The 70,223-nt window shown below is 54.6% G+C and overlaps 1 protein-coding gene across 1 annotated transcript; it reads right to left on the bottom strand.

Annotated features, from left to right (window-relative positions):
- Nucleotides 1-19,368: 19,368 nt before the first annotated feature.
- On the bottom strand, nt 19,369-50,168 carry DISP3 (dispatched RND transporter family member 3). Its single transcript, XM_037500269.2, has 20 exons — nt 49,070-50,168; nt 47,263-47,482; nt 38,922-39,058; nt 37,948-38,082; nt 37,352-37,512; nt 35,913-36,052; nt 34,322-34,470; nt 33,957-34,118; nt 33,032-33,193; nt 31,014-31,127; nt 30,100-30,236; nt 28,763-28,947; nt 26,371-26,501; nt 26,122-26,294; nt 25,330-25,456; nt 24,604-24,749; nt 22,566-22,725; nt 21,948-22,061; nt 21,368-21,534; nt 19,369-20,585 (listed from the first exon to the last, which is right to left on the bottom strand). Exons 1-20 carry the CDS (start codon nt 50,166-50,168, stop codon nt 20,223-20,225), a joined length of 4,182 nt encoding a protein of 1,393 aa, XP_037356166.1. The 3' UTR covers nt 19,369-20,222.
- Between the last annotated feature and the right edge of the window lie 20,055 nt (nt 50,169-70,223).

The following is a 70,223-nucleotide window of genomic DNA, read 5'->3' as shown; positions in this document are numbered from 1 at the left end:
ACCCTCCCGCGCTTCTGACTGTACCCAGTGCTTGTATAAACAAATAAATAAATCTTTAAAAAAAAAAAAAAAAAACTGTAGGTCCTTCTAAGTGCTGGTGAAAGAAATCTCAGCAAGAGAAGATGTAAAAGAAATGTTTCCACTTTCCCTGCAGCTATAGTAAAGCAGAGTCAAGTCTGCATCAAAAATCCCCCCTTGGGCCTCCCCGGTGGCGCAGCGGTTGGGCGCTGGTTGCGAGGCTGCCCGCAGCCTCTGAGGCGCCGGTTCGATCCCCGGCTGCTCCCCGGCCACCGGAGGAGGGTCCCACATGGCGCGCAGACCTCTCCTGCCGCCCGCTGCTCCCCTCAGCAGTGTACTTCGGTCCTGCTGCCTGCTCTGCTCCCCGCTCTGGCTCTGGTGAATTCTCTCACCCTCCCGCGCTTCTGACTGTACCCAGTGCTTGTATAAATAAATAAATAAATAAATAAATAAATAAATAAATCAATAAATAAATCTTTAAAAAAAAATCCCCTCTTACAAATGTTATTTCTAACAAAAGTGTCTTACAAGGCACCCTGGCTTTAGAGACAGTTGTGATACTCTGCAGTGAGCACTTTTCACCCTTAAAGAAAAGCCCCATCATTCTGATCGACTGATTGTCTAACAATAATTGGCTCCCCTGATAATAATACTTAAATGGACTTTATGTTTTCTGAGGGGTGTTAATTCTTGTGATTGTTTGTAAGGCCAGACCGGGGTGTTGGGGACTGACTCCTCTCCCCATGGAGGTGAACTAAACCTGGGACTATGGAATTCTTGTTTAAACAAGGAGTTTGAGCGTCTTTGTCTCATTTCAATGAACAGAAGCAAAGTGTGGCTCCTTCACCTGGGTCGTCTTGTGTAATCCTCATAACAGCCCACCAGATGGGCACGCCTGTTGTCTACCGCACACAGGCGAGCGAGACAGACGCATGCGCCCAGGGACACATGGCTGGCAGGTGGCGGAGCCGGGAGTTCAAGCCAGGTAGCTGACTGGAAGCTTCTTCTTAGCCTCGATGCTGTGCCACTTGGGAAGGCAGGCTACTTCTTCCAGTGGTTTGAGGCTCCTGGGAGTACTGGGTGAAGAAATGGGGCCTTTGAGAATCTATGCATCAGGAAACCCTCAAGGCAGGTCAGCTGGGGCGCCTGGAGGAAAGAGCAAGCACAGAAGAGAGGAGCAGAACATAGCACGCCCCTGAGTCAGGACCCAGGAGGCTGCCAGGGAGCAGGGGGGTGAGGTGAGCCAGGGAGGAGCTGGAAGGGCTGCAAGAAGGCTGGCCTGGGTCTGGTGGGTGAATGCCCAGGACTTCAAGGTCAACATCACTGACTTGGTACATCTCAGGGAGCACCATATACAAAGGAGACGAGGCGAGTGGTAAATCCTAGACCTGGGCATCGTGGAGACCCTGCCTGGGGGCACCCCGCTTAGAGGAGCAGCCGGCTCACTGGATAGAAGGAGCATATAGCAGAGCCAACAGCGCTTTAACTCTCCACCGAGCTGACTGGGCAGAGTGAGGCTCCGTGCCTGGAATGGACCGACCTGTACACTCCCTGGATGGCACCAGCGCTCCTCCCAGCAGTGAAGCTGGCATGTGAAAAAATGATGGGCGCATGGACAATTCTTGATACGATACGGTGCTTCTTTCACATGCTTTTTTCATCCTCCTTCATCTAATTCCTGTGGTAAACTACTTCCCCCGATGTAACACGCGTGCACACACACACACACACAGGTTCCAGCTAGCTTTTGCTGCATGACCCATTACTCTCAAACCTAGCAGCTCAGAACAGCCATTTGATTGTGCTCACAGAGTCCATGGATCACTTGGGAAGGGCTCTGCAGGGACACCCTGCCACCGCTTCCGTGATGCATGGGGGGGCCTCACGAAGCAGGACTCAGTCCAGAGGCAAGAATCATGTGGCAGCGAAGTCACCCACCTGTCTGCTGGTGGGTGTTTATTGTCCCTTGAACCTCAATGAGGGCTGTCCATCAGAACCCCTGCCCTGTCCTGCCCCCAGGTCCTGTCCAGGGTTTTCAACTTTCCAACACAGCTGAAAGAATTCTTAACAGCAGAGCTGGGGGAGATGACTGGACACAAACATGGAGGAAAGGCCAGGACTTTGAGCCCCGGACTTCATCATGTGGGGGAAAAACTTGCTCCAGAAGGAGCAGAACACTTTCCAGGGGATAAATAGTGGGAGGCAGATCTGGGGGTCCTCATCTCCCACAAAGTGCTCACCCCCCTTCTCTCCTCATACTCTGATTTATCCCCCCCAAAACCCTGGAGTCTTGGAGATTAACCTATAGACTGGTTAATTCCCACAATACTGAGCAAGTCACTGAAGTCCCTCCTGGCCTCAGTACGCTCATCTGAAGTGTGGAGGACTTAAGGTCACTGTGAGGATTGAGTGCGATGGTACATGGCAAACTCTTGATGCCTGGAAATGGCTACGTGAGCTCTTTGGGAGGGCAAGATTCCTCTGTTATTAGCACAAAGATGGAGGTTTCAGCATCTCCAAAAGAACCTCAGCTCGCCCAGCCTTCTCTCTCATGCAGCCTGTGGAACTATGAGATGACAAGAGGTTCTCTTGCAGATTTATACGCAGGGTGAGTGGTAATTTCCATAACAAACACAGGTGCACATCGGCGGGAAGCAGACTCCTCTGAGGCCAGGAGCTGCAAAGGGAACACCTACTAAATCAGGACTGGTGAATAAGCCCACAGTGTCCGCCTTCTCTTCTCCATGCTAATAGGCTGACAGATTTCAATTATGAGCCCAGTGAAATTGTTAGGGGGAAAGGATGTCCTAAAGCTAATTCCATGCAGGATTTGTGGACTCCACCCCCACCCCAGGCCAAAGACATCAGGACATTGGGAAAGACAAATCCCGTCACCACCAAAGGGAAGGTTGCTGGGACCTGAGGGTGGGGTTAAGCAGCCAAGTTTGGTATGAAACCAGACACATAGGCTTTTTGGGGGGGTGGGTTCCCTTTTTGGCTCTCTGCCAGCTCGCAGCACGTGGCCAGCTCTCGGAGTGCCTGGGTTTCCAGGTCAGCAGATCAGGTAGGACACATTAAAGACTTTATTTCCCTATTTTCTCCCTGAGTTGTACATTTCCTTAATTCCCTTTCCCTTGTAAATAAACCATTTATTAACCTTTTGCATGTGCCTGCAGTGGAGTTCTAATAAGTCCCTTTTAAGCGCGCGGGTGAGGACCCACAGCCAGGCAACCCGTTCAATATCGGGGCTGCTCCGTAACAGAAGGAACTGATGGGATTTACCAGTGGCCTTGAAACTGGCAAAGGTGGGGGGGGGCTCTGAGGGGCTACGTGGAGCACAGGCATCTTACTAGTCCCAGCACAGCTCCTGATAATAACCAGAGAAGTTGTAGAAGAGCCAAGATGCACAGCAGGGGCTTGATGGGATTGGGAAGGAGACAATTAGCACGTGAGGTAAGTAAGACCTTGCAGAGCGTGTTGCTATCAGCTACCTCTCAAAGTTGGGATTTGCGTGAGTTATGGAATCTAAGACCCCTATACCTCGGCTTATAAATTTATGAATAGTCCTTGTGATCTTAGGTCTCAGTTTTTCCACCCTGAAAAATGGGCATAATAAGTTTTCCATACTTTTCAGGGGTTGGTGAAGGGCCAGAGGTGACACAGAAGGAATGTAGGAAATGCAAGTCTGAGGGCCTCTTACACACTGAGCCAGAGGATAGTGGAATTCAAAGGAATCCCCTCATTTTACAGCTAAGAAAGAGGCCCATGGAGAGGACTGGATTCACCTGATATCCTTGAGTGAGTGAGTGAATGAGATACCAAGTACCAGGGGCCCTGATACTATGGCAAGTGGTCTTTGTTTCTCCCCCATTCTGGTGGTCACATGGGTGCAAATTCCTAAGACATCTCTGACTAGTGAGCCTAATTGGGTATTTGCTATGCATTTGTGTTCTGGGAAGTCATATCGCTGTTGTATTAATACATTTAGTACAGTGTGAGCCCATACTCCCCACTGTCTGTGATGTTTATTTCTAAGATGGTGAGCCATGAGGAATGCACTCCATGCCCTTCCCCTAAACCAAAGTGGTAGTCCATGAATTAAAGAGTTTGCAAAGATTGGGCATAAGAGAGGCAAAATATTCTATTTCTGAATTCACCATTTATTCTTCCAACAGTAAATAAATCATACTGTGCGGCTCTGTGCATGGTCTCTCATAATATTTCACAAATGTATGGTGTTGGTTACAAAGAGAAGGAGGAAGCAAGCTAGATGACTCAGAAAAGTGCATCTTTAATTTTGGACATAAAATTGCTGTCATGGGAGGCGAGGAGGTGTTATCACCACCATCTCGCAGTGGCCCTTTGCATCAGTTTAATTTGGTCTCCCAGCTTCCGCTTCCATCTCTCTGGTTTATTCTCCACATAACAGCTAAAAATGCAGGTTGTTTGAAACATAAATCAGACCGTAACACTCCCATGCTTAAGATCCAAACTCTTTATATGTCTTATAGGCCGATGTGATCAGGCCCCTTTCTACTTCTTTGATTTTATTTCCTCCACGTCTTCCCCTAAGGCCCTGGACTCCATCCACCCCGGTCTCCTTTCCATCCTTTGAACTTATTGTGCTTGATTCTACCTTTGCACCTTCACTGAGCATCTCGACACTTGTTCTCCAGTAGCTGCACCCTCTTCCTGAAATGCATCTCGACTAGATCTTCACAAATCTGGCTCCTCATCATTCAAGTCTCTATACAAACATCTCTCCAGAGAGGCCTTCCCTAACCATAGTAACTGAGTAGATTTCCTCCAGTCACAATATAGCCTGCTACTCTGCTTGGCTTCTTCATATGACTCACAATGAACTGAAATTATCCAAACTATTGATATGTTGATATGCTTATATTTCTTCCCCTCCCATCAAAATGCATTCCCACATGAGCAAGGAATATATTTGACCCTGCACAATATAACTACTATATTTCCAGTAATTAACACAAGGCCTGGCACACGATGAGTTTTAAATAAATATTTGCTGAATGAGTGAATTACTTGGTGCACATATTTAAAAAATAAAGGTTTTTAAATCATCTTTTTTACTCTCAAATGAGAAGATATTCTTGCATCTAGGTTCAAAAAGGGAAAGAATGTGGGTCTCTGGGGTCCTGTTTTCTACCCATGTAGCTAGCGACAATTTTAAATGTGAAAAACCCCACTTACCTGGGCATTCCCTTAAGTATATGTCCCTTGGGAAACACCTGGATTGGAGGTGGAGAGGAGGTAAATGTTGGGCGTTTTCCAAACCAATCTTCTCATCACACATACATTTTTAATGCTGTCAGAATTTAATTTGTTATACAAAGCTGGAAGCAGTAGCGTTGTGTGTAAATAGCAAACCGTGGGAAGATTGCTTCCCGCAAACAAGGCTTGCCAACCCAGTCTATTTCCACACCTATTTAATGCCTGAGTCGCTGTCCCCGGTGCTGAAATAATAGAACCAGCCTAGCCCTGGGCTTTGTCGCCTCTGTCCGAGGTGCTGAAACAGTCCCTGGCAGCGTGTGGTCACCGTGCCCTGACACCGTTGGGTTGCACCGCAATGATAGCAGCTAGCAATCACAAGCCTGGACTGTAACTCGATTCTCATTTGGCATTTCTTGAATCTTCTCCAGGGGTGCTGCTGCAGCTTTCCTACTCTGCTCTAGGAAAAGTGGCAGGGCTGTGGCATGATGAGCCCTTTAGGCATCTCTGCAGGTCGTGTCCAGTGCTGTGAACCACATCGTTAATGACATGAGAAATGGCAGAGGTGACACATCCCAGTTTACAGTCTGAACTCACCTTGACACCTGCCAGTCCAGCCTTGGACCAGATGGTTTGTAATGGTGCCACTGCCAGAATATTCTGTGACTCAGTATCTTCATTTGTACAATGGACTGATCTGTTCCCATTTCTTTCAAGATAACAAGTAAAGCTCAAGCTCTGTGAATCTGATGGTCTTTGAGGAGCAAATAGCGGATGATGACTTAAATCTTGGATTAATGGAGTTATCATCTAACACCACTTGTTGAGAAAATAAAGGTGCGATTTATAAAAAGTACACAAATGTAAGTGTGAAGTTTAAAAGTGTAACGTCCACATAAAAATATATAACATTCCCAGCACCCTCTTCTTGTGCCACCTCCTACCAAGGTTAGCCACTTTTTTGTGATCACCATAGGTTGGTTTTTATTGTTCTTGAACTTCATATAAATGGGATCATTTAGTATGCATTCTAGTGTCTAACCTCTTTCATTCAACATCACATCTTGCAATTCATTCATGTGGTTGTGTATCAGTAGTTTGTTCTTTTTTATTGTTGTATAATACTCTTTCGTGTAAATAAACCACAGTGTATTGATTCACTATATTGTTGATGGACACTTGGGTTGTCTCCACTTGGGAATACTATGAATAAAGCTGACATCCACATGCACACCTTTAGATGATACACACTTGTTTTTATTGAGTGTATACCCAGGGTGGAAATGCTAATGATTGTGAATACACATGTGTTCAAAGTGGGTGCATCAATTTAGGATTTTTTTTAAAAAAGTCCTCCATCCTGTGCCTTTTCCATATTCTCTTGATCAACAGAGAAGACATTCTGCAGAAAGACTAAATAATGCAGCTTTAGATTTTATTGATTAGTATTGATTAGATGAGTATTCTAATCTCTTCCTAGAAACCAGAGATATTCTTCTCTAAGACCTTTTCTTTCCTTGGTTATCACCATGACTAATTCCTGTAATGGAATCTGAATGAGATAAGGTGGAGTTTAGAATAAATAACCTTTCCTTCTTTCTCCACACCCTAGATTACAACATATATGAGAAAAGAATCCAGCCAAAGGAGATCTAGGGGCAGGCGTTAACTCCCAGTGCCGTGGAATAATACTGGGTGCCTCCCCACACTCAAAGGCCAATTAAAAAATCTGCAAGGAGCTTTCTGCTTCAAGAACAGGAGGGGCACAGGTAGCAGAGGAAAATGCAAGATCCTTCTCCTTTGCTCTTCTCCTTTCTTGCCTTTCCCCCAAGTTCATGAGATTTGGGAGCATTATATCTACTGCTAACTCATATTGTTCAGAAAATTTTAGGGTTCAAATTTGTGTTATATTATAGACAATTAAACAATCTCAAGGGCACACATGGAGTACATTAAAGATTGTTCCAAACATTGATCCATTCATTAGGAGACCCAGGGCCCACAGTCTGCCTCACTGTCCCGGCTGTTCTTTCTGACATTGGGGTCATGAAGATTTCCCACTACACACGTACTCTTCTGTAAAATCAATCTCTCTCCTCTTTCCTTTTTAAACATTAGTTCTGTTATTCTCCTCACTCCTTTCCTCTGTATCTCTCTCTCTCTCTCTCTCTTTCTCTCTCTCTCGCTCTCGGTCTCTGCTTCTCCCACTTCCACTTGACTAATACACTCTTTAGAGAAAACATATTTGGATGCAGGATGCCAAAACAACTGGTAAAGAATAAAGTGATCCTCTGATGTTCTCTTGAGATGAGCCAAATTTATAGCCCCTTTAGAGACAGCAATAGAGATGGGTAATGTGCTTCATAAAATAAGAGCAATCAGGGCTATGCCAACAAGAACCAAAGTGCTTCGACATTGCCTTTCTGAGTTGGGATTGGGGGAGCACTTGCTGGGCTGTTAAAAGACTCAAATATTAGGATAAGGGGGGAGAAAAGAAGGCACCTGTGGTATATCTTGGCTTTGATTCCCTTTACCTGAAGAGTTGGGGGTCAGCTAGGCATGGTGCAACAAACAAGGGTGCAGTGTTGATCCAGGGCCCCTAGGAATCTTGGAGGGCCATGTAGGTCCTGACATGCCTTAGGAGTCCCTGCAGGACTAGACTGAGTGCTCTGCCTGCCTCAAGGTTATTCAGCTTCCCCATCAGCCATCAAGTCTACCTGCAGGTCATACAGGAAGTGATCTCCAAATCTGCCGCAGCTGCAGGATTCTCCCCCGGCCCACCCCACCCATCTGGCCTGAAGATGGTCACTGTCAGCACTTTCTGTCTCTATGTAGATCAATAGGGCCCTTGGATATGACCTCAAGTTCAATTATGGCTTCAATTATGGAATAAAGAGGCTGTTACTGCACACCTATCTCTTATTAAAAACACTGCTCTGGGGGCTGGCTGAGACTGGACCTGGGGGAAATCATTAGCCCACTAATTTGAAATCAATTTAAAGTGCATTTGCTTAATGGTATGAGCATTGTGAATTATCTTTAAATTGTTAATTTAGTTGAATGTCACACCAAATTTTCATTTTATAAATTGCATTTTGGGTTGGCAAATTTGAGCGTGTGTGTCCTTCCTCTCCCCTCCGATCTTTTTCTAAAACCAAGCTTGATAATCTCATCTTCTGGTCTGAGCTTGCAAGTCTCCGGAAGAGGATGCTGCAAAGAGCGTGCGTACCTGTGATCCACCCGCGTGTTAGTTTGGAGAAGGGCATGGAGCAGAGCAGGGGCCTGGAAGAGCTGACCTGCCTCTGGGTCAGGCAGAGCTGCAGGAGGTGACCGTGCCCTCTTCTCTGTGGGTCACTGCCTCTGTCTGGACCGGGAGATGGGAGCATGTGCTCCAAGAAGGGTGAGCTCAGCCTTTGAGTAGCCTCATGTTCTCCATAGCAACTGACATGGGAACAAAGCTGCTGGCTTAAGTAGCAGCTTTTTCACTGTGGGCTGGGCACTTTCAGCTATGAAGTGGCATTGGGTGGGCCTTTCAGGAAGACAGAGACTCTCTATACCCAGACAGTTGGGGTTCATTAAACTCCATTCCTAAACTTCTGTTCCAGGCCAGGCACTATGCTAAACACTGAGGCTCAGTTGTGAATAAAAACCTGTCCTCCAAAATATCTAGTTGATAGAATATCATTTGATTATGGAATTCTTACTTTATGTCCTGCTGCAAACTAAGTGCTTTATCGACATGGTCTCATTCTATCCCCACTGAGTTAGGTACTATCACTGGTCCCGTTGGGCAGGTGAAGGAACTGAGTGTGGTTTGCAAAAATAGTCACAATTATTGCCCTGCGTCCCCATCCCTTTGCAACATGACTCCCAGGTCCTCCCATCAAGAGGTAGGATGCATTTCCCACGATTTGAAACTGCACTATCCCGTGGCTGTCTTTGACTGTAGACGGTGGCCCCGTCCCAACCCCAGCCCTCAGGGTGCAGAGACACTTCCAGGGCCTCCATCGCAAAACACAACTGGGGGCTTCAATCACAGACACTATCATCTCACAGTTCTGGAGGCCACAAGTCCAAGCTGGCTCCTGGCCCTCTAAAGCTTGCAGGGGAAGAGCCTTCCTGGCCTGTTCCTAACTTCTGATAATTTGCCAACAATCACCAGCCTCCCCTGGCCTGAGGATGCATCGCTACTGTCCTCCATCGTCACGCCTATTCTCTGTCCCCACATCTTCCCTCTACGCTTCTCTGTGTCCGACCTCTGCTTACAGAACACCACCCAGTTCACCTAGGGCCCACCTTAGCAGCCTCATTTTAATTTAATCACCACTTCCAAGGCCCTGTTGCTGAGCCTAGGGCTTCAACATGAATTGGGGAGAGGGCAATCAACTGTGGTCTTGTGCACATCTGTCCTTCCCCAGGAACCCTGGCCCTGGGCTGGCCTGCTGGGTGGTGGGTGACCCATGGCTCTGGGGCCCCTTCCCCCCAGGCTGATAGCCCCCAAACTAAGCCCCTCAGCTAAATTGCTAACCTACAGCCGGCTGCACACACACACGGGAGCCTACTAGGATCAGAAAAACCACCTGGATGAGCTCAGCTTAATTTAATTAGCTCATAGAACCATGAGCTAAACAAATGGTTGTTTTAAGCCAGTACATTTTGAAGTGGTTTGTTAGGCAGCAATAAATACGAGAGGGCTGGAGAGACCATGTGACTCGCAAGGTTCTAGGTGAACTCAGCTATGGTTGCATTTCCACACGGCGGCAATTAGATGTGTCTGAAGGTATCGTCAGAAGTCTCCCTGGGCCCTGCCTGGCGGCGCAAGGGGTTAAGCACAGCACCATGAAGCTGACTTCAGCCTCTGCAGCACGAGTTCGATCCCTGGCCAGGGAGGTGACCCACATGGCGCAGCAGCCCTCTCCTGTCTCCCCGCTGCTCCCCTCAGCAGTGTGTTTCAGTAGATCTGTCTGTTCCGCTCCCTGCTCTGTCTCTGGTGAATCCTTTCACCCCACACCTCTGGCCTGTACCCCAGTTCTTGTATGCATAAATAAATATTAAAAAAAAAAGACTCTCCCTGGGACAAGGGCCCAGAGCCCCTGGACAGGGACCCTGGAATTCGATGATCCAAGGATCAAGGTGGGGGGAAACTCACCTCAGCTTCAGCATTTGTTGTGGGCCTGGGAGCAGTCGCTGTACCGGTGGAACTCTAGTTTTCTCTTCTGTAAAGTGGGCTGTTGCAAGTCTGCTTTGCAAGGTAGTGAGGACTTGCGAGGGTCTGACTGTGACAGTCTCTTGTGAGTTGGGCCGTCCACATCTTAGGAGCCGCTCCTTTTATTACACTGTCTCTAATGCTCACCGGCCCCCTGATCCATCTGCAGCACCAGGCTTCCCAGGTCAGTCCCCTCGTGGGGGCAGCGGCATGTAGGGGAAGCCGACCTTGGAGTCAGCCGGCCTGGGCTCTACCGGGTGGAGACGAGTGAAACATGCTCTCCTTTGAAACTGGGACTGCACCTCCTTCCAGGGTGCGTGGTGCCTGCTGGGTTTCTGCCGGTTCTCATCAAGGCAGCTCAGCCCCGTCAGAAGTTCTCCCCACACAAGCCAGGTGTGGTACAACCATCCCAGACCAGGCAGTTCATGATTAATTCGGGCAAACAGAGAATCTTAGAGCCTTTGATAGACTTGACAGGCCTTATTAATACTGAAGCAGGCAACTGGATACACAGGCCAACCAGCAGGCAGGGAGGCAGGGAGGCAGCAGCAACAGCCCCCCCATGATCTCTGCTCTCCCTCTCTTCAATTTCACTGTCTCCCTCTCCTCCACTTGGGCCTCAATGCTCAAGGCTTCTCGGCCCGGCTGCTGTAGTCATAGGCATGTGTGCCAGGTGCTCCGGCGCCTAAGCGCTTCCTTGCAATAACACGATTCCACGTGTGGCTAATGAAAGCTGGGCGGTAAACAAGGCCGCAGGTGATGGCTGTAGAGGCCAGAGGCGGGAGGTGGAAAAGCCGGAGCCACTCCGTGTTGCGTCCTCCAGGCAAGTGCAGGTGGCACCTCCATCAGGTGGGCGCGCGCAGAACTTTCCACTGATTTCTTGCTGAGTGTGCCCCTAACCTCGGGTCCCCTTGAGAAGAGATGGGGGAGGAGGCTGAAGATGAGGCGGAGATGGGGTGTTGCTGGGGAGTAAACGGTACCTGCTTCCTCCTGCGTCTGCAGTGAAGCAAGGTCAGGGCAGCACCACCAGCTCTGGCGAGTTCCTTCCCATTTTACAGGCAGGCAGGTGAGACTTGACAAGGCAGGAGAGGTTTTCAGTTACTTACAGGAAACACGTTACATGCCAGGAACTGGGGACACCCAGGCGTTATATCATGGGGTGTGCCCTCGCGGGGAGGCCAGTGGGCGGTCATTAAAAATACAGGGGTGAGGGCCTCCCCGGTGGCACAGCGGTTGAGCGCTGGGTTGCGAAGCTGCCCGCGGCCTCTGCAGCGCCAGTTCGATCCCCGGCTGCTCCCCGGCCACCGGAGGAGGGTCCCCCATGGCGCGCAGACCTCTCCTGCCGCCCGCTGCTCCCCTCAGCAGTGTGCTTCGGTCCTTCTGCCTGCTCTGCTCCCCCCTCTGGCTCTGGTGAATTCTCTCACCCTCCCGCACTTCTGACTGTACCCAGTGCATGTACAAACAAACAAACAAAACAAACAAACAAATAAATAAATAAAAATACATGCCTCTTTAAAAAAAAAAATACAGGGGTGAGCAGTACAAGGTGCTGTGGGGTCATGTCCCAGGAAAACTGCCCAGATGCGGGCCCCAGCAGAGGCTGCCTGGAGGAAGGGAGTCCTGAAGAATAAGGAGCAGCCGACGGGGCAATGGAGAGGAGGCATGTTCCAGGGGAGACCAGCCTTGAGAAGGCCGGAAGTGAGCCCCAGCACACACGGATCAGGAACTGAGAGACGCTGAGTGTGACTGGAAAGGAATCTGCAAAAAAGCAGAGGTGGTGGCGGGAGATAAAAACGGGGACATTGTCAGTGAAACCCTAAGGGGCCTTAAAGCCTGGAGATACCAACTTTCTTCTGGAAGCAGTGCACAAGGCTCTCACCAGCTGTTGCTGCGATGATCCCACATCAGAAGCCTCTGCAAACTCAGCGGCTTAAAACCACCATTTCTTCATCAGCTGGACCAAGGTAGTAGAGACTAGGACCGGGTGGTCCAGGCTCCAGGCTCCAGTTCGGGTCAAGTCTGTTCCATGCATCTCTCGACACCCTGGAAGCAGCGGGGTTCCTGAGACATGTTCTTCCTCCAGAGAGGCAGGAGCTAAGAGGGCAAATCCCCGGGGACGGGCATATTTCAAACTTTGATTCGAGTCGTTCTAGCTGACGTCCCAAAGAACAATGCAAGTCACGTGGCCAGACCAACATTGAGACAAGAAAACATTCCTGGAGAGAAACTAGTAAGGAGGGAAAAGTTCCTGTTGATGAACTGCTTTGCAACTCCCAGCACTGTGCTATCCGGAGTGAGGAGAAACTTTTAGAACAACGTTTTAGCAGGTGTCGTATGGCCAAGAGCTTGGCCTATATGATCTCCCTAGAGCAACCAGGCAGAATGGATATTGTTCTATTTAGTGGACGGCAAACGACCTGCCCAAATTCACATGGTTAATGGAGGGGGAATGAAGATGAAGCCCTGAACTCCATGAGTCAGCTCCAGGACAGCCGCTCGGTCCCACTCCAGCCTCTTCCTATCAGCCTGCACCGCCCCTTCCAGGCAGTCCCCCGGCACATCAATCTATGCCACTCCCCTGGTCATGCCAAAGGTGCTGATGGGGACTCTGGCTCCAGAGCAGGTGACGACCCCCCATCTCTGCTTAGGGAGGGCAACAGGAAGGCTACACTGGCCCCTCAGATCCCGCGGTGCCTGGGCTCAGAGCAAATTCAGCTGAGTCTTTGGAGGGAGTTGGCCTGCCCTGTCCTCTCCATCTGCATCTCATCCTGCCAACTCGCACCACTGTGGTGGCAAGCCTGCAGGCAGGACAGGCTGGCAGGCAGGCCGGAAAAGGGAGTGCTGGAGCCCTCCACAGATGTCACAGGCCTTCCACGCTGAAGCAGGAACCAGGTGCAAAGGCACAGAAGCAGGCAGGCCAGCCAGGGGGCGGGGAAGCAGGCAGCAACGGAGCCCCCCAACCCCTGCGAACTTCCAGGCTCTCGCGCTCACTCACTTCTCTCTGGCACTCTCTTGGCCTCACAGTCTTGTCTCACCTCTTATAGGTACACGTGCCCCCCTGCTTGCTGGCTTCTTGGCCCCGGTGTCCGCAATCACAGGTATGTGTGCCCCGAGCTCACGCTCCCAAGAGCTTTTTGCACCATCACGTTATCATGTGTGGGCAGGAAAACAAGCCCGCAGGAGGGAGCCAGAGGCCAGTGGCGGGAAGGAAAAATGCCTGAGGCGCCCCATTTTCCCCACAGCACCCCCTCTCCTTCCTCTCTGCTCTCCCTGCCTCACCCCACCCTCCTTCCAGCCACCCTCTTCCATCCTCCCTCTTCCCTGCAGCCAGAGTGGGCTTTCCAAGGAGCAAGGGAAGCAACAGCTCTCCTCTGCTAGAAAAAACCCATCCAGATAACACATTCCTGCAGTCAACAAACCCAAGATTTATAAGCAAGGCCTCCTGTCGCCTGCCGTCTGCCCGGGACCCCAGCTGGCCACGAGCTTCGTTTCTCTTGTGTTTCCTTCCGTTTCTTTGTACAAATAAAAATGAGTATATGGTCTCGCGTCCATTTTTTTCCAACCCGTAAGCTAGCATGTCTTACACACAGTTCATCAATCCCTCCGCCTCCATGTAATATAGCTCGGGAATTTTTTGCAGATCAGCATTTAGAAAGCTTCCAAACTCTTTCCCACAGTCCACAGAGCATCCTACTGTCTGGTCCCTGGGCTGACAGATGCTTCGCGGCTCCAGCCCATCGTGATACCAGACAAGGCTTCAGTGAGTAATGTCTACACTTGACCGGTGTGTCTGCAGGATATGTTCTCACAAGTAGGTCGGCTGAATCAAAGGGATGCTGTGATTGTGATTCTCAGTTATTTCCAAATCACCATCCACAATGGTTGAACCAGTTTGCACTCCCACTAGCAAAGCATTGGGGAGAGTGTTCGCCCACAGCCTCATCAAGGGAATGCTATCGAATTGTTGGGTTTTTACCAAATAGACAGGCATAAAATGGTTCCCTGCTTTTAAAATGTCTCATTGTATCCCTACGCCTCGCAGATAAAGTCCAGCTTCCTCGGGCCTCTGTGGGGGTAGGCACGCCCATCCTTTCTCGAGGGCTCACTGGGGAAGTGGATGTGGACACAGCTCACTAGACTATGGGACTCGGTGTTCCAGCGAAGATCCGTGAGAGCGAAGAGGAAGCCTTCATGGAGGAGGTGACATCTGAGCTGAGACTTGAGGAACTGATCCAAGTTTGACACGTTAATTGGAGGGAAGTGAGTTGGACCTGTGTGCATAGACCAGAGGGCGCTGGAACACTCTGGGGGAGGTGAGAGCCCAGGGGGACTGGAGGATTCAGAAGAGCCATCTGAATGGGGGGCGGGTTTGTGAACCAGGGTCACAGGGCACCTTGAATGCCATGTGAAAGAGCTGAGGATTAAATTAACTGAAACACAGGGAAGCTATTTGAGGGTGTGTGAAGTTGGGGGAGGGATTATTAGGACTTTTGATTTAAAGTGAGAGTAAACTTTAATCCAAGTGGTTCAAAGAAACAGGAAATTCACTGACTTATTTTAGAAAAAAAAAATCTAGGGATATTTAGCTTCAGGCATGGCTGGATCCAGGGGCTTGAGTGATGTCATCAGAAATCTTTCTACCTTGACTCCGCTTTCCTCTTGGTTGGTCTCATTCCCAGGCAGGCTGCAGGCTGGAGAGGAAAGTGCATATTTCCCAATAATTCCATCAGTCCTCAGAGACCTTCAAGGGCCTGATTTGGGTCAGGTCCGCACCAGTCCTGCATCAACAGCTTGAGCGGGAAGATGGAATGCACTGATTGTCCAGATCTGGGTCACATGCCTACCACGCTGTGAAGCTGGGGTATCCGCTGTGAAGCTGGGGTATCCCAGCTTCACCTGCATCCAAGGACTAGGGTGGGGGAAGATCCTCAAAGAAAACCAAGGTGCAGGGACCAAAACAGGGAGGAACAGGCTGTGAGGGGGGCAGGTTAAAGGGGGAGGGGATCAGAGAGACAACCGTACAGCTCAGGGAACTGAGCAGAGGAAACTGGCGGAGGCTCCCCTTGAGGTCCTGGCCTGAGGTGTGGTGCGGGGACCTGAGCGCCTCCTAGTGGCCGGGAGGTGCACTCCATCCTCTTCAGCATCCTGGTCTCAAGGGGTCAGGGGCAGGAAGGGAGACGGCTGTCCCTTTGCTGGCACGAGACCCCCAGCGCAGCAGGGTGTAGATTCCAGGACCTCGGCTGCTGCTCTCCTAAGTCCGTTTGGATTGGCTGACATTTCACAGGCTTCCACTGAGCCTTGGATGCCAAGGGCAATGGTATTTAGCTTGCTGGAGCTGCGTGCAAGCTACACCCAACTCCTGGAGGCCCCGGGAGGGAAAGACTCAGTTCTTCCTGGGCAACTTTCCCCGCAGTGCTAGTGAGGCTGAGCTGAGAACCCAGCTCAGGGCTGCCCCCCTGCTTTGCTGGTGTCTGGATTCACTTGGCAGGTGTAGTGACGGAGTCCTGTGTGCAGCAATGCCAGGCTCCTCAGGTGGCCATTGGTCCTGTCAACCCATTTCCTGCCCACTGTCCCAGGAAGGCCCCAGCCCTGTCCCCAGAGGACACAACAAACCCCTTCTTTTATGCCCTCACATCCATCTGCTGCAGGCTTCCTTTGGCTCAAGATGGATCGACTCCCCAAGGGCAAGAAGACTAGTCCCCATCCTGTAAGTCCCAGTGCAGAAGCCCCTTCCCGGGGGTCCCCTCTGCCAGCCCCATGTAATTCCATGCTCTACTCCTCCCCACAGCCCTCTGGCTCGCAGGTCTATGTTTGAGGGGCTCTTCTATCAAATTTGCTTCCCCCCTGCAACTGTACAGTCTGCGAGGCCAGAGCCCAGGTCTCTGTTTGAGTCCCCTTGTGTCACAGGAGACTGGAACGGTGTCTGCATGTGACAGGCGCTCAGCCGAGGGGCTGAACTGACACATGAACAGATGGCAGGCCCAGGGGGGCGTTCTCTGGCCTATTGGATATGCCCAATGAGAATGAGACTTACGGGAGACAGATGCCAGTGATGGTGGGCACGGGGCAGCTTGACTTCAGGAGACTCGTCCTGGCAGCTCAGCAATGGATGGAAGCAGAGCTCTGGACATCATTTTGTCCCCTGGCCCCATTTCTGGAGGACTAAAAGTTCAGTGACTTAGTTGCTTAAGATCGCCCGGCAGGGCTGGGGCTGGCCTAGACGATGCTCCTTCCTCCCAAAGCGCACGCAGGTGGCTGCAGCGAGGACGGGACGCGGGCAGCCCCTGCGCCAGGCAGGCTAATCCGCTGTGTGCGGAGAGGCTGCAGGGAAGGCGGAGCAGCCGCTCCAGTGCAACGGGACTGAACACACCCCTGTGAGGACTCCCGGGATGCATGGCTAGGGCCTGGGATAGGTAAGCACCCCCAAAGCTGGCTCATGGGTGTCTCCTGGCCTCCAAGGGGAGCGAGAGAGAAGCAGAGCCCATGGAAACTTGGCAGCTCTGGGGTTCCTCCTGCCCTCTGCCCCTCCCTGACCCACTGAATGGCTGCACGTCCTCGCAGACCCCCGGGGTGGCTGCTGTGCCCCAGCTAACGAAGGGCACCTCATTAATGCTCAGCAGCAGCTCATTAAGACCGTGAGCTGTGCACCGTGGCAGGCGAAGGTCAAGGTTCTTTGCATGGCAGTTAGTGCCACGGGGACCCCGTGGCGCCAATATTCACAAACAAGATGAAGGGGGTTTCTAATAGGTGAGTTGGCAGCAACGTGTGGTCACTTCCCTCCCTGGCCTCACCCCCACCCCCACCCCTGGGAGGGACGGCACCTGACGCCACACAGGCCCGAGGAACCAGGACCCGCTAGTTTTGATGAGGAGAGACCTGAATGGGGGACGCCACCCACACAGGGTGAGCACGCAGGGAGCCCGCGTGGGGCAGGACCAAGGGCCAGGAGAGGCTGCTAGTTGGGGTGCTGTGTGCTCCGTCTGCCCTGATCTGGGCCCCAGAGTGTTCGGCTGTAAGATGGGGACTCAGAGAGTCAACAGGGGAGCCCTAGTCACTTGGGGGAGAGGTGCCAGTGCCTCCATCCCTGACGTACCGTCCAACATCTCCCCCCCCCAAACACTGGAGAGAAAGGCCAAAGGGAAGAAAGAGGAACTGTTTCTTAAAAGCAAGAAAATGAGCTAAATGAGGGTTTCTTTACAAGAGGGCATTATTTGGACCACATGCAAATGATATGCAAATGACCCACTTTCACATTAAAATGAGCTTGTTGGGAAGGTCGCAGGACAAGAACTTAGTGATGACGGTCCTGCTCCTAGCACCTTCTGGGGTGTCCTGTCAACTTGTCAGCCCTCTCCCCCATCTCCCCTTCTCCTGGCTGGCCTCCCATAAGCTTGCTCCCCACCCCAGTGATCCCTGAAGGGGTGCAACCCTGACGTCTCGCCCTCCCCACACGAGGGCAGAGGCTCTGGTTGCACTGCCTGAATCCCCATCAGCTCCTTCACAGGCATGTGCACCACTGCTCCTCAGAGCACCCTTGGGGGGCATTAGGGGGGTACGGGGGTGTGGGGGTGGGCCCAGGGGCTCAGGCGTCACCAGGGCCAACGGGAAGCACACACTGCAGTGCTGTACAAATCTGATTTCCTTCCAGCTTTCCTAAGAACAGGCTTCTTTACTTGACCACCAGCCTGAGACTCCCCTGTGGGCCTCATCAGCCTCCCTGAGCTCTCCGAGGCTAACACCCTTGTGGCTGAGGACGCACCCTGGGCACAGGTAGATGTCATGTCCACTGGCTGTGGCCAAGGCAAAGCAACCTCTCAGAGCCTCGTCTCCCTGCGTGTGAAACAGGCTTGATGTGCCCACTCCAGGTGACCAGTGAGCCAGCGTGTTCTGTGCTCTCATGGGGTGGACTGACCACCTCCCTCAAAGGTCCGCTGAAGTCCTAACCCTGACCCCTGCCAAGGTGGACATACTTGGAAATCGCATCTCTGCAGATGGCCAGGTTGGGTTCGCCCAGTGGGACCTCACCCACAGGGCTGGTGTCCCTGCCAGGCCCTGTGCGGAAGGCCTGTGACAGAGACAGACAGGCACCCAAGGACGCCAAGGGTGGCTGTTCACCAGCAGCCCGGCGCCCTGGACTAGATCTCCCTCGAGCTTCCAGAAGTGAGCACCCGCCCATATCTTGGTTTTGCCCTTCTAGCCTCCAGAACTGCAAGAGAATAAATCTGTGCTGTTGGAGCCCCCCCGCTGGTGCCACTTTGCTGTGTGAGGGGGCATCTGGCACAGCAGGTGCCATGAACTGCTTGCCTGGCATCTGCCTTCACCACACACTGTGAGGTGCAAAGGTCTGATGTTCCCTCAACAGAGAGTACCTAGTGGTGCCAGGCACACACTAGGCAGGGGCATGGTGTTACTGCACACCTGCCTTGCACCCACACCCCTTGCACCCCCGCTCCCCATTAGGGAGCTGGCTTGGAGAGAGCTTACAGGGATTCCTTTGCAGCTCGGTCTGTGTGTCCGGTGCCCTAAGGCCCAGGGACAATGTTGGCCCAACGGCGGTCCGTGCCCAATACAAAGTCCAGACTTCATACAGGCACAAAGGGGCCAACTTCATTGGCCTTTCTCATGTCTCCTCAGAGTCAAGGCCAGGCACAAAGGGACTCAAAAGCATCCCAACTGAGCAGCGAGTGGAGCAGCCAGAGGCGCGTCTGTCCAGCCGCTCCCCCAGCTGCTCCACAAGCCCCCACCCTCACCTGGCCAGCTGGGTATCCGCGACTTTGTGACCTGGAGGCCCAGCACTTTGCACCCACCACCACCTCCCTCCAGGCCCACCCCAGGACCAGGTTCTGGCTGGGCAGCACGCAAACACTCAGTTCTTCTAGTGTTAAGAACGTGGCAGAGCCAGCGGTGCTTAAAATGCTTGTGTTAATGGCGGCGGTCTGCAGTTTCATTTCACCTTCATAGGAACCACCTGCTGCGAGCAGGCAGCGGCGTGGCCAGCTCCCCCAGGAACTGCGCCCCTCCCCCAAAGCCCTCCTCAGAGCAGGGTGGGGGAGATCAGGATCTGCGAGGAAGTCTGTGCGGGCCTCCACGTCCCCAGGGAGGGTCTTAGAGGCTGGGGCTTGGGGTAGTACATGCAGAACCCCAGCCCAAGCCCTTCCTCCCTGGTGGCCAGGACCCGCAGGCCGGCGAGGGCGGGGGGGCAGGAGGGGGACATAGGACCACCGAGCACTGGTGGTCACAAAGCCGCAGGGAAGGGGAGGAGGGGGCAGGAGGTGCAAAGCCCCTGCCCTTGAGCCCAAGCACTCCTCCTGCAGGCTCCCTAGGCAGGGCAGGGATCTGGAGGCAGCTCCTGCGGGGCTACTGACCCGGCTGCAGCTCAGTCACTTTGCCTTTTGGTGCCTCTGTTTTCACATCTGTCAAGAGGGGGCCCCGGGACACCCACATCAGAGAGCTGTCGTGAGCACTGAAGCAATGGGAAGGAGACTGAAAAACAACCTGACACCAGTGGTGACTGGGATTGCGAGGGAGGTCTCCTCCGCTGAGGGGGAGCCCAGGGCAGATGCCGGTCGCCCGGTGGGGCAGGTGCAGCTCTGCCAGGCGCGCCGGCGGTGGAAGCCACACAGGTGTTGCCCACACTGCGCCCAGGCCTGGGGACACAGCAAGCTGAAGCCAGTGGGGAACAAAGGGCCTCCGGGGGCAAAGAACAGCCTCTCCTGCCCACCTGTGGGCCAGCATGTGCACAGTCAGGCCCCAGGTGCCAGGGCTATAGGGAGTTCCCGGTGGGCAGCGGGATCTTATACCCGCTGCGCAGGAGCACGAGGCAGGCGCCCAGCCCCAGGGCCCCCGCCAGGAGCACCGCGCCCAGGGCCTTGAGGAAGGAAGTCCTGGTCCGGGTGAAGGAGCCGGGCGCCATGATGCCCAGCAGGGCCGTGCTGACGGTGAGCGTGTAGAGGATGGAGACGCCCGTGTTGAGCGCGACGATCTTGCCGAACTTGGCAAACGGGGCGATGATGCAGAAGAAGAGCGGCACCGTGGCGATGACCGTGGTGAGCGCGCTGGACACGATGGCCACCCCCACGTGCCGCACGGCCTCCAGCGTCCGCCACTGGCGCTGCGAGTGGGCGTCCTGCGAGTGGGGTGAGAAGCGAGCTGGGGCCCGGGGGGACGGGGCGGGCCCAGGTGGGCCGCACACGCTGACCCTGCCCGCACCTGCCCGGGAGGCGCCGAGCCCCCCTCCATAAATGGGGATCACCCACAGCCACGGGGAGGGTGTGGGGGTCTGAATCAGCTCCCTCCCAGGGGCTCCCAGCTGCCGCCCCCATTGCTGCCATGGCAGCCAGGACGCTGGTCGCCACGCGAGGGCCTCATGCACGCGGGCGCTGATTGGAACTGGTTTCCCTCTTTTGACAAAAGCGGCCAATCGTCCAACTGCTTTCATTTACGTGTCGAGGAGCCTTTTCACACCAGCACAATTCCAAAGTAGGAAAAAACAGCACTTTCAAGACACCCAAAGATGACTGGGCACCGAGTACCCGGCCGGTGCTCGCTAAGCCACAGAGGCGGGGCTGGGGTGTCGGGGTCATGGCTGGAAGGGCTCACCCCTGCTCCCCAACCCACAGAACAAGACCCCGATTCACTGAACAGAGAAGCAGGACAGGCTCTTGGAGGTCACCTGTCCCCACCCCCTACTCTCTTAGGGAGACAGCAGCTGCGGGGCGTGGACCCCCAAGGCCACGGATTAGGCAGACCTGGCCTTAGAACCTGAGCCCCTGGGCATGGAGGCAGCAGTGGGAAACCACGGTCCCCAGAACATGCCCTGCTGGGGGTCAGGTGCCAGGGTGTCCAGCGGCCGAGGGGGCATGGAGGCGGGACACGACTCCAGGGAGGGGAAGGCAGGCAGGTGCTCACCTCGGCCTGGTGAGGGGGCAGGTTCTCTCCGGCCAGCAGGTAGCCCTCTACCAGGTGGACACAATAATCCACGGAGGAGCCGACGAGGATGGACAGGGAGATGGCCTCCACCGCGCCCATTTCCCAGCCGCTCCAGTACATGATGGTCACCACCAGGCAGACGATGCCTGCGGGGCAGGGACGAGGCTGCTCACCCGGCCCAGGCGTAGCCCTGGAGGGGGGAGGGCGAATTCTGAGGCCCCCCTGGGGTGGATGAAGTCTAGGGTGGAACTGGTGGTCAGACGGGCCAGGAGAGACGGGGCCAGAGAGAACGGTGTGAGTGCAGAAGAGGACAGGTCAGCAACGCCCCACTGGGCCCAACCGGCTACCTCAGGACATCTGGCTCCCCTTGGGGAGCACACAGACAGGAGGGACAGTCTGAGGCTGAAAGCCAGACACAGAGCCCAGCGGTCTGGGGTGGAAGGGACTGGGGGTGGCGGGGAAGCCTTCATGGAGATGTACGTATTGAAGGCGGAGAGAAAAACCTGCAGACTGGAGGCCATCAGCAAGACCCTGCCCCTTCCCGCCCCGCCCCGCCTACCCAGGATGCTCAGCAGCACGGGCAGCAGCAGTAGCACGTGGGTGGTGAACACAGCCACCGCAGCCACGCAGATGAGCAAGGAGAGGGCCAGGCCGTACAGGGCACTCTGCACCCCTGGAAGGCGAGAGGAGAGAGTCTTCAGCTAGGGGTCCATAGCCCCCTCACCCCCCACAGCCCAGAGGTTCCTGGGGTCACACGGACGGGCAGTCGCAGCTGGCTGGGTCACTCTGGGTAAGCTGCTTGACCTCTCTGAGCCTCCATTTCCTTATCTGTAAAATGGGGTCATAACAACGTCTTATCCCACAGGCGGCAGCTGAGTTTCAAAAGCTACCGGGGCAGGCCCTCAGCACAGGTGCTGGCACCTGGAAGGGCCCGTGATGCCAGACAGCTGTGTAACAGTTGCTCTGTTACTTTCAGGTGCCAAACGCAGGCTCCGCGGATGTTGGGCTTCGGCCTCTGGCCTCCGATCGGTGTTCCCAGCCACGGTGTCATCCTGGCTTCTCCAGGGCTGAGATGACTTGCTGTGGCTCAGATCGGCCTGACCAGACCCTCCCTGTCCCAGGTCACCTCCCTGTCCCCTGCCAGAACCCTGCAGGTGAGGTCTAGACAGCCACTCGCCTATGATCTCCATGAAGATCTGTTTCCAGTGCTCGCAGGTCTGGAAGCCTCGGCGCAGGGCTGAGCCCTCGGGGAAGGTCTGTAGCTGGCGCTGCAGGAAGCTCTCCCAGCGCAGGTAGTCTGAGTATGTCTGGAAGGAGGACTTGCCCTTGTAGGTGGTCTGTGGGGACATGAGCCAGTGAGAAGGGGGGCTGTGGCCCAATCGCCCTTCCCAGGGACACTGGTCTGCCAGCCTTGTCCACTGAACATGGAGTGTGTTGTATGGGGGATGAAGGGCGACCTGATCCAAGGTGACTGCACACCAGCCCCAGGTCCCTTTCCATCAGCCCCCAGAGCCCCCCATGCTCTGGTGTCCCACCCTCTGTACAAGCTGCTCCCTCTGCCTGCACAGCTAGTTCCGTTCACCTTCAAGGCTCACTAGGGTTCTTTCTCCTCCAGGAAGCCTTCCTTGATGTCTCAAGATGAGCCTTACCTAGACTCTGCAAGCCCGTAGTGCCTCCCCATCATAGTCACCACCTGCATGTTGTCTGTGGCCCCCAGCTGGACTGTGAGTCCAGGAAAGCAGAGAGTGGCCTGTCTGGTTCCCAGCCCCCAGCTCTGAGGAACTGTCTAGAGGGATGGCGGGGGACAGGGCCAGGCCCACAGGCTGCTCTGGGACAGCCATACAAGTTCGCCACCCAGTTCTGCTTCCCTGTGCACACACCAGCTGACGCGTCTGTGTGCACGGCATGTCTGAGTGGCGGGGGTGGGGGGGCAGTTGGAAGTGGTATCCTGCCACGAGGGGTCTGAGCGGGGAGTCTCTCCTCTCTCAAAAGGGCTTCAGCCTTCAAAAGGAAGGAAATCCTGTCACAGGCTACACCATGAACCTGGAGCACACAGCGTGCAGGGAAATGAACTCGTCACAAAAGACACCCTGCATGATCCCACTTCTCTGAGGGCTGCAGTCAAATCCAAGGCAGAAGGGTGGGTGCCAGGCAGAGCAGGGGCACAGGGAGGTAGTGTTTAATGGGGCCACGGTTTCAGCTGCGCGAGAAAAAGCTGCAGAGGGGGAAGGTGGCGAGGTGTGTGTGACAACTCACTGTCGCGGAGCTGTACACTCAGATGGTGCGGGGCTGGTCTGACTTTGTACATTTTATCCCAATTTTAAAAAAGCTTCCTGGGGCTCTGATCTGGTGTCTGCACTAGCCTGGGCTCCTGGAGGGCAGGGAGGGCCTGGGCTGGCGAGTGAGCTGCACACATGGCGGGGAGGAAAGCAGGGCTGGGGGCCAGGGAGCAGGCCTTGCCTCTGGCGGGTAACCTTATCTTTATTATGCTTGTTCCCCAACTTCCCATGATCTCCTCCTCATGCCTCTCAGCCGGAGGGAAGGGTCTGGAGCCTTCTTTAGAGGAGGGCCTTAAAGCAGGAGTGGACGAGTGATTTGGTCAAGGACAAAGCACACCAGGGCTGGAGCTAGGACTGGACCCCGCCTCCACCCAGAGGCTCAGCACAGAGGGTGCAGGGCCCGACGTAATAATCAAGGCGCGGATGCCCAGGTCAGGGTTACGTGGGGGTGGGTGGGGGTGCTTCCTTGGGGGGAGTCCAGGGGCGTCTGGGATGAGAGAGGAAGCAGTGAGGTGTGGGCTGCTCAGTTCCTTGGCTTCCAAGCTCTGCTGGGGAAGCCAGCACCGGGGTCCATGACCAGACCCCCACAGTGGCAGAGAGGAGTCCAGGTGGACTTTTACCAGCCTCACCCCCACGGCCCCCTCCAGCCTGGAGGCTGCCAAATGCACCCGGGCTGGTGGGAATGGCAGGTGGGGGGAGCGGCAGGCAGTGTGCGTGGTGCAAAGGGCAGAGCTCGGTGGTCAGACAGGCCCGATCAGCGCTTGGTGCTGACATTTGCCAATCCCGTGCCCTTGGGCAAGCACTTTCACCCCTCTGCGCCTCAGTACACCCCTCTGCAGAGCGACCCCTCTGCTCTGGAGTGAGGTATCAGAGGTGACACATTCCAGGCAAGCCCCATGCTGTGGCCGGAGGGGCCAGGGGCCGCCAGGGGCTCACCGACTCAAAGGCCATGGAGATCCACTGCACGCGGCCCTCCTTGACCCCCACGGCCCCGTGTGACAGCTGCCCCGGGAGCAGGTTGGGCTCGGGCAGCTCCTTGCATTCGGGGTGTAACATTTGCAGGAAGGAGGAGATGCTGTAGCCTGTGGGGCAGGAGAGAGGAGGGTGAGGGTGGAGCGGGGCAGAGCAGCCCTACCTGGCCTGGCCCCGCCTGCGCAAGCGCCCTCTGTGGGCACCTGCAGGAGCGCGCCCGCCCGCCCTCCCTAATCTCCCAGGGTTCAAGTGTCTGTAACCACGGGCACCACCATGGAGAAACCTACAACGTGCATTTGCCAAGGGAGACGACACCCCGCACTCTCCAGGGGCGCCCTGGCGTGACCTCGCCTGGTTATCTGTGTGCTCCGCCCTCCCCCCCAGCTCCCAGTCCCAATTTTGGAAAAGCTCCTCTTGCGGGCGTGCCCCCCACATACACACACACATTGCACACGTCTCTCACACACACACCACACCCCCTGCCCACGTGCGCCTCTGCTAATTCACCTTCAAGCCTGTGTACTCCCAGCTGGAAGCCAAAAGAATATCCCACCCACCCCCCGCCCCGTGGATGCACAGATGCACGTCTGCAGCGACACCCACACGCCAGGCGACACCCACACGCCAGGCTCGAGTGTCCCCAGAGCCTCCACCTGGGCCACAGCCCCCCCAGTGCACCCTCCCACATACCTGAGGGCAGGCACTGGGCCCCGCCGGGCTTCACCAGCTCCGAGTTCCCCGCGATGGCCTTGCAGAGGCGGCACAGGTGCCCAATCTCTTTGAAGAGGTCAAAGCTGCTGTCGTAGATGACGCTGCCCTTTCCCAAGGAGACACAAGGGGGTGCGGGCCGCTCAGTGAGTGGGGAATGCAGTCCCGGGCCCCCACCCCCACTCCGGAAGAACCTCTGGCAGTGCCCCCCGCCCCCACCTGCTGCTGAGATACATCCTGTTTTAGGTGAGGGCCAGTTCACCCGGCTGGACTCTCCTCCAGGCCACTCTACCTACCCGGCCATTTTCCTACCACCCACTCAGCACCATTCTGTGCCAGGCACCACCAGGCATGACTGCATCAGCTCCTCCCCCTCCAGACACCCAAGAGCCCAGCACGGGGCCGAGCAGGTACAGGGAGAAGTAAGGTCAGACCCGAGGGGCAGCCAGGGCCGTGGGGTGCAGGGTGTCCTGCAGAAGGAAGGGGCCAGGGGGCTCCATACTCGTACTTCTCTCATCCTCCCTCCAGCCTATAATGTTGAGGGGCAGCCAGCTCAGGCCCCCAAATGTACCCAAATGGGTGATTCTAAGAGCTCAACCCTGTTCCGTCTTCATGAGAGAGGGTGCCCAGGGACTGTGGACTTGTGTCTGGGCTGGGTGAGCTGTCAGCAGGGTGAGGAAGCCAAGAGGTACATGGGGAGCTGGTGGGCCCCTGGCTGGTACCTCTTCGCAAGTCTAGCATAGCTGGGCACCTGCCCGGAGGGGGCCCACATACCGGGTCTCCGATGACATGGTTGTCCACCTGCCGTGTGCGGTTGAGGCCAATGATGCCAAAGACCACGAAGACCATGGCCCCCGTATCCACCAGGGGCCGTACCGCCGGCTTCCCACAGCCTGTGTTCACGCAGGGGTTGAAGCCAAAGGTGGCCGACAGTCGGGGCTTGGGCACTGCAGAAGGAGTCATACGTGTAGAGGGTGGGGGGCTCAGACCTCCCAAGGCCCCACTGCAGCCTCCCCGCATTACCTTTCTCACTGGGCACGTAGAAGAAGCCTTTGGTTGGCCCGTCAGGACTGGAGCTGAGCAGGCAGCCAGGGGGTGCCACGCACACGCGCCCGTGGAAGGGGGGCTTGTGGGACTGAGCAAAGTACAGCTTCCTGTGAAGGCAAGGAGGCCAGGGCTGGGATCTGGAGGGCCATAGAAGTCAGGGAGCCATGGGCAGGGGCTGGGCTCAGACTCCCCCAGCACTGGGGGTTTGGTCTTGGGGGGACCATGTGTGGTCCTGCAGCTGCGAGGCCCTGGATCAGGTGCTTTATTTCTGTCTCCACCCATCTCCCTGCCTGGGGCTGAAGCCCCAGGGCTGGAGAGGAGGAGCCCAGCAGTTTTAAAACTGTCCTCCAGGGGGTGCAAGAGTTCACAGAGGCACCCAGGGGTCAGCCCTTGGGGGGTACCCTGCTCAGAAGCCTCGTGCTTCCCCCACCTGAACAGAGCCTTTCAAGAAAGGGCTCCATGACTGTGAGCTCACACTAGACCTGATGTAACTTTCTAGAATATTTTAGCAGCTGCCCGGGTCTCTGTATGTGCAGAGGGAGTCCTGCCCTAGGCTCAGGGGACTGCAAGCAGAGGGACTCCCCACCCCCAAAGGTGAGCCAGGCTGGAAGGGCCTGTCTGGTCATCCCCTGCCCAAGCAGCACCCCTCTAGTCAAGTGGAATCGGCCTGGCACTGATGCTTGGCACCCCGAGCACCCGCACGCTAGAGACCACTGTCCCCATGCGTCTCCCACAGACTCCACGCCGCCTTTCCCCAGACTCCGCAGCGGCTGGCCCTGCAGAGCGGGATTCCAGAATTGGCACAATGCTGCACTTGACTTGTTAGCTGCCAGCCTCCATGAGACTGTGTCCCCAGGACCAGCACAGTGCTGGCATGCAGTTGGTGCTCAATGTTTATAAAGTGAATGAACACAGCAAATCAGCTGATCCAGCCTCAATGGGTAAATGAATGTGGGGCCCTGGCCAGAACACAGACCTTTCCCCCCAACTTCTGACAGTCAGGACCCCTGAGATGCAGAGTGCAGTCACTTGCTAAGTATCAGGGGCAATTATTTCAGGCCAGGCTCTAGGTAGCGCCTGCATATAGTTGGTAAATACAGTCATCTCTCCTATCTCCTCGGCCTAGAGGCGGGAACAGTAAAGAAGTTTTTGAATAAATTATGTATGTTGAGAGTGTGGCTTGGAGAGGGAGTGTCGTGTGGATTCATTCATTCATTCATTCATTCAGCAGGTGTTACGGAACACCTGCCAAAGGCCAGACCCAGCACAAGGTCTAGGTCACTGTACTGAGCGATGGTCAAGGTGCCACCACAGGAGGCCCATGGGCCCTTGGGAGAGACAGGTAACACAGAAGGTAAGCAGAATCCAGGTATGATGGGGGTCAGAGAGAGAGCAGCGGGGTGATGTATGGAGACCAGGAGTGGCTACTGCAGGTGGGTAGAGGGACATCTGGGTAGAGATCTGATTCCTGAAAGGAAGTCAAACACACAGGAACTGGGGAAAAGCAAGGTAGGCAGGCGGAGGGCAATTGCAAAGGCCCTGCAGTGGGAATGGCCTGGCATGCTTGAAGAGCAGTGAGAAGGTGCTGGTGCCTCCCTCAGAGCCATCAAGAGGGACAGCAGAGAGGGGTGCAGATGGTGGGCCTGCCGGCTTTGCCTGTGTTCTCTACCTCCCAGTCTGGGGCAGAGAAATGTCTGCCCTTCAACAGGTGAATAGATAGAGAAACTGTGGAGCACGCACTCGGTGGAATATTACGCAGCTGTAAAGAAAAAGAAACGGTGGCCCTTGGGACAGAGTGGATAGACCTCGAAGTGATGCTAAATGAAACCAGTCAAAAAATGCAATATTTCAGATGGTTTCACTCATCTGCAGAATATAAATACCCAAAACCAATTACACTCAAACAACAGAAGGAATAAAACTTGAACTTGGCAAAAAGAAGACAATGGTTACCAGAGGGGTAGGAGACAGCGGGAAGGGGTGGGGGGGAGACAGATGGGATATGGGCACAGGTGGTTTGGTAGAGGGGGAAAAACACTTCAGAAATATGCATTAAAAATATGCATAAAAATATGCAAAAAAAAGGTCTGAGCAGATAAGTGTAAATGAATGCGTTTCTTAAAGAGGCCTACTGTCATGTCCACGCTCATTGTGTTAGTGCGTGTATGTGTGTGAGTAAGCTGTGTTAGTGTGTGTGAATGTCTATGTGTGAATATATGTGAGTGTGCATGTGTGAGTGTATATGTGAGTGTGTGAGAGTCTGCAAATGTGTGTATGAAAGTGTGTGAGTGTGGGGCGGGGGGGGGGCAGGCCGTATGGAAGAGGACACACAGGGGGCCGGGGTGGGCTTATCTGCCAGGCTCTGTACCGGGTGTGCTGCTGCTCCTTGGCGGCCGCGTAGAAGCTGAAGTCGAGCTTCCAGCCCCGCTTGGCGTCGCAGGCCAAGGTCGTCACCATCCACTTGCGGGAGGGGCGCGCCGCCTGGAGCAGCCCTACTGTAGACATACAAGCGGTCAGCTTCTTGGTGAAGTTACCAAAAGGCGCTCTATACACCTAAGCAGTGGATCGACAGAGACAAGACATGTGACTCCGGGAGGCTGCTTCGGCCTGGGCCTCGCCTGTCCCACCCTGTCCCAGCCCCCAGGATGGGGGAGCCCTGGGCAGAGACTCAGGAGGCCTGGGTTCGAGTTTGAAAAGTGGGCGAAACCTTCCCTCTCTCCCTGAGCCTCAGTCCTTCCTTCCACTGAGCAGTCAGGCAGGGCGGCCCCGAGCAGGGCCTGGACACAGGCGGGCAGGCCGGGCACTGTGCCTGCCCTCACAGAGCTGCCAGTGATGATGGCTTCTGACTCTACTACGGGCTGCGAGACAATCAATCAGGACACCCAGATCTGAGTGACGGCCAGGGGCAGGAGGTCCATCCGGAGGCCTGCCGTGGAGGGAAGGACAGGCCCGAAGCCAGAAGCAAAGCCTCCAGGCGGGGAACAGCAGGCAGCACCTCAGAGGCCTTACCTTTAAAACGAAATCTAAATCCTGAACAAATCCTGACTCATGAAACTATCACCCTTGCCACATGTTAAAGAACACAAATGATGCCCAGCAAGAAAAACCTGGAGGCCTGGGGTGACCCCAGGAGGCTCTTTTCTGGGGTGCTGGAGCAGCTGCCCAAAGTAACAAGGCAGAGCCTCGAATAATGCCATTTTTTGGTGATGTTGATGAAAAGAAAACAATCCCAGCCCAAGTTGATGAAAGGACTTTTTTGAGGACCTGCTTTTGTCACATGTCGGTTTGCTTAAGTCACAGTCTCCAAACACCTCACGGCACGCTGAGGACTCCCTGTGCCCTGCAGCTTCCACCGACCGTGCTCTCACTACACCCTAGACGCTACCCCGTGGCCTTACCTCATGCACTGAAACCACCTGAGCCGGGAATTTTCAAACCCGTTTCACAGATGAGGAAACTGAGGCTCACAGAGATGAAGGCCTCGGCCCAGATACCCAGAGGTTACAAATGGCAGCCCAGACTCGAACCCAGTCCTGGCTGACTCGAAGCCCATCTCTTACCATGCACAGGCCCCTGCCATGGCCTGCTGGCGGGAGGGAGGGGTCCTCACCTGCCTGTGGCAGCTCCAGCCTCATGGGCCCTGCCCCCCACCTTCATGGCCAGTGCCCACTGGTGTGCCCCTGAGGGCCCTCTCCTGGGGCTCACCTGGAAGGAGGGCAGGTCCCCATCCCCGGGAGACACGATCTGCCAAGGGGCGGGCAGGCTGGCATTGAGGGAGAACCTGTAGACAGCCGGGTGGCCTTTATTCTTCACCTTGGAGACGTACACAGTGCCAGGGCCATCTGGGGGACAAAGGAGGGGTGGGGGGGGTGGAGGAGGGGCTGGCCGACCCCGACTGTTCCTCCTGACCCTGCAGCAGCCACCCTCTGCTCTGCTGCCTGAGGGGCCGAGCCCTGACCTAGGGCTCATTTCTGAATGTTGACTATCCATTTCTCCCGCCAGGGCGTGGCAGTGAGGGAGGGCTGTGGGTGGTGGCAGACACCAGGGTGGGTGGCTGATGGGTGGAGGGGGAGATGGTGGGGGGCCCTTCTGTTTGCAGTACGGTGGAGGGAGTTACAGCAACGGCAGAAGTCGTGTTGACATGGAGGAGTAGCGGCAGTGATGTCAATGATGGGGAGCACTGTACAAATGGGGTTGCTGGTGATGACTGTGGTGGGCACAGGGAGGGAACCTGGTCTGGGTGACAAGAACACACAGAACCACTTTCGGTGGTGGCAGTGGGGGCGCGGGGGGCTGTGCACATGTCCCTGCATCCCACCTCTGATGGCGGCCCAGCAGGGATTGGCCAGGATGCCCTGCCCTCCTGCACACACAAGATGGATTGGGGGCCAGGTGGATTCCTGGGGCACCACAGGCCAGGAGGGGTCCTACAGTTCTGACTGGGGAGTTGGCAGCACCCTGTGTTTACCACCCACCTTCAAGCCCCGCAAGTGAGCCAAGAACACAGGCTGTTGTTCACTCAGGAACACCAAGACAGGGCTGTTCTCCCTTCAGGGCCCCAGCCCCTCACACCAGATCACCTGACCCCCAACCCCAGCCAGACCACACACTCCACTGACCCTGCAGGATGGCCTCAGGCCGGCTGGCCCAGGGAACCCCTGAGCCCCGCTTCTTCTTCTCCAGGGACGTCCGGATGTTGCTCTGCAGGCTGTGGGGCTTCTCCTGGAACAGACCTGCCCCCACCCCGTGCAGAGTCAGAATGGCAGGTGGGGGGCAGAGGCTGGGGTCTCTGACGCTCCCAGGGACAAGGGCACCCCTGAGGCCTCAGCTTGGGGGGTGTCAAGGGTATGAAAGAACTAGATGGAACTGAAAAATCACATACTGGATCACAGGGCTCTTTAGACAAAAGAAAGGCCCCACCTGGAGGAAGCAGCCTGCCGCTCCCTCCTCTGTCACACGGGCTGGCACGGGGCCTCCAGCACACTGGCTGCGGGACGGACCGGGCCACTGCAGCACCGCACCTGCTCAGCAGCGTGTCGGGTCCACGATGAAGGCTCAATGAACAGCAGCCACTGGACATGGACCAGGGGACCCCGCCCTTCACCCCAAGCGTGGTGGGTTAGTTTTTCATTTTGTGTTTTCTTAAATGAAAACAACTTTATACCTTCAAAAATTTCATCCTCAAGCAATGCCAGGGATCGTTATTGCTCCCATTTGACAGAGAAGCAAGCAGTGGGCAGGGAGGTTGCACGGCCTGCCCAGGAAGTGACATCACCCCGTGAGGATCTGGTCTTAGGCCCTAAAGTCAAAGCACCCCATGAAATGAAGGGGTCCCTTCACCAGGCAGTGCAGAGTAAGAAGAGATGCAAGTGGCTGAAGACTGGACACTGCCTGGGGTCCTGGCTTTCCTCCAGATGTTCGCAGGAAATTGGGGGCCATCCCAAGTTTGTCCATCTGTGAAATGGGCCCCGAGGGATGGCAGACGACCAGGAGCAGCAAAAATAATGGAAGAGAGTTCTCAGGCCCGGCGGGCAGGGAGGGGAGCTGCCTCTTATTTAGGAGGGGCTCTTCGGGCACCTCTCTGAGCTGTAGTCAACTATCATGCATTTGGCTAATGCCATTACCAAGGGGAAGGCCAGGTTAATTTGAGCACTGCCCTAATTAAATGAAGGCAATTACAGTAGTTGGTGGATCTCCCAGGACAGGAGACACTTGCCGAGCCCTCATTGGGTTTCTAACTGCCCAGGCAAAGTGGGATGACCTTGGTCACTTCTCCTGCTCCCACCTTTGACCTCCAGTGGCCTTCACCCCTGTGAAAGAGGGGCCTGGACCAGATTAGCTCTAAGGCAAGGAGAGGTCTTTATCTGACCTTGCTTACCCCACTCTGTCACCAAGTCCTGTGGGTTCCACCTAAAAATTTCTTCACCCGTGGTCACTATTGGCACACTGGCCCAGGCCTCTCTGTCCCTCCTCTTGCAGGCAGTTTCTACTCTGGTCCTCTACTCCACCTCCACAGTCCCTCAGGGGCTCATTCATGGCCCTTCTCTGCTTAAAACCCCCCACCAGCTTCCACTGACAAGTGCAATGAAACCTGGATCCTCACTGCAGCCCATCAGACCCACCCAGCCCTCCTGGCAGATGCGGGTCCTGCAACCAACACTCAACCTCAGACCTGGTCTTGCCCACTGCTGGGGCTTCTCTCTGCCTAGATCCTTTCCTCCAACTCCCAGCCAGGCTAATCCCATCCCATCTCCTCTCCCAGCCAGCCTAACCCCTTCTTATTTTTAGTTTCAGCCTAGATAATGCCCCCTCCAGGTAGCCTTCCATGATGCTGAGCTCCCCAGAGGCCCTGTCCACCCTCATCACAGCTCAGATCGATTAAAATGGCCTGTCTCCCTCCCTACCCTGCAGTGGCCTGTGAATTCCTGAGCTCAGGAAGACTGTCCCTCCTGCCCACTGTGGTCTCCAATGCCAGCACCCTGGCACTCTTAGGTACTTGGATGAAATATGTAAACACTGAGTTATGATTTGCTGAGGCCCCGCAGTGATGGGGAGACCAGATCTGGCCACTCTCAGGCCAGCTGTCTTGAGACTTGGGATCCAAAGAAGGTAGGGGACACTGGCTGGAAACCCTCACCTGAACAGGTGATGCAGGAGATGCCCTCGGCGCTCAGGTTGTATTTGAGGTCGAGAAGCACCTGGATGTTGGTATCAGGCCGGAAGAGCAGGGGCGCCCGGCTGGCGGGGCGGAGCCGGCTGGCAAACACCAGGGACAGGATGAGGATGGTGACAAAGAGCCCTGCGAGTGAAGGACACCACACAGCTGGGTGGGGCCCAGGCAGCACTTTCACAGTCCCCGGGGGCCTCCAGAACCCTGGAAAGAGCTACTCCCTCTTCATGGGGCAGGGGCCCCAAGTGAGGGAGTAGGGGTCCAGTTGCCAGCCTGTGGGTCAGGGTTGCTAGGGACCCGTCCTCCAGGGGTCAGTTACGAACTCCCACTCCTGGACAAGAACCAAGCACTGTCTTAGGAAACCTAACAGTTTACAGAGCCCTGGTGCACCCACCTGATTAACTGTCCATGATGACGACGACAGCACTGAGCACTCGCTGCACGCTGTGTCCCGGGCTAAGTTTACATGCGCCCTGGCATTCTTTACAACTGCCTTATTACACAGACCCCGCTCTTACCCTCAACTGTGTGAGGAAACTGAGGCACTGACTGGCCAACACAGAGAAGGCCACACAGCACAGGGCAGAATTAGGATCCCACTCAGCCAAGTCGGTCTAATGCCAGAGCCCAGGTGTCCCCGCTTTGTCTACCCCAGCTCGATGGCATACAGTAGGTGCTCAAAAGTAATAGCGTCCGCAGGACCAGCTTCATTCTCCATGGAAGCTGGTGCGGCTTAGCGTGAGGGAAGGCCGCCCAGGTTTCTGACCTCTGGTTCATTTGCAGGGAGACGGGGCAGGCTCCCAATGCCTATTCTTTGGGGGCGTCTATCCCCCACACTCAGGCACTGGGGAGAGGTGAGGCAGAGAAGTGGGAAGGCAGGGAGTCCACTTACCCATAATCACCCAGCGGCTCTTGACAGCTGACCACAGGGCCCAGTGGTGCAGCAGCTCCTGCAGCTGAGCAATGAGCTGCCCACGGCTGCCCCGGTCCGGGGTGGGCTGCAGGCCCTCGGGGGGCACAGACACCAGGGACACATCCCCCAGCTCCAGCGACACTGGCAGGGCAGAGAGGCGGCCCGTCAGGGGCCTGGCCCACACCTGGCTTGAAGCCCACCCTCATCTCCACTCCCTCCGGGCAAGCCCGAACGCCCTCTCACCCAGGCCCTGCCTCAGCACCAGCCTGTTCAAAAACCAGTTTGTTGAGGGCCACCGCCCCTGGCGTAGGCAACCCCCAGGTCTCACCAGGGCCGACTCTCACCTGGGTCCTCCTCCACGTCCAACAGAGGGATGTCATCGTCCAGGTAAGGCATGGGCCCCTGAGCGGGGATGCCCATGGCCCGCTCAGGAGCGGCAAACACGTCCCCGGGGAAGTGCAGGGAGCTCTTGCGGCCACACTTCTGGTGGCAGCTATGGAGAGAGCGGGGAGAAGGGTGAGGCCCGAGGGTCCCAGATGATCAGGGAGGGTCCTCAGGTGTCACACAGCTGCCGGCACCTCCCATGCCTGTCCCCCACAGGACGTTGTCATGGGCTTCCAGGAGCCCTCTCCCTGAGGGCCCTCGGTGCCACGCTTCCTCTGCGTGACAGATGGTGACAGTCGTTGTTACCCAGGAAGGGGGGGAAGCACAGCCACCCACACTTGGGGTGACCCAGGCAGGGAATCGTGCTCTGTGCCGTGCGGCCCCCAGGCTCCGAGAGAAGAGGGGGAGCAGGACAGGTTTGAGGGTGCAGTTGGTGCATCTGAGGCCTCGGCTGAAGCGAATGGGGGCAGATGAGGCTCGCCCTGTGGGTGGGAACAAGACTGATACACGCAGAGGCTGTAATGAGTGCTGTGGGCAGGGGGAGAGCTGTTAGCTCCATTTGACAGAACAGGAAGCTGAGTCACCAGGAGTTACGTGACCCGTCCGAGGTTCCAGAGCTGCCAAACAGTGGCCAGCGTCCAGCCTGCGAGTGGGGGCGGTGTGAGGCTTATTTGGTTTCTCTGCAGACACTTTGCTTCTGTGGCATAAAACTGTCACAGAAACAGTGAAATCAGAATGTCTCGGTCAGAGCATCCTCGTGCAGTGCCCACCCCGCACCACCACTCATGGCAGCCCTGACGGGAGGGCGTGAGAGGAGAGCTGCACTGTCCTTTCTGGCCCAGGTGTGAGCTCCTTGTTGGGCTCATGTCTTCCTTCAGACCCTCCTCCACTCTCCAAAGTCAGGTGGACATCACAGACCTGACATTCCTGTCTTTGTGGCCTGGAGGGCCTCGACCATGCCTCAGTACTCCCCACCCAAAGAGCCCCCCAGGCTCCTCTCTCCCCGCCCTCCCCGGCCACTCTGCCCACAGCCCCAGCCCCCTGACCTCCAGCGCAACTGCGCACTAGCCCGTCCATTCTGCATGTGGCCCACGGGATCTAAATATTGTTTCTCCACTGAGATGAACACCTGGAGGACATTAACACGGCAGCCACAACCATGGGATCAGTGCCAGATTTTGGGGGGGTTAAATCTCAGCTCTACTGTGTACTACATGGGCAACCTTAAGACAGTTGCCCAATCTCCCCAAGTCCAGTTCCTCACCTCTAAAATGGACCAAATAAGAGGACCCAGCTCCCAGGGCCCTTGTGGGGGAGCAGGAAGATCATGCCCAAAAACACTCTGTCCACTTCCCGGCACAAATGGTATCTGCCAGGTGAGATTCTCTTCTCCTCTAATCTGAGTTGTACCTGGCATAGGACTGGGCAAACAGAAGGTGCTCAGTAGAGAATCACAAGGCTTTTGGAAGAGAGGGGGCTGAGCTGAGTACCCCAAGGGTGTGTGACAGACATTTGTGAGAGGACGGCCCCTCCACCCACCTGCCAGCTCACCTGGTCTGGCAGGTGCTCTCCAGCGGCGCCATGTAAAGGCTCCAGAGGCCCAGGGCAGCAGGCATGGTGAAGAGCACGGCCAGCCAGCAGCACGACACGATGAGGGACATGAACAGGCCGAAGTCATGGACAGCTGGGATCTGGTGAGGGAGAGGCAGGTGGGGGCTGGTGAGGCCTGGAGCCGGAGGAGCCCAGGGACTCCACGGCAAGGCACTCAGGACCCCAGGCCCCTTCCAGCCTGGACAGGATGAGGCCCAGGTGGCCAGAACGGCAGCCACCAGCCTGAGAGGACATCAGGGGCAAGGGCTGGAGCCCAGGGGCACCACAGGCAGGGAAGCTGGAGTGGAGGCTCTTGTCTAAACTATAGCCAACTGCCCGGGCCGGGGCCTGGCACAGGGCAAGTGCTCCATCTGTCACCATACAAATGACAGACGTCGGGAGAAGACCCCTCACGACAGGCCATGTGTTGGTAAGGGGGTGGGAGAGAACACTCCTCATGACAAGACAGGGAGGCTGGGGCCCGAAGCAATGGGTGTTCTCTGGAAGCATCCTGGGGCCTGCATGGGCATGTGGCATCAGTAGGCACCTGAATCAATCAGCAGACAGACCTTCAGATAGTGTTTCGGAAACACTTCCACAACCATCTCCTCATTTCAGTAACTGAATAATCCAGACATGTAGGAGATGAGGTTCAGAGAGGTCGAACCACCTGGCTAAGATCACCCCAGTAAAGGGTCAGAGGGGGGATCTGAATCCTAGCACTGCCTACTTTCTGGATGTGGGTCTCTAGGAAGACCCGGATAATCCCAAGGCACCTGGTGGTTTTTCTCAAAGACTCAGGCCTGCTCACTACCTTCCAGGTTCTGTCAGCAAGGACCTGGCCCAGACTCACCCATCCTCCCGAGCCCAGCGGAGAGGTCGGAAAAAGCCTGGGCCAGTGAAAGGAAAGTGTGAGAGGTGACTGCAGTGTGAAGCCAGCGGGTGGAAAGAGCACTGAACCCAGAGTCAGGAGGTCTGGTCATCTCACCACTCACCAGCTGTGTGACCCTGGGGAAGTCACTTAACCTCTCTGGGCCTCAGTTTCTGGATCAGGAAAATAGGGATGATGACTATACTTTTATCTAAGTCTGGCACAGGGAATAATGTGAAAGAGTTTTGCAAACTGCCAAATGCCCTTTCGGGCAGAGGTTGGATTATATTAATGAGTATCAATAATAAATATTGTTTATATTATTATAACATTCCCGATTAAGTTCCCGCTTATGCTGGGATCCACTTATTTAGACTCTATGGACACTACAGGTGCTTGGAGGCAAAGGCTGAATGGCCACAGAGAAGGGACAGGTGGGAACAGCACAGGCTGGGGACTGGCGTGTGTGGGAGTAATGTTGGGAGGGGTGGGGGGGCAGGTCAGGGCTGGGGAAGGGGTGGTCTCCCACCTGGGAAAAGACGTTAGCTGCGTAGGCAGCAGCGGTGGTGAGGGAGGTGAAGAAGGTGGCCTTGCCTGCCGTCTGGATGGTGTGGATCATCCGCAGCTGTGGGTCTTCCAGGTGGGTGGCCTGGCGGTAGGTGTTGATGAACACAAAGACATCGTCCACACCTACGGAAGCAGTCGGGGGGCAGCAGGATCACTCTGCTGTCTCCAGGATCAGGCCCAACCTGGGCCCCCTAGACCAGCCCTGAAGGGCCCCCGGAGAGGTCAGGCTCTGGACAGTCCTGTTTCTCAGCCTGGAGTTTGGAAATACCCATGAGACTCTGGATCTACTCACCAAGAATCCAAGCTTTACAACCCCATCCCCCGAAACTAGGCCCTTTCCTCTGAATCTTAGCCTCCTACACACCTTTTCCACCTCCACCTGGCATACTTGCCTGCCCCTCCCACCTGCAAGGGCCCCACCCACCACTCTACCCTCCAAGGCTCCAAGGTCTGAGAGGGAACATTCTGGAAGCCAGGCTTTGCATCCTGGGAGAAGATTCATTGGGGTCAGAGTTTCCAAGTGGGAGGCCCATTACTGGGGCAGCAGAGACAACTCACCAATGCCCACTATCACGAAGGCAGCCACCCCATTGAGGATACCCAAATACTGGATGCCAAAGACCACATGGTACAGGAAGAGCGCCACCAGGCAGCTGAGGCCGATGCTGGCAATCCCGAAGAAGGACAGGAATACTGGGCAAGGCAAGAGAGCAGGGGATAAGGTGGGGATGGGGGGGGTAACACCTCGTATATCATACCCCCTAGTGTTCCTAACTCAGCGAGGTCCTGCCTAACACCAGCACCCTCTTTGTCTCCCTGTTGGAGTGCCCTTCACCACCCTGTCTGTTCTAGCACAGTCCCCATCCTAAGAGGAAGAGCCAGGCAGGAGCCCTGATCTTTACAGAACTTCCCTCAGTGTTAACAGGGAATAATAAACATGTTTAACATCTTTTACCCCAGTAGAGAGAGATTCCATCGGGGCAGGAAGTGCATCTCTGATATTTGCCCCTGGATCCCTGGCATCTTAGAGCATCTGGCAGTAAATTGGCACTGAATTAATATCTGTTACATGAATTAGTCTTTTCCATTTTTGAAGGTATTACCAATCTTTTGTTCATTTGGGCATTTTAGAGCAGTAAGAAGCAGCTGGAGTACATGGGAAGGTGGGAGCGGCAAAGTGAACTAGGGGACAAAGGGAAGCTGACCTGGAACTATATAAAAGGCTACAGAGTAATCCATAGTGGGGGTCCAATACATAGACTCCCCAAAACAAGGTTATCAGCAGAGAAAGATGGCCAAGAAACAAAAGGTTAAAACTGTGTGAGATCCTGGAGTTGGGGCCCTTGGGTGTGCCCGACCTGCCATTGGAGGTGCCTGGAGTTGGAAGGTGATTTCTGAGCATCCCACCCACAACAACCCTGACATGGTGGACCCAAGTCTGCTGACAGTCACAGGAGGGAAGGGTTTGGCCAGACAGAGCACGCTGAGGAAAGAAGGGGCTGGCTCTATGCCAGGCTTTGGAGACGCCCTACCTGAGCAGGAGGTGAGGATGTAGACGAGGGCAGCGATGCAGCTGCTGCTGATGAAGGCCAGGAGCATGTCATTATTGAAGGTTCTACGCACCTCGTAATCAAAGAGGTCTGTCCCCCCATAGAGAACCTGCACTTTGCTGGGGGAAGGAAGGCCATGGAGAGAGGGAAGAGAGAAGTGAGTTAGAGATGGCTGTGAACACCTCTAGGTGGACCAGGGACTATCCACCTCACCAGTGGTGCTTTACGTGGGCTGTACATTAAAATCATTCAAGTTCTTCCAAACACCCTGAGGTCCAGATCATACTCTGAGTCAGAATTTCTGGGGTGGGACTGAATCATCAGTGTGGTTCAAGTTTATGGCCAAGGCTGAGACCTACTCTGTAACGATGATAATCAGTTATAGTCAGTTCTATGTCACCCCCTCAATTCTCAATTATTCACAGCAAATTTTTAATTTCATTTAAGCTTCCAGATTTTCAGTTTTACACAGTTACGTGGTGCTTAACACAAGTTATTCTTAATAAGAAAAACAAAACCAGGCTGTACAAATTGAGTTTTAAAATACAAACAGAAGTGACATCTGCTCTGGCCTAGATGGAGTAACAAGAAGAAATCCCAACTTAGCCTTGCAGTGAAACTAACAAAAAAAAAAAGAGAAAATATTTTAACAAAGATTCTGGAAATAGGATAAGAAAGAATGATGACTGATGAGAGACGGAAAACAAAATCGGTCCTGTGGTTACCCTAACTTACTGCCGTGAAAGTGTTTCCAGGCATCAAAATCTAAAACAAAGGTTTTTGGACTCCTCAAAGGAGGATGAAAAATCTTCAAATTGTATAAAAACCATAAATCCACTGATATACTGATCACTGAAGCTTGAGTGATGAATTCCAAGCACTTAAACCTAAGAATGAAATTACAATAATGCACATCACAAATTGCTCAAAGCCAATGACCAAGAGAAAACCTTAGAGGCAGCCTGAGAAAAAAAGAGACATCACACACACAAGAACAAAAATAAGGGTGACAGCAGACTTCTCATTGGGAAAAAAATGCAAGTGAGGATAGTGGAATAACAGCCTTTTCCCACTGGGGGGAAAGTCAACCCAGAATTCTACGCCTAGCATAAATATATTTCAAAAACAATATGAAATAAAGGCCTTTCAAATATACAAACATTTGAAAATATACTTTTCAAATATACTGGAGTATTGATCTCCAGTACATCTGCACTACAGAGGTGTTAAAGAAAGTCCTTTAGGTAGAAGGAAAGTGAGAGGAGATGGAAATATAGATCAACACAAAGGAATAAAAAGAATTGGAAATGGTAACAACATGAATATACAAAATTTTCCTATTACTTATTTTTTATTACTTATTACTTAAGTTTGAAAGATAGTGGATGATTTAAAGAAGAGCAGTAACAATGTAGATATGAAAATAAAATGTATGATAACAATAGTCTAAAGACCAGGAGGAGAGAAAGGACAGCACAGTACTTATAAGGCTCTAGTATTATGCAGGAAGTGGTATGATATCCTTGAAAGGTGCATTGTGATCATTTAAGGATGTATTCCATAGATTCTAAAGCAACCACCAAAATAAATATAAAAAGTTACAACTAAAAATGGAACAATAAAAAATACTTGGTCCAAAAGAAGGCAAAAAAAGAAGAAAACAGCAACAAATAATATTTGGGAGAAAATAGGAACAAATAGTATTTGGGAGAAATAACGTAAGATATACTTAAGTCTAACCATATTAATAATTGCATTAATTGTACATAGTCCAAACACCTCAATTACATGACAGAGACAGCCATATTAGATAAAAATCAAGACCCAGACTCGTACAAGAAACCTACTTTAACAAATAGGTTAAGAGAGCACGAGGCTTGAAAAAAGATATCTACAATAACAGGAATCAAAAGAAAGATGGTGAGGTTACATTAATAACAAATGAAATAAATTATAGAGCAAATAACATTACTAGCGACAAAGAAGATGATTTAAAAATGACAAAGGATTCAATTCATCAAGAGCATGAACACAGCAATCCTAAATGTATTTGTACTCAGTAAGAAAGCTTTAAAATATATGAGGCAAAAATAGAGAGATTGAAAAAAAAGAAATAGAAAACTCCACAACTATATCTAGACTATTTTTTTAAAAAACCCTTTCTCAATAATTGCTAGAACAATTAGACAGGAAAATCAGTAAATATATCAAATCCTTGAACAACACAAGGAACCACCTTGACTTAGTTGACATTTATAGAATTCCCCAACCATCAAAAGCATTATTTTCAAGTAGAAGGAACATTTAGCAAGACAGATCATATTCTGGATCAAAAACAAGACTCAAGAAATGGTGATACAAAGTATGCCCCTTGATCACAACAGAATTAAATAAAAATCAGCAACAAGAATATCTGGAAAATTCCCAAATATTTGGAAATTAAATAACACATTTTCAAGTAACATATGGGTCAAAGAAGAGATGAAAAGGGAAAATAAAAAGTATTTTTGAATTGAATGAAAATGAAAGTACAACACATCAAAATATGTGGGCTGTGCTAAAATAGTACTGAAGGGGAATTTTATAGCAATAAACACCCATATTAGAAAAGAAGAAAGGTTTCAAATCAGTAACTTCATTTTCTACTGTTAAGAAAGTAGAAAATAGAAAATTACATATAAAGTAAGCATAAGAAAGAAAATAATGAAGATCAGAGCAGAAATCAATGAGACAGAAAATAGAAAGACAATAGAGAAAAATCAATGAAACCAAAAGCCAGCTCTTTGAGAAGATCAATAAAATTGATAAACCTCTATCCAGATTAGTCATGAAAAAAAGGATACAAGACACACATGAAACAGGTGACATTGCTATGGCTTGTACAAATATTAAAAAGATAATAAGGAAATATTATGAATCGCTTTATACCAACACATTTGACAATTTAAATTAAATAGACAAATTTGTGAAAGACTCAAACTACCAAAGTTCACGCAAGTAGAAACAAGTAACTTTGATAGGCTTATATTTATTTTCAAAATTGAATTTGTCATTAAAACCTTCCCATAAAGAAAATTCCAGACCCAGACAGTTTCATTGGTGAATTCCATCAAACATTTAAGGATGAAATAATACCAGTTCCATACAAATTCTCCATAAAACTGAAGAGAGAATACTCCCCAAGTCATTTCTCTAAGATCAGAGTTACTCACATACCAAAATCAGACAACTACAAAAAATCTAAGCCCAATATCTATTATGAATATATTATTCCCATTAACAAAGGGTATTATTGAGGTAAAGTAGGTTTACATCTTTGTACCTACTCTGGAGTTATAGATTCAAACCTCTATAAATGTATACTTTTCTGTTCACTACCTTTTTTTTAAAGATTTATTTTTATTTACTTATGCATGCACGAACTGGGGTGTAGGCCATAGGTGCAGGGGGTGAGAGGATTCACCAGAGACAGAGTGGGGAGCAGAACAGGCGGATCTGCTGAAATATACTGCTAAGGGGAGCCACGGGTGAGACAGGAGAGGTCTGCTGCGCCCTGTGGGTTAGCAACCTGGCTGGGGATCGAACTCAGGCCACAAGTGGCTGGTGACAGTTTCATAGAGCTGAGACTTTTTAACCCCTGAACCACCGAGGCCCTCTGCTCACTATCTTAATTGTAGTGAAGATTTCAGGGTGTTTGCATGTGTAAAAACTAACCAAGTTGGGCCTCCCCAGTGGCGCAGTGGTTGAGTGCTGGGTTGCGAAGCTACCCGCAGCCTCTGCAGCGCTGGTTCGATCCCCGGCTGCTCCCCGGCCACCGGAGGAGGGTCCCACATGGCGCACAGACCTCTCCTGCTGCCGGCTGCTCCCCTCAGCAGTGTACCTCAGTCCTTCTGCCTGCTCTGCTCCCAGCTCTGGCTCTGGTGAATTCTCTCACCCTCCCGTGCTTCTGACTGTACCCAGTGCTTGTATAAATAAATAAATAAATCTTAAAAAAAAAAAAAAAAAAAGATTTAAAACTAACCAAGTTGTAAATGTAAGTATGTGCAGTGAGTTATATGTCAATTACACCTCAATAAAACTGATTTTAAAAACCAAGCAGGACATTTGAAAGTCAATTAGGAAAGATCTTTGGATTATCTACTTTGTTGAATTAAATGGGCTAATTGATCTTTCATTAGAGTAGAAAACTGAAAGTTCAATTGTTCATTCATTCATTCATTTTTACAATATTTACTTACTGCTTTTTGGTTCAAGGTTCTGTCTAAATTTCTGACCATAAAAAGACACAAGCCCAAATTTCCACTCTTGAGTAGAAAGGCACAGCTCATCAGAGAACAGTATTCCTGGCCAGAACTATTAAAAAGTTAGATAAAATTCAGAAATAATCTACTTGATGGTAGAGACTTCTCAAAGCAATGAGAAGCTGAGGGTCAAGACTCCAGACAGGGAAGAACCTAGAAAAGCTAAACTGTCCTTCTACAGCCATTTTCACCCGGGAAGTATTTGCTGATTCTGAATATAGGCAGAAAGCTGAAAACCCTGGATGGCAGTCAGATAAGCTAGCAGAACTGCAGGCAGAGACTTGCAGACCCTCAGAGCATATGGTCATTTCCCCCTCAGTACTTCTGCCGAATAATGGGGTAACAAAGGGCAAGAGACTTTAAAAAAAAAAAAAAGCAGGGTGTTTTTGTTGTTGTTTTGCAGTTTTTAGAGACAAGGATTAGAGTTTGGAACCTGTCAGGCAAAGGGGCTCTGCAGAATACATCAGGCTCTCAGCTGAAAATCCTGGAGCACCACTGCAAACTAGAGGTAAACTGAGATTCTTCAAGGCTGCAAACCAGCCTTGAAACACTGTAATTCCTGACTGTCTAAGGTTATCAGCTACAACTCTATTTGCTTAGTGGAGGGAAAGGCTAAACTTTCTCTTAAGATAAAAACATCATCTGGACCACTCTGCTTTTTTATACACAATGTTCACAACTCAACAAAAATTACCAAGCATACTTACAGGCAGGACCATAAGACCAAACACCAAGTGAAAGAACAGACAACAGTAACAAATCCAGGTCATCCATATATTGAAAGTTAGTTGATGTGAACTTTAAAATATGTGTAACTAATATATTTAGGAATGCAGTGGATAAAATAAACAAAAAAAAACAATAAAATGATGAATAATTTCATCAGGGGTTTAGACCTATGACAAAGAATCATATGGAAATTCTCAACAGAAAAAAACATAATATTATCATTAAAGTCTCTATAAACATTTAATGCATTTTAGATATAGCAGGAGTGAGCTGGAATATCTAAATTGAAACAGAAAAAAGTAGCAAAGAAAAACCGAGCAAAGAGCATTGAAAACACAAGGGACTCAGTGAAAAGGTCTAACATTTGTGTAATTAGAATCCTAGAAGGAGAGGGGACAGAGAATGAGGCAGAAGCAATATTTGAAGAGGTAATAGGAAATTCCTAAAACTGATGAAAGTTATCAACCCACGATTCAAGAAGCTGTGTGCACTCCTATTATAACAAATACGAAGAAACCCACACTGACATATACCACAGTAAGACTCATGCAACCAGACAAGGAGAAATCTTAAAAGCAATTAGAGAAAAAAAAAAAAAAAAAAAAACGATAATTGTTCAAAGGGGCCAAAAAAAAAAAAAAAAACCAACTCACAACTGACTTTTCCACAGAAAGGAGCAGTCAGAACAGAATGGATTGACATATTTAAAGTATTAAAAGAAAACTGCCAATCTATCATTCTACATCAGCAAAAATAAATATCGAACATGAAAGTAAAATAAAGATGCTTTCCAAGCAAACAAAACAGAGAATTTATCACCAGTGAAACTGCATTAAGGAAATACTAAAGAGAATTCTTCAGACACAAGGAAAATGATCCCATAGGGAAAGATGAAAATTGCAGGAAGTAATGAAAAGCAACAGAAAAGGTAAATATGGGAGCAAATATAAATGAATACTGATTTAGTGAAATAATAATGTAATGTCTTATGGGATTAAAATGTATATAAAATAAAATGCATGCAACCAAAATGTATAAATGTAGTGAATGTGTTCTAAGATTCTAGTATTATCAGGGAGGTAGTAAAAGTGATGATTTGTATTACTCTGTAATAAGGCCAGATGTATGTTGCCATCTCTTGGGTAACCGGTACCAGAATAATAAAAAAAAAGGTCGTATTAACCCAAAAGAAGGTACTAAAGTCAAGCCAACAGGGCTCCTGGTTGTTACCACTCCAAGGAGGCTCTGGGGATGTGGGAAGGGGAAGAAAAAGCTTTCTTGCCCAGGGCAGGGATTTTGCTTCAGCTGCTGAACATATTAGAGTAATTGTGGGTATCTGAAGAAAACCTGAAGATTCTTGGACAGTCAGACCCTCCCAGCTTCCCAACCCAGACAAGCACCTTTCCCCAGAGCACCTCCATCCACCCATCCAACCATCTACCCACCCACCCACCCATCCATCCACCCATGCATTCCTTTCATCCCCCAGACAACCCCTACTAAGGGATTCCTGGCACTGAGCTAGGAGCTAAAACTGCAGGGATGAACTGCGAATGAGCCCAGTTCTCAACACACACACGCTCTATTGAGACATAATTAAATCAGACCTTTCTCAGACTTTAATGTGCAAACAAATCACCTGGAAATTCCACTGGTCTTGAGAAGTGCTTGAGATTCTGCATTTCTAACAAGCCCCCAGGTGCTACTGCGGCTGCTGATTCAAGGACTGAACTGTGAGGAATGAAGCAACTAAAATACAGAGTGGCCGGTGCGATGATGCAACTGGAGCTCGGACAACTGAAACAGCTTGCTGGAACGCCCACGATACCGTGGAGTAACTGATCCCAGTTCCAGCTAACCCCAAAGGCTATGTATGAGGTTTCCTGCTTAAGGAGAAGGTTGGAGACTGTGGAAGTGGGTAGCCTGGGCTTGTGGGGAAAGCGGTCCAAGTTGAGTCTTAGTGGATAAACAAGGGTTTCCCTGGCAGAGGCTCTTAGCATCGCAACTGAAATTAAAGGGCAAGGATTCTGGATTAGATTATCTGGATTTTAAGCTTTAAAATTTGGTGAGCTGGGCCTCCCCGATGGCGCAGCGGTTGAGCCCTGGGTTGCGAAGCTGCCCATAGCCTCTGCGGCGCCGGTTCGATCCCCGGCTGCTCCCCGGCCACCAGAGGAGGGTCCCACATGGCGCGCAGACCTCTCCTGCCGCCCGCTGCTCCCCTCAGCAGTGTACTTCGGTCCTTCTGCCTGCTCTGCTCCCCGCTCTGGCTCTGGTGAATTCTCTCACCCTCCCGCGCTTCTGACTGTACCCAGTGCTTGTATAAACAATACAAACAAACAAACAAATAAATAAATAAAACATGCCTCTATAAAAATAAATAAATAAAATAAAATTTGGTGAGCTTTTAAAATTTGGAACAATTGCACTGTGCCTTAGTTTTCTCAGCTGTAAAATGGAAGTCATCCTAACAGCACATTCCTCTTTGGGCTGGTGTGAGGAGTAAATGAGATATATGTATAAAAGACTTAGAACAGCGAGTGAGACAGAGAAAAGTGCTCACTGTATGTGAGCTCTGATTATTACAGCAGTTGTTTAATATAATGAATGAATAATGAACGAGTGAGTAGTGAGAGGAATTAGGGCATTTCAGGAACAGGATGATCATTCACAATGATTCCTGCTGTGTCCAGGCCTAAGAACTGAGAGGTAAACTGACAGATAAACTATCAAACACAACACCCTTTCCTGGTGGGGAGGAGCCCAGCTGTGTTCTCAGACACACATCCCGAGGCTTGGAGACAACCGAAGCACCCTTGCCCCAAAGCACCGTCAAGTCCCTTAGCTCCTCTCCTCCTAATGATCCCCAAAGAGGAGCAGGACTCATCATCCTGGTTTTACAAGTAGGGAAACTGAGGCCCAGAGATGTAAAATGAGTTCCCCACTATCTCCCTGGGTAGTAGAGGCAGAAAGGAACTCCTTACTCCCTGGTCAGTAGTCTTTCTCGAAAGCCTTCCAGTATCAGGAGAAAATCAATACCTATGACTGCGGGCGACAGTCCTGGGGATTTCCTACCTCTTCTAAAACTGTCATGTTCACTAACCATTAGCACTGCCAGAGTGCACCTGCCAGAGTGACAATAAAGATGTATGTGGCCCTGCCGCTGGCTTGGGAAGAAAGGCTTCTTAGGGAAGGGGATCTGGGGCTTATAAAAAAGAAGCACCTGGAAACCAATTTCCAACCCTCCTCCAGCCCTTTCACAGGACAGGACAGGACAGGTCCGGCTGCCCGCCTACCTAGTGGACTGCTTGGCCAGCATGGCCACGTACGTGACCACGAAGCTCTGAAACTTGGCCCGCTGCTCTTCCCAGCGGTCGTCCACCGAGTAGTAGTTGGGCAAGGGTGCTCCGAACAGGATCTCGCTGCGCAGGAGGGAGCTCTTGAGATTTTCTGCTGACAGGCCCTCGTCCACGTACCAGTAGAACTCAGGGTGAGTCATGGCCAGCTCCAGGGAGCCTGCAGGGGCAGGGCGGGCACACATGGAGCTCAGCCCATCGGCTCCCACCAGCTGATTTGGTGAAATAAGGTTACCCGAAGGTTACCCGGCTCACCTCACCACCTCACACATTTCTCACTGCGCTTTGAGCTGCCTCCAGCTGTCCCTAGTGGACAGAGAACTCACAACTGCCCAAGGGGACAGCCCCACTAAGTTTATGTTTTCATTTCAATTTGAAACATGTAATTAATTCCAAGGCTCAATTTCAAATGAAATACCGTGAGTGTTACCTTGCCATTATTTTACTGCGGTGTTTTATTTGTAGGCTGTACATAAGCTGTGTGTTGACATAGAATCAAGAAATAATAATTCCAGGACAGACTGAGTCTCATCTTCCGGTTCCTGTCCTACCTGCCTCTGCCTAGAGCCCCGCCCAAGGCATAGCCAAGCTGCGCCCCCATTCCCGGACCCCGCCTACCCTTCCTTAGCCATAAACTACCGCTAATTCAACCCACCATCGGTAGTCCCTTCCACCACAGACCCTGCCATGTCTACTCTGCGCAGGTGCCCAGTTCTCTATACCCACAGCAGGCTACCCTCTGCCCAACCTCGCGCCCCAGCCCCCCAGCTTTGTCAAACTCTGGCCACGCAAAACGCTCCATCTCCCTCATCTCACACCCAACCCTGCTCCCAACCCTTCCTCACAAGGTTAGGCCATGCACAGCCTGCCTGCCTCACGAGCAAGTCCTCCTCAGGGGTGAGTCCCCACCAGGTATCCTACCAGCCTCCAGTCTTCAGCCAAACCTTTCAACTCTCTGCCACCAGCATCATGCAGCGCCAGTCCGGTACAAGCCCCGCCCACCAGGGCCCCGCCCACACAACCCCACCTGCTCCAGGCTCCACCCACACAAACCCCGCCCATCAAGGGCCCACCCACACAGCCCCGCCCAGCAAGGCCCCGCCCACATAAAACCCCACCTACTCCAGGCTCCACCCACACAAGCCCCGCCCACCAAGGTCCCACCCACAAATCCCCGCCCACCAAGGCCCCCACAAACCCTGCCTACTCCAGGCTCCACCCACACAATTCCCGCCCACCCGCATAATCACCACCCACCAAGGCCCCACCCACACAAGCCCCGCCTGCCCAGGCTCCACTCACACAAGCCCCGCCCACCAAGACGCCATCCACACAAGCCCCGCCTGCCCCAGGCTCCACCCACACAAGCCCCGCCCACTAAGGCCCACCCACACAAGCCCCGCCCACCAAGACGCCATCCACATAAGCCCCGCCTGCCCCAGGCTCCACCCACACAAGCCCCGCCTGCCCAGGCTCCACCCACACAAGCCCCGCCCTCCGAGGCCCACCCACGCAAGCCCCGCCCTCCGAGGCCCACCCACACAAGCCCCGCCCTCCAAGGCCCACCCACACAAGCCCCGCTCACCCTCAGGATCCACGCACTTGGAGCCCCAGACGGCATCCCACACAAGCTTCACCCACCTCAGAGTCCGCCCCCACACACAAGCTCCGCCCACCAGGGGGAGGCCTCCAGACAAGCCCCGCCCCTCCCCGTCAGGCCCCGCCCCCAGCCGCCCCAGGCGCTCACCCCGGATGTCCGCCAGGTCCTGGCCCATGCCGTCGTAGTAGATCTTGCCGCCCCGCTCCGTCGGGAAGAAGTAGGTCATGAGCGAGCTGGGAGGGGAGCAGTAGGAGTAGGAACCTAGCGGCAGGTCCTTGAGCACCTCATGGGGCTTCCAGCAGAACTCGCGGAAGCCCGGGTGGTCCATGATCTTGCGCTCGATCTCGTGGATTGTGACGAGCCGCTCACTAGTGAAAATGTTGCGCTCCGCGTCGCCGCGGGCCAGGAAGATGAGCTCGATGCGCCAGTGCGCATGCGTCTGCGTGTTGGTGCTCACATAGGAGCGAGAGTAGTCCCACCGCGAGGCGCCTCGGCGGGCCCGGCTCTGATTGGCCAAGGCCGCGGCGGGAGGCGGGGCGCTAGGTTGGCACCGCCCACTCTTGTCTGGGCCCCGCCTCATCGGGGCCTCACTCTGGTTGGCTGCCAGATCTGCTAGGGGCGGGGCCTCGCGGCGAAGGCGCCCGCTCCGATTGGCTGCTGACTTCCGGCCCGCGGAGGTGGCCCAGGACACGCCCGACGCGCGCCGCGGGCCGTCCAGGGCGGCGTGCGGGGTCTTGGCGGCCGGCCGCGAGCGGTTGCCCAGGTGCAGCTGCTGCAGCTGCTCCGAGATGAGGCGCTGAAGCGTCTCGGAGGTGAAGTCGGCCAAGTCGCGCCGGTTGCGCCCCCAGGACCCGAACTGGGACTTGAGAGCCAGCGCCAGGGCGTCGAAACGCTGGGACGCCTCGTGGTTGCGGATCTCGAAGGCGTTGTAGGAGATGTCGATGTCCAGCGGCGGGTAGTAGAGGAACATGAAGGCCGACAGCGCCATGGGGATGCTGCAGCCCAGGAAGAGCACCAGCCCCGCGCAGCACGGATTGGTGAAGGCCCAGCCCAGCGTGCTCCAGAAGCCCGAGGCGGGGGGCCGGGAGGGCAAGGCCCAGGGCCGCCAGCAGCACTGCCCCCCCGCCCCGGCACGGGGCCCCGGCCGCTGCGGCCTCCGGAAGGCCGCCCCTGTCGCTTCCTCCTCCTCTTCCTGCTCCTCCTCTAGCCACACGTCCTGCAGCAGGGGGTCGTCCTCCGCGTCCATCGCCTGCAGGAGAGGGAGAGAGTCAGCAGGCTCGGGACAGGAGAGGTCACCGGCCCTGGGTAGTCCCCAGATAGGACTACTGCAGGGGGGTGGCATCAAGAGGCAGTGAACACCACGGAGTCCAACCACGTGTACAAAACAGAAAACTGCTGTCATCTGCCCGTCACTTCCCCCAACTAAGTCAAGGCCACGAGAAAAAGAGAACCACAATACAACTGCAAACATAAGTGATGTTTCTCCCCATGGAAGGGATATTTCCGGAATTTAGACTGTAAATGCGTTCCCAAGTTTTGCTGATTGTAGCCTCAAGGCTAAGGTGAGGTGTGCCTACTGCCATTATTTTCATCAAATGAGCCATATAAAGTACCTTCCAGAAGTATCAGGGTACAGGGGAAAGAACCTGATCCTTGGAATCAGACCCTGGTTTGGGTCTTGGGGAGGTGAGCACTGGCAAGACAGCGGACGGCTCCCGGCCTCAGTCTTTGTCTATAAAAAGGTGGCCATTCCTCTGTCAGCGACTGTGGGGCGCCCCAAGGTGGATGTACTCTGCAGTTATGTAGCACATTAGTTATCTGTCACGTCAACAGATTTCTTTGCTCTCTTCCGGGGGACTGTGATGTGCTCAGCCATTGCCCAGGAGGCTGTGCCAGGGCAAGATGCCTGTCATAGCTGTCCTCAAGAAATCTCAATAGTTCCCATCCCCTCTCTGGGAGGCTGCAGCTGCAGCCACTGTTTGTCGGGCCACTTAATATGCAGCTCCAGCAACAGCAAACCTTTGGGTGCGGGCAGGGGCCAGGCATCTGTCTCCCCAAGACTTGAGCACAACCAGCAGTAGGGTCTAGCAAGAGGGCAGCCGGGGCAAACTGAGGACTCCGGTGGGGTGGCCTGAAAGCAGGAGGCCTCCCGGCATCCCCAGGCATGGGCTGTTCTCTTGTCCCGCCTGCCCTCTGTTTGGTCAGAGGGAGCCTCATTATCCAGTTAGACGCCAGGCAGTGAGAGGAGGAAGCTAATTATCCCAGAGCTGGCTAATTAATGCTGCCTTTCCTATTAACATTCTCTGGAGTGCTCCATTTCAATTAGACGGTCTGTCCGGGAGGAGAAGGGGCTGCCCTCAGCCCAGAGAAAGTGAGGAAGAGAGGGCGAGGGGGAAGAAGGGAAAGAGACAGAGAAACAGGACAAGGGAGAGACCAGAGACAGATAAAAACAGGAGACAGAGGAGCAATGAACAGGGGCGAGGGAGACATAGCTGCAAATAGGGAAACAAAGGAAGAGAGGAATGATGCGCTAAGCAGGCTGAGGGCAGGTGGGAAAAGAGCCGCAGACTTGAAAGGGTAAGAGACTGGGAAGGGGCGGGACTGGTCTGTACCATGCAAGATGCCCATGGTGAAATAATGAAACTTCCATCTGCGATTCCTTAAAGCAAGCCTGCCGGGTGTCGACTCAGTGTTAACGTCTGAGGCCAATTCATGTTACAGGCACTCCTGGGAGTGAACGGGGGAAGGCTCAGCCTCCTCCTGTCTCCAGGGCAAAACGAAATCTGCCTGGGGCAAGACTGCTCTGCATCTCCAGCATCAAGAGGAGGGAGCTGATGTAACATGGTGGAGAGGGTCGGGGCCGCTGCTGCCCATTTTCAAGGGACTAAGTTCATCTGCCCCACCCCCTTCCACTTGTCTTGCTGGGAGTACAGTTTACAATGTGCTGGTGTGTGTGTGTGTGTGTGGAAGGAGGATCAAAATCAGGAATCTAGGTCACAGCAGCACTTTCTGGGTGACTTAGGGGACCCTCTATTCCACAGCCACTCCAGCAAGAATGCCACTTCCTTCCCCGGGTGTCCAAATCTAAAGCTTTCAAGAACTTGCTCAAGTGTCACCTCTGCCAAGAGGTCTTCCCAGATCTGACCCTCCCCAGCTGCTGATCTAGGCTTCTCACCACCCTTAGTCTGGGGGTAAAAATTACCCATGGACAGCCAGGGACAGGCAGTATGGCCGAATGTTCAAAGCTATGACTCTGGACCCAGCAGACTGACTCAGGTATAAATGCTCTGCTTCTCCCCAAATACCCTGAATGTCTAAAGGCCCACGTGGCAGCCCGTTCATTCCAAACATGGCCACAACAGTCTCCCACCTCACGTGCTTTTCTCAGCATGTAACTCTGCTGCTGCTCCCTTTAAGAAGGCAAGTGAGCCTTCCTTCCCCTGGATCTTGGTGAGCTGCGGCCACAGTAGCTGTGGTTCTCTGTGACTTTAAAAGCTCAGTGGTAAAGGGAGAAGCAGCTCTCACCTGGCCATCTTGGGATGGAGCCCGGCACCATGCTGTAAGGGAGCCCAAGTGAGCCGGGCAGGGACCACATGTCGGCATTCCTGCTGATAGCCAGCACAACCTCGAGACGACTCCGACCCCAGCTCATCCATTAACCCCCAGCCTTCAGGTCGTCCAGCTGAGGCCCAGATAGAGTGGAGCAGAGCCAAGCCTCCCTCTCCTGTGCCCCACCCTGCCCCACAGAATCTGCGAGCGTAACGCATCAATTGTCATACTCCGAAAGTTTTAGGATGGTTGGTGACATAACGTATAGACACCACAGCATGTAGACACCCCATAGTAACCGGGGTGACTGTGATGGAATCCTGTCCCATATGTGACTCTGTGCCCTGCAGACAGCTTTGCTGCATGTAAGTGACCAGAGCGCTGGGCATGGCCCCTCAGCCTCCCAGTGAGAACCCCAGACCTGTGGACATGAACTTTAAGGGAGCAGAGGCTTGGCTGTCAGTACTCCCTGCTAGGTTGCTGGGGATTAAAATCCGCCGGAGGGGTCAGGGCTTAGCAGATATTTTGAATAAAGGCAGGAAAAAGAATCGGTGAAGAATCTGGCCTAGATATTAAAGAGGACTCTCCCGTCCGCAGAGGACAACCAGACTCCAACAGAGTGGCGGGGTGCACGGCTTCTTCTGCAGAGGAAGAAGCTTGAGGAGTACGGGCCAGCAAGAAGTAGACTTGATGAGTTCCCGGTTCGACCCCTGCCCCCCGCCGAAAAGAAAAGCTGCCACATGACAAATCTCAGCAGACATGGTCGGTTGACGTGACCCTAGGCCTGGTCCAGCCCCCAGCTTTCCATGTGGCCCTTGGAGTGTCCTGTCCTCTCCTGAGTTCCAGTCTCCCCTGTTGGGCAGTGGGAGGGTGAAGGCCCAAGCCCTCCAGCTGTGACACCCCGGGAATCTCTGAGACCCCCAGAGATCCAGGCATTCCTGCTTCCCAGTCTGCAGGCTGAGGAGGTGGGTGTGAGGCCCCCACAAACCAAGGGAGGCACAGCTGGTGGGGTCTCAGGCCGCTGCAGCAGCCAGCCCCCTCCTCAGGTCTCCGGGATGGGTAGCGAATCTCAAGTATTTTCTGTTCTCAACGCATGGGCTGGATTGGCTCATGAGAAGCTCCAGCTGCGCCATGGAAAGCTGCGAAGGTGAGCGGGGGAGGGGTCCTTCCGTACCTGTCATTGGCGCAAAGAGCCCCAAGTGGGTCTGTGGTTGCTGGGAACTGTGACTGCCCCCTTATTTGTTTTTAAATATATATTTTTTAAAGATTTGTTTTATTTATGCATACAAGAGCTGGGATACAGGGCAGAGGTGTGGGGGGTGAGAGGATTCCCCAGAGACAGAGTGGGGAGCAGAACAGGCGGATCCACTGAAATACACTGCTGAGGGGAGCAGCGGGTGAGACAGGAGAGGTCTGCTGCGCCGTGTGGGTAGCTCCCTGGAAGGGGGTCAAACTCATGTCGAAGTGGCTGCCCATAGCTTCATAGAACTGAGACTTAACCCCTGCGCCACCAGGAAGGCCCTAACCGCGCCTTTAGAATCTCTCATCATTGTGGCCCTGGAAGCGTTCTCCAGTTCAGAAACCATCATGTGCTCTGCCTGTCTCTGTCTCACACATAAACACACACCCTCAGAGCAAGTCAGTCAAGATTAAACTCTGGGCCACCCTGGATCACACATCCATGGTCAAGGTCCCCCTCCTCCTGGACAAAGCAGATGGGGCACCCCCTAAAAGGGAACAGCAGACCCAAGGGAGTCTTGGAAGGAAGAACCCGGCCCAGTTTCAAGGGTCAGGCTTGGGACAACCCAAAGCCACATTTGCAGCATCATTCCAATGTTATAACACCCCGAACACACACACACATTCACACACATGGATTTAAAAAAACCCATTAACAGTAGTTCTCTCTCTCTGGGAGGATTATGGGTGATTTTTATTTTCTCCCTTCGTATTTGCCTATTTCCAATTTTTCTGCAATGCCCAGGTACAGCCTTACTTTTAGAATGAGAAATGTTACTTTAAAATAGAATGTGCGTGTATGCGTGTGGAAGGGATTTTGCTAACAGCCTTCGAGCCTTTGAGGAGTTACTATAATAGGCCCGGGAGGAGGGTTCTGTGCGCCAAGGAGCACAGACAACAAGGAGCATTGGCTCCAGTGTGAGCAGGAAGCTCCTCCTCAGAAGGCAGGTCCTGGGGAGCGAGGGAGCTGGCAAAGCCCAGTGGGTGAGTGACTGAGTGTGGTGCCTCCTATCCCCTTGAGATGCAGGGAGGGATCTTCAAATGAGCAGGAAGTAGATCGTGGTCCAGCGGACCCAGAGGGAGTCCAATGCCTTCATTTCACAGATGGGGAAACTGACCCCCCCCACCCCATGAGGAGAATACCCAAGGCCAAGGTCACATTTCAGGGGCAGACTCTTGGCTTGAAAGCATCTGAAATCTGCTCCATCACCAGATTCTGGGGCCGGCAGGGTGGGGGGGTGGGAATGAGGGGTAGGGAGGATTTTTGGCAGCCCCAGGGAACAACCAGGCCTGGAGAAGATGACATGTGGCCCCAAAGAGCCAAAATAGGGAAGCTATTTTTAAGGCCTAAGGAAAGCGGCATCCTTCAAGTCACAAGCCAGATGGACTTGCCCATCTGGACAGAACGGGGCTTGAGTGGGAGGCAGTTCTGCTGCTTCAAAGACATCCCCAGCCCCCCGCTGGGCCTCGCTCTTCTCCCAGCAGCTCCCCGGGATGTGGGCCCGAGCCAGGGCCGCCCGCAGCCCTGTTTACAACTTCCCTCCTTCTGGCGAAGGGTGACAGAACCCTTCCTTCTTCATTCCCCCACCCCAGCCAGACTATTAAAATGTAATCAAAAAATCACATTAGACATGCAGATTCAACTTAAAATACGTATATGTATATATAATTTAACGGCAATTAGGTGCTAATCAGCTTTTTCTTCCTGTCTCGGAGTGTTTTGCTTCCCTGGCTCAGCTCTGGTCTTCGGAAGCTTCTTAGGGTCTTTGATTCTCCTGCTCTTGGGCAGAGATGTGGGCAGGCGCTCAAAATGAGATATTTTGAGCTGAACAGCGCCATTTATCCCTGGGATGCTGAAGTGGCGACATTCTGTCCTCCTGCCTCCTCTGCTTCTTGGTTATGGGTCTGCCCCTCCCAGATATCACTGCCCGAAGTCCTCGTAGCTCCTCCACATCCCAGCAGCCACCATCCTCCAGATGCCCAGGCTAGGTGTCTGCCATCCAGACTCCTGAGCCCTTCTCGAAGACCTGGGCACTCACCTCAGGTCTGGAAGTTGAGGAAGCACTGGAGACACGGGAGGGAACTGGGGCAGAATCACATGGAGAGAGTGAAGCCAGTTAGCTGCCTTAATGGGATACCCATTAAGACAGTTCTAACAGGGTCCCCCTAGTGGGGCAGGGGTTAAAGTCTCAGTGCTATGAAGCTATCGCTAGACACTGCAGTTCGATCCCCGGCCAGGGAGCGGACCCACATGGCGCAGCAGACCTCTCCTGTCTCCCCGCTGCTCCCCTCAACAGTGTATTTCAGTCAGTCTGCCTGTTCTGTTCCCCGCTCTGTCTCTGGTGAATCCTCTCAAACCCCGCCACCCGCACATCTGGCCTGCACCCCAGTTCTTCTATGCATAAATAAATAAATAAATAAATCTTTAAAAAAATAGACAACCCTAACATAATCACTAGGGCTACCAAGTGCAAGTACCCAGACCTGCCTCCACATCAGCCCTGCAAGGGAGGCATGATGAGCATCCTCACGTTACAGGAGAATAAACAGAGAGGTTAAGTGAGCCCCTTGTGGTCACACAGCTAATGAGGGGCAGATGTAGAGGTTGAACCTCAAGTCTACTGATCCTGAAGTCCAAGCTCTTTCTGTCATTCCAGGTAGCCCCTGGCTTCCTTGAGAGCTGAGATATCAGTACCCGTGGAAGAAACCTACTTCCCTTCAGCAATCCTGTCCAACCCCAAGAGACCTGAACTCACTCAGGTCCTGCAATTCTGCCTCTAGCAGGTGACAGCTCAGGGTATGACAGAAAGGAAGTCTCCACTAGTTTCAGCAGCCCAGCCTTCCCCTCAACAGGAGCAAGGGCATGATGGTTAATATTATGTGTCAGCTTGACTTGACCATGGGGTCCCCAGAGATTTAATCAAACATGATTTTGGCAAAAGCAGATCGCTCTCCCTTAAGGTAGGTGAGCCTCATCTAATCAGTTGAAGATCTGAATAGAATAAAAGGACTGCGAGCTTGAGCTAGGACAATAGTTTTTTTTCCTGGCTTCAGACTCAACAAGAAGCCTCGGCTCTCCCTTGTCTTAAGCCTGCTGGCATTTGGACAGGAACTTACATCATCAGCTCTCCTGGGTCTCCAGCTTGCCAGCTGTAGACCTTGGGCTTTCTCAGTCTCCATAATCACATGGGCCAATCCCTTATCTACCTACCTACCTGTCTGTCTATCTCTCTATCTGTTTGTTCTGTTTCTCTGGGGAGCACTGACTAATATCATGGGGCATAAAGTATCGGGGGGGGGGAAGTGAGGGTAATGCAGGTGTCCCCTTCTAGCATGCACTTTAGAGCCTGTTCCTAAGAAGGCCCAAGTCCTACCCAGAATCTGGAATGGAAATGGCCACAGAGCGAGGACATGCCTTCCAAATCCAGAGGAAGGCAACTTTCAGCACACATCTGAGTCCTTCCCCAGCAAGAAAATCTTAACTCTACCCCCATCCTTCCTGCCCCAGCCCCAAAGAAAGCTGGACTTGTGGCTGCGGCTGCAGCACCTGTGCCTACTTCCTGCCACACCCCGCCTCCAGGAAACCCCATCCTCATTGGCTGAATTTGCCAGCCCAGGGCAGAAGGTTCAGAGGGATGAGCGTGACCACTTCTCCCACCGAAGAAACTCTGGGCCTGTCTTTGGGCGCCCCGGTGGGGCGGGAGCGGGAAGGGAGTGGGTCAGGTGGGGAAAGAGGTCTCCATGGAGGGCCTGGCCAAGCCCTTTGTGCCCCCGGGAAGGGCAGGCTGCAGAGACGGAGTGCGTGAAGGACGGCTGGCCTCCCCGGGCTGACAGCTGGCGAGGAAACCGTGGGCACTGACTCGTACACCCAACAGCTCAATATATATCAGGCAAACAAGCTTGGCCGCGGCCGTAGATCACCCGGGAAACATCCGAGCTGCACCGGGGGACCCAACCAGCGATGGCAACAGCCGCTGTCACTTTCCCAGTTTGTGTTCTCTCTCTAGTGGGCTCAGTGCCCCCAACACTCGGGGGGCTATGGGGGACTAACGCAGTAGGCTGCTTTTTGGGGAGGGGGCGGCTGAGCTATGCATACCTTTGCAGCTTGGCTGGCACTGTGCTTCTGCCACAAGGTGGATGCTATGGAAAGTCTCCATTTCCTCATCTGTGAGATGGGGGTGGGGGGTGGCACCCCACTTGCTGAGTCATGGCAGCTAGTGTGATATTTGTGAGTTTCTCCGAGGGGAAGAGCCCCAGACCTGGCATCGGCCAGCGGGGAAGTCTACAGGAGGGCCGGAGCTGGCTCTTGTGCTCTACCTCATAGGCCCACAGACCTCAACGTGGATCAGTCACCAGGTACACTTGTAAAATGCAAACTCCTGGGCCGGGTGCACGCTCCTGTCAGTCAGACTGCGGGGGCGGGGTCCAGCCATCACTGTACACCAACTCCCCACTGACTGCTGCAGGTGGCCCAGCGCCATTCTCTGAAAGACCTCCAATGCCGGAGTCACCTGCCAGTTCCCAGTGGCTTCCACCAACAGGTGACCTAGCCTTCAGCCTCACCCCTACTCCCATCCCACCCTCATCCCTCCCTGGGACTCACACCAGCCTGACCTCCCTGACTGGAGATGGACTCTGGCTCCAGGACCCCTAGCCAGGGCTCGCACCTCTAAGTGCCTCTTCTTCAGCCATGGGGGAGAGGGGGAGCAGGGGGTGGGGCGTAGAAACGCTGGCATTTGGGCCAAGAACAGGATGTTGTGTCCAGAGAAGGGGATACAAACAGGCTCCCCAGATCTGCCAACCAGCTCTTCCTGCTGGGGCGGGCAGCAAAAGAAAACAGAAGTTTATTATCTGCCAGGCCCCGTGCAAGTGACTTGGATGGGGAGACGGAGCACTGCCCTGTGCCCAGCACCGGTGCTGATATTTCTGATATAGTCTCAGCTCTAGAGGCAGCTTGCAAGGCTGGGACCAGGGGCCGAGGTTCTCCAGGTGGGTGTCAGAGATCAGCCTTTTAGCCACTGTGCTCAACTGCCAAAAGCGATCCCACCCCAACTGACCCCCTCTGGCCCCTCCCTCCCACCCCTTTCTGCCAGCACAGCTCAGTCCTCATGACCCAGACCCATCAGCCTTGGCTCCTGGCACCAGCCAAGCAGCCTCAGCATCTCCGAGGAAAAAGGCAATAAAAGCTTAATAAAACCAGCAGCACTACAGAAACCACGAAACACAATCAGGCCCGAGGGGTCAGAAGGGTCTGCCCGAAGGGTCAGAATGTTCCTGAAAACCCTCACTGTGTGCCTTGGCCAGCCTGTCCAGGGCACCCCCTCCCAGCCACCCCCTCCCCCAGCCCCAAGTGCAAGTCCTGGCAGCTGTCCGGGATTCCCTGAAACTCGAGACTTCGCAGCTGCCCAGCACAGAGGACCTGCTGGGCCCACCAGCCAGGCAGCTCCTCAGCCTCCAGACTGCTGGGTTAATAAAAAATAAAAAGATCCCTGCAAAAATACGACCAATAACCAGGGCCATAAAAGCCAAATTGGATTCCTTCCTGGCTGATGAGCTCCAGGCCCTTTTCTCTCTGAGACCAGATTAACAAATATGTAAAACAATTCCCCTCACATCTCCAGCTCAGCCAGCTCCTCTGGGAGCTCAAGTTTAGGGGCAAGGGAAGTGGTGGAAGCAGAGATGGGTCGTGGGGAAACAGCGCCCTGAGAACTGAGAGCAGGGGGTCAGTCCTGCCATAGACCCGCTGCGGTGTGACCAGAAACAAATCACTGAGCATCTGTCAGGGGGTGGGTGGGTCTCTAAACCCGCCACCCCTGATTCTCAACTGCTGCCCAAGACAGGGAGGCAGAGGAAGGGGAGTCGGATGCTCAGAGAGGGTCCCCACTCGCCCTGATTCAGAAGTTACTGTATAACTTGGGGGTCATGCAGGTGGGTCCTTTGGTAATGCCATGCCAAGAGGCAGAAACAACAAAATAGCTGTGCTGAGTGCCAACCACTTGGCCGGGACACGCCATGGCCACCGCTATCCCTCCCCCACCCCCAGCACCCCCACATCTGTGGGTGCAGGGACGATGCAAGACTCTTCTCTATCCCACACCACAGGAGAGAAACTTGAGGGTACACCGGAAGCTAAGAGATGAAGAGGAATGAAATGCAAAGGACTCAAACCCTCCAGGGCTCATCAGGGCGGATGTGGGATGGAACTCAGGAAGGGGCTCTACTGCCGCCTCATCGCCTACAGGGAAAGTGAGAAATCTCAGGATAAAGTTACCCCTCTAAGAACTCAGAACCCCTCTAAGAACCCTCGGCTTGTGGGGGCCACGGAGGCCAGCAGCACATGCCAGAGGCACAGCAAGGAGGTGTTGAAGGCTGCTCAGGCTCCCGTGTCCCCCAGCCAGAGCCCGTTTCTCTCCTGTCCTTGAGCCTCTCATCCTGGGGGATTGAGCGATATTGCATCTGTGCAGCTTGTAGATCATTTTCATACAGGTTTTCCAGTGGTAGGAATTATTGCCAATTTGCAAACAAGAAAACTGAGGCTAAAAGAAGTAAAGGGATTTATTTGATCCTGATTTCTGATAAGCTCTGTGCTCTTCTCACTATATTAGATTTTATTTGAGTCTTAACATGTTTGGAAACTCTCAGAGTGCCAGAGTCAGCCCTTCCCACGCCACCCACGGGCGCAGCGGAGTGCACGTGTGCGCAGTGACTGTCCCCAGTCATCGGCCCAGCCGAGGTGCAGTGCTGGCTGCGCGGCAGGCTCCAGGGAGGGAGGGGGAGGCAGCACACAGGTCAGCAGTTCTGGGGACACATTTCCTGGTCACGCCGCTGACTGACAGCTCGGCGTGTAATGGGGAGAGGGGTGCCAGTCTGGGAGGGATGCTTAGCACCTTCTGCACCCGGTGCAGCTCAGAGGCCCCTGGCAGGGTGGAGAGTCTGCCCTCGCCCTCATTCCATGATGGTGCAGCTGCCGACAGAGCCAGGAACTGAATTTGGGTTGGAATTGAGCACCCCAAGGTTGGGATGGAGAACAGGTTGCCAAGCGCCTTCCTCTCCCATAAAAAGCCGGTGGTGGTGGGGCCTCCCCTGGTGGCGCAGTGGTTGAGCGCTGGGCTGCCCCAGCCTCTGCAGCGCTGGTTCAATCCCCAGCCGCCGGCAAGGGTCCCACATGGCGCGCAGGCCTCTCCTGCCGCGCCCGCTGCTCCCCTCAGCAGTGTACTTCGACGGTCTGCCTGTTCTGTTCCCTGCTCTGGCTCTGGTGAATTCTCTCACCCTCCCGTGCTTCTGACTGTACCCAGTGCTTGTATAAATAAATAAATAAGTCTTAAAAAAAAAAAAAAAAAAGCCAGGGGGTTCAGGACTCCAGGAACTAAGAGCTGCTGCTCCCAGTCCCAAAGGCCAATAGAGTCAGCTGGGCCCAAGACTCACAGGCCCCTTCTCACCTGCCCCACTCTGCTCAGTGGCACAGCGTTACCCGAGTCTAGTGGGAGTGACCGCCCCAATCTTCCACAAGGGGACTCTCCTTCTATTTGCTTTTGACCGCAGGGACGTCTCTCACCCTCCCTGGCCTCAGTCTGCCCTGCTGTCATACGGGAGAACTGGCCTCCATGATCTCTCAGCTACATCCTAGTTCTGTCATTTGCGTTCCCCAAAGAGCTAGGACACAAGACTATGGCAAGAGAGAAGACAGCATGGCTCAGGGATAGAGGGGTTCAGAGGGGAGGTGAAGAGGGTTGCAGATTCTTGAGGTGCTGGGCTGCTGCCTCTTGGGGGCCAATCCCTGCCAGAGCCAGGAATCAGAAAAGCCCCGTGACCACAGGGTGGGCTGGGCTATCAGTAGAGGGCAAGGTCCTGGGCTTCAAACTCTCGCTCCCTGCCCTTGAGCTGACGGGGGTTGCCTGGAGAAGCACTGGCCCCTTCCCTCTGTCAATACCTGGAGGCCAGCCCTGCCAAATCAAGGCCGTGGCTGTCCAAGTCCATCAGCCCCTGTCACCAATTCTACAGTTACCCATTCATCTATCCACTCGGGGGCTCACTGATAGCCTAATGCATGCCCTTGTTGGTGCCTGCTGTATACACGCATATGTTAAATCACCGTCATCTGAACTGCGTGACGTTTGAACTTCTTTCCTCCCGAAGGGTCCGTGAACCCTCCTACCTGAATCTATTCTCATGCTCGTTCATGCCCACGAATGCCTCTTGGCTGACGCGTTCGTGTTCATCACCAATTCCTGGCTGTTACTCTGGGATAATCTGCTCAAAGCCTCGGTGAGACAGGGTCGGAAAGTCAGGAACCCTTGCAGAGAACTTGCAGCAGATCCCGCCTGCACTGCTCTCTGCCAGCCAGCCTCTGCCCGACCAGTCCCAGCTTCCCGGGCTGCAGAAGGAAAGACGGCCTTTTCTCCTCCAGCTGCTGACCCTTCTCCAAAGTCCAACTCCTCTCAAGTTCAGCCGGCAGTCTCTCAGGCCGGGATTGCAGAGGGGACCCCAAACCAACATCCTGCCTTTGCGAAGTCACAAGAGGATGTTTTAGAACCAGTCAGTGGTTTTCAACCAGGAATTTCCACCTACAATCATGTCCAGACGGATGCAAGTCCCAGCTGCGTCTACATGGAATGAAAAGGGGAAGCATCTGGACAAAAGCCAGAAATGTCCCGCCGGTCGGCCAGCTGTCACCCACATCTGGACATCGGAGGAGTGATCTGTGTGTGCACTTGGCCTCCAGAAGCGAAGGGCTAGGCCCCGCCACTCTGTCAGCCAGGATGCATTTGAGCCCATATGTACAAATCACCCAGATCACTGAAGGGTCCAGGAGTTTGATTTCAATTGCACTTGTCCTCTAGGCCCTGGCTCCAGCGAATACACAGGCCAGCGTGGCCGTGGCCGCCACCCTGTGTGGTGGCTCAGGTGTGGCCCGAGGCCAGCCGCCTGGCTTTGACTCTGCGCTGCTTACTAGCAAGCTGCCTCGTCTCTGGTGCGTCTCATTTCTCATCCTTAAAATGGAATCATAATGGTAATTCCCTCCTCGGGCAGGTGTGAAGATGAAACAAAAATATATTTAGAAAGCTCTAAGCCCAGGCCTGGCAGGTAGTAAACATCCTCAGCAGGTTGGGCATTAGACTCGCCACCCTCATCCCTGCAGAACCTTCCTCGTTAAGAACCTGAGAAGCCTCTAGGACTGCCAAGGGCCAATGCCCCGGGGGCAAAACAGTCTGGGAGGCCAGTTGGCCAGGACCATCCCAAGGCTGAGCCCCACCTAAGCTGCCTTCCCCTGAGGCACGGAGATCACCAACCTCTCCTTCGTGATGAGTGGCTTCCAGCTGGCACGCATGTCTCCTCCATTAATAAGGTTTGGCAAAGGACACGTTGTCCAGGTGCCAGTGTGTGTGTCAGATGCCTCAGGCAGATGGCTGAGAGGGGAGAGTGTCCCACACTGCAACCCTCTCTCCCCAAGACCTCAAGCTGGGGACAGCACCAGGGGCCCTGCGGGCACCACCCCAGGGAAACTTCCTCCTGACCCTGGGATGACCACTTGGCCTGGGTCATGTCCTCCTTGTCCCAGTGCACACCTGGGCCCCTCTTCTACTTCCAGTGGGGACAAGGGGCAAGCCATCCTGTATCTTCCATCACCTCTGCCCTGGAGGTGTAGGGGTGAGAGGCTGGTGGCTCTGCAAGGACAGCGACCAGGGCTGTTCCCTTCTGCATGTCCAGTGCCTGGACACAGTGGGGCTGCTCAGGCTTGAGGAGAAGACTATTACAAGGAGAGAAGCTTTAAGCCTCTGGCCACTGCCTCCCACATGCGACTCCCTGGGTCCTAGGAAGAGGACCCAGGGGGTTCCTGGCCCCTGCAAAAGGACCCAGAGCGTCCCTGGCCCCCACAAGAGACAAAAGTGGTGTCTGCTGGCATCCAAATCCAAGCCAGCCCTCCCAGTTGTCCCCACCACCTCCTCAGTCCCAATGGCCAAGCTCACTGCATAGGGCAAGACCTCCTCTGTCACCGGCCAGGCCCCCAGATCCCCAGTCTGGTTCCCTTAGAGGAGGATCAAAAGGAGGAAGCAGTGCCAGGACCAAGGGTGTGCCTGGGCCTTCTGCAGTCTCCTGGGTTCCCCCCGGAGTTTAGGAAGAAATGTACCCAGACCCTAAGTTTTAGTAACACCCCCCAGGACCCTACACGGGGTTTCTTCCTTCCAGGTTTTGGCAGAGACACAGCTTCTGCGGGAGCCAACGCCAGCAGCGTGGCAGGCCTGGAGGTGTCATAGACTCTGCTGCCGCCCGCTTCCTCCCTGGCTGTGCTTTCCAATCAGCCCGTCCTCGCCCCCGTTGTGAACTGCTCGGGAGCTCTCTGCGGGACCCACCTGCCCCCTTTACACGCTGTGTGACCTTGGGCCGGTGAGTCCACCTCTCCAGTCTCAGCTCCTTCCTGGGGAAGTGGAAACAGAACAGACTTGGCCTCTGCACCTGCCTTCTCTGAGCCAAGGTGTTTGCATCTACGAGTGGGATGACAGCCTCTACGCCACGAGATGGTCACAAGGCCAAGTGAGAGTGTGTGAGAATGTTGGGGCATGGCACATAGTAGGTACTTAACAAAGGTGCAGCTGTTAGGTGTTGCTCCCGCCAGCCCGCTGCGCCCACTGGACAGCAGAGGCTCCCAGGCCATCAGCCAGTTTCAAGGAGCCCATTCCGACGGACGTGGAGACACAAATCAGTCGCTGTCCTCCCTGTGCACCTTCCAGGTGGCAGGGTGCAGGGGTTCGGGTGGGCTCCCTGAGGCCCCAGCAGGGGTGCGCTTGCCGGAGGCGGCTCCACACCTTCCCTGCTCGTCCCTTCTCCACAGCATCCCGCCTCGGGCCCTGCGGGGCAGCTGGAGTGTGAGCCACACCTGAGAAACGCCTCTGCCTGAGAAACGCGACTTTTAGAAAACATGCCTATTTGTGAGTTGGTGCATGTTTCTATTTCAGGCCGACACCGCTCTCTTTATTTATTTTCCCTGGGTTTGGCGTTTGGAACCCAGCTTCGAAGGGTGTTTTGACAGACTTTGACACCGCTCCGACTCCTCTGGCAGGAGACACGCTCGGGTGGGGAGGAGGGCAGAGGAGGGTTACCAACGACAAGCCCTCTTCCTTGGCTAGCATGATGGACAATTGAACCCCTTTGCTGCACGGTCCTAGACCTCAGTTTCTCCACATTTGGGTGTGGGGGGTGGCGGAGGTGGGAGAGATTCAACTGGGAAACAATTTCAAACAGGGAAGGAGAATCAAAGAGGTTCATCATTGAACCTCCAGTCGTAATGATGCAAACATCATTAGCAATGCCAATTATGCCATTATCAACCACGACTGCCACCACCACCACCACCATTTGGGGGTGCCTATTTATAGGGCTGACAGTGGGCTGGCTGTTTGCCCTTAGGGAAACAACTCATCGCTCAACATCTCACTTTGCTCATTGGAAAAGGCGATTTTTGCAGAACCAGCTCATGGGCTGCGAGCAGTGGCTGCGCAGTCAGAGGGTAGCAGTTGACTGCCCTCCCTCCCGGCCTCAAGTCCTGGCTCCCTGGGCAGCCTACTTGGTGGATTCCTAAGGCCCTTGGGGCTGACTGCCCAACCCCTACCCATTGGGTAGGGCCTCCAAGGCTGCACTCAGCTAGTCCTTTCTCTATGGGCATTTACAGCCAGCCCAGGAGCAGCCGTAAGGAAGGGTCTTAACTCAGAAAACCCCACCTGCCTTGGAGTGACCGGATGAGTGGAGGGGAGGTAGAGTCACGAAAAACATATCTCAACTACCAGAGAATAGAGCTTGAGCCATCATTCCAAGGCTCCAGGGGTTGGGAATTCCAGGTTTAAGACCCTGCTCTTCTACTCACCCTCTTACTCATTCCTTCAACAGCATCCGCCAGCAGAACCAGGGGCTGTGCAAAGGCTACGCTGACAGTAGAATCAAGGCCTGCCCTAATGGCAGGGGCACTTCAGCTGTGTGACCTAGAAAGGAAACGCTCTGCACATCCCTCACTCAGGGAACAGGATGGATTTACCAGCGATGGGTGCTCCAAAGAAGGGGAACAGGACCATAACCTCTAAGGTCAGAACTATGAGTTTCAATCCCACCCACACTAAGACTCACAAGAAAACCATATCCCGCATTACTCGGGTCTAAAGGGATCCTCACGGGAACCAGCCCTGTCCCGGCACAGCTGGGAAGCCTGAGGCTCAGAGAAAGGAAGCAACTTGCCCAAGGACATCCTTGGGCCGTGGCTGCAGTCTCCCCACTTCAACTCCAGTCACCTTCCACCATGTAACACTGAGATGCTTCCATTTTCAACCTAGTTTCTGGATTTTAAGGGCAGCCGCAGATCCTGTGCAAAGCCACGGGGCAGGGTCCGGATCCTGTGCAAAGCCAGAACCAAGCAATCTCCCCCTTGGAAAGACTGAGGGGGCTCTGGGGCATGCGGTGCTGGACATTTTCCCAGGAGGGGGCAGAAGCTCTTGAGACCATGGGCAGGAGAGGAGCAGGGTTGTGGAATCTGCAGGAGAATGGGTCAGCTGCGCCTGCATCAAATTGGAGTCGACTGATTGGTGAAACCAGGCTGATGGAAAGTTGGGGAGAAGGTGAAAGCAGCTGGGAAGGAGGAATTGGAAAACAAATAGGTGGGGGTGGATAAACATGGGGGAGGAGAACAGAGAAGGGAAACAAAGAGAAAGTGCAGCAAAGAAGATAGCGATAGCGGGAGGATGGTGCAGAGAGGGGAGTGTGGCCCCTGGCGTAGAAGATTCTTTTGGCTCCAGGTCCGAGGAAAGGCAGCAGGCGTGGGGTGAGTGAGCTGAGCAAAATGGACCCAAGATTCTGTAAGGCTGGGTTACTGCTCGCAGCTGCCACTGGACCAGCTTCCTCCCTCTGTTTGGCAGAAGCCCTGGTTCCCACTCAGGTCTGCATCGGGGAGGGGGTTGGCTGCTCGGCCGCTCTCTGCTCCAGGAAAGGAGCTGGACAGCGTTGGGAGGTTGTGTGTGCACGGAGCCTGGGCGACTCAGTGAATCACTGGGCATCCCTGTGGGCACCTGGTGAGCTCCGGAGCATCCCTGTGGGCACCTGGTGAGCTCCGGAGCCTGGGGCTTGGTCAGGTGACCGGGGACAGCAGGACCCGGGGAGAAGGTGCGCCAGGAGTTGGTGCTTTCAGGGACGGTCTGTGTTTCTCCACGTGCGGGTGCCTGTCCCTCTGGAGGGATCGGGTGGACTGTGGGCATCGCTGCGTGCGTGGACTACGAATCCGGACGAGGGCTGCTCGCGGGTGATGCGTGCGGCTGTGCCATGGCTTCGCGGGCGGCGCGCGGGGCGCGGGTGGGGGAGGGGACGGGCCGCGCCGGCGGCGGGGGCGCTGTCCGCGGTGCTGACCCCGGGCGTGGACCGACCCGGGCCCGGACCCAGCGTCGGGCGGGTGGCGGGAGCCTGGCGTCCACTGTGGAGCAACGGGGGGCCGAGGGCGTGAAGCCCCCTCGGAGGAGCCTTCCTGGCCCAGATGCGGGCCTCCCCGGGGAGTTGGGAAAAGTTCTCCCGGCGGCGGCGGGGCTGGCTCGCGGGACGCGGCCCGGCTGGCGCCAGGAATCTCTTCCCGACCCTCGCGGCCGCCCCTGCCCGGCTGCCCGCGCCCTCCGCAGGGCCCGATCCTCTCGCGCCCGGTTTCCACGGCCCACCCGGTCTGCGCGCCCGGAGCCGCGGCTCGGGTCACTGCGCCCCGGCCCGGGACTGTCCCGCCGGGCGCGCGGAGGCGAGCGCGCAGGTGGCCCGCGCGGGGAGCGGGAGTCGTCAGCCTCCCCCGCCCTCCCTCCGCCCCAGCCCGGCGGCGCGCGGTCCTGCCGGCTCCAGCCCGACGCTCAACTTTCACGAAGCCCGCGGTCCACCGCGGGGCCGGGCAGGGCCGGGGCCGGGCGCCCCCCGAGGCCGGACTCCCGCCGCCCGAGCTCGCGAACTGGCCCGTGCGGGCCGAAGCTGCCCGGGCCCCGGGGCGTCGGTGGGGGCCGGGCCCGGCCGCGGGTCGGGCTCCGGGCGGCGCGGACACCAGCCGGGGAGGCGGGGGGCGCGCCGAGGCCCGCACCCCGGGGTGGCCGGGAGCCGAAGAACTTCCCGCGCCGCCCCGCGCAGGCCGAGGAGGGCGCGAGCCTCCCCGCGCAGCCGCGCCTTCCCGGCCCCGGCCCGGCCCCGACCCGGCCCGGCCCGGCCCGGCCCGGCTGGCGCGCGGCGACGGACGGACTCACCTCGGCGGCGGGGCCGGCGGGCAGCGCGGCGGGCACCGGGGGAGGCGGGCGGCGGCGCGGGGCTGCGGCCCCCGCCGCGCGGGCGCGTCCCCTCCGGGAGCGGCGGAGAAGCTCCTCCGGGCGCCGGGGCCGGGTCCCCGCGCCGCCCCGAAGCGCACGGGCCGCGAGCACCCGGCGCGGGTCCGGAGCCCCGGCGCGCAGCCCCGAGCGCTCGGCGCCGCCGCCTTTTATTCGCCGCCCGCCTTTGTTTGGGTCCCGGCTCCTACCACGGGGTGTGGGGGGGGCCGGGGAGAGGCTCTGGGAGCGGCGCCGCTGCCCAGGGACTGGCGGCCCGGGGCGCCGCGCCTCGGGGCCCGGCGCGGGCGGCCGGCGCGGGGCCGCGTCCTGCCGCGCGCCGCCTCCCCCGGCCCCCGCCCGGCGCCGCCGAGGCCGCCGCTCCCCCTGCGGGAGCCGCGCGGTGGTACGACCGGGCTCCGAGGCTGGCGGGCGGGGGGCCCGCGAGCAGCGCAGCGACCCCTGGGGGTCACCCCCGCCTCTGCAGAGGGCCCAGGCCGGGGGAGAGAGGGGGCGCGGGGAGGGGCGGGCTCACCCCGAGTTTCCTCGGTGTCCAGGTCCCTCCCAGCGGGCGCTCCTCCCCGTCTGCCCAGTCTTGGCAGGTCACCAGCCTTCTGGGCACTCGAGGGCATCCCCGGGTCTCCTCCGGAGGGAACTGCCAAGCCCGGGCTCCTGGCACTGTCCCTCCCTCCTCTCCATTCACCTCCCGGCACCAGAGCCAACCCCTGGGACCTGGTGTCTCTCCAGCTGCCTGGCACTTAGGAGGCGGGGACAGCAGGAGAAGGACCTGGGGGGCCAAGGCCAGTGGTTGTCCCATTTCTGTCCATCAGGGCTCAGAGGGCATTGGTGTCGGTGTCCCCCAGGGAGAGCCCAAGTGGGCTCTGCAAGAGTGGCCCAGCGGCCAGCTCCCAGCTGCAGGATCAAGGAGTTTTACTGATGGAAGCCAGAAAGAAGGGAGGCCATCGCTCCTGGTGTGTGAGGGATGAGCCAGGAATTTATCAGACACCCTCTGAGTGTGTGCAGAGGAGGACCCGGGAGATGAGAGATGGGCGAGACATCAGCCTTGCCTCCTGGAAGTCCCCAGTGTAGGGGAGAGATAAGAACACTCCGGAGTTCAAGAATGAAAAACAAGACCTGTCCCGCACTCCCGTGCTCAGCCCCTGTCAGTTTCTCAAGCCTGCTTTTCAAAAAAAGGAAAACTAAGTGGGGGGCACCTCTCACTTCAGGTGCTGGAAGGTGCTCTGCCGGGCTCTCTCCCGCTCTGCCTCCTGGGTGTGAAGTTCCTGGGAACTGTACCCACAGGCTGGCTGCCAAGTACACACACTGGCATTTATGACCCTGGGTGCCCTGAGCGCTCACCACTGCAGAAGCCAATGGCCTGAGCTGGTGTCCACGCCCCGGTACTCACCACCCCGCCCCCCTCCCCCCCCCACCCCCATGCTCAGGATCATCGGGGAGCTGTTACCAGGCTGGCCAAGTCTGCCCGAGTTTCCCAGGAGCTCCATCTGGTCCCAGTGACATGCGAGTCGGGGCTAGGTGTGCAGGGGCTGCCGCCCCGCTGCGCCGCGAGGGGAGAGGGAGAGACAGGACTCCTCTCCGGAGAGAGGAAGCGGCTGCCCAAGGTCAGAGGCCACGGGGGGCTTGTGAGTGCAGAGGAGCAGACCCACCTCCACCCTGTGCCCTCCCAGCCCCCCCCCCACCCCCGTGCCGGCCCCCGGGGGATGAGGGTGTGAGGATGGAGATCAAGGAAAAGATTTGTTTTTAAGGGAGCAATGGGGAGACACAAAGTGTGTTCCCCAGCCCAGCCGAGGGAAAAGGTTTTCTTTTTTCATGGAATGACTTTCTCTTTTCAGCCGATGGGAACGTGGCTTCCAGGAGCCTCCTCAGTGCTCTCCGAGGCTCCTGCCCGGTTCCTCGCAGCCCGACAAACCCACAGGGAGACTGATGCCCCCTGGTGCTGGGTCGCTCTCACCCCACACCCGGAGACTCCACCCGCTCCCCCGGGTGTTAGTGGATTGGGCCTGATACCAGGCAAAAACCAAGGCGTGCCCGGGGCCCCCAGACTGTTAAGAGGGAAAAAAGCGGTGCTGCCTGTTCTAAGGGTTGGTGCCACCCGTGCGCATAAAAGCAAGCCAGGGAAGCTCCCTGTGCTCACGCTCTTTAATCAGCAAGAAGTTCAAACGGCAGCAGAGAGGGGAGAGGACTTCCAAAGATGG

The sequence above is a fragment of the Talpa occidentalis genome, unplaced genomic scaffold, assembly GCF_014898055.3.
Source record: "Talpa occidentalis isolate TD23 unplaced genomic scaffold, MPIMG_talOcc4v2.1 talOcc4.9, whole genome shotgun sequence".
NCBI classification, from domain to species: Eukaryota; Metazoa; Chordata; class Mammalia; order Eulipotyphla; family Talpidae; genus Talpa; species Talpa occidentalis.
The sequence above is the reverse complement of the archived record's forward strand: the minus strand, read 5'-3'. Positions and strand labels throughout refer to the sequence as shown.

What these genes read in the sequence shown, in the direction of transcription:
- DISP3 (XM_037500269.2), bottom strand. Translation starts at nt 50,168, where the DNA reads ATGGACGCGGAGGACGACCCCCTGCTGCAGGACGTGTGGCTAGAGGAG. An exon ending in GGACCTGGCGGACATCCGGG is followed by an intron (nt 47,483 to 49,069) that starts GTGAGCGCCTGG and finishes CTGCCCCTGCAG; the next exon opens with GCTCCCTGGAGCTGGCCATG. An exon ending in AAGGAGCAGCAGCACACCCG is followed by an intron (nt 26,502 to 28,762) that starts GTACAGAGCCTG and finishes TTGCCTTCACAG; the next exon opens with GAAGCTGTACTTTGCTCAGT.